The 66,157-nt window shown below is 41.9% G+C and overlaps 3 protein-coding genes across 3 annotated transcripts; all 3 read right to left on the bottom strand.

The window, feature by feature from the left end:
• Window positions 1-15,412: 15,412 nt before the first annotated feature.
• Window positions 15,413-22,948, bottom strand: C2H1orf52 (chromosome 2 C1orf52 homolog). The gene is made up of 3 exons (XM_012747606.3): window positions 22,614-22,948; window positions 21,784-21,982; window positions 15,413-16,713 (listed from the first exon to the last, which is right to left on the bottom strand). The coding sequence occupies exons 1-3, from the start codon at window positions 22,887-22,889 to the stop codon at window positions 16,640-16,642; spliced, it is 549 nt and encodes a 182-aa protein (XP_012603060.1). The 5' UTR covers window positions 22,890-22,948; the 3' UTR covers window positions 15,413-16,639.
• A 7,391-nt stretch (window positions 22,949-30,339) lies between these two features.
• Window positions 30,340-40,185, bottom strand: BCL10 (BCL10 immune signaling adaptor). Its single transcript, XM_012747604.2, has 3 exons — window positions 39,841-40,185; window positions 33,388-33,676; window positions 30,340-31,573 (listed from the first exon to the last, which is right to left on the bottom strand). The coding sequence occupies exons 1-3, from the start codon at window positions 39,895-39,897 to the stop codon at window positions 31,218-31,220; spliced, it is 702 nt and encodes a 233-aa protein (XP_012603058.1). The 5' UTR covers window positions 39,898-40,185; the 3' UTR covers window positions 30,340-31,217.
• Window positions 40,186-42,593: 2,408 nt separating this feature from the next.
• Window positions 42,594-43,391, bottom strand: LOC105861765 (transgelin-2-like). The gene is made up of 2 exons (XM_012747533.2): window positions 43,049-43,391; window positions 42,594-42,775 (listed from the first exon to the last, which is right to left on the bottom strand). Exons 1-2 carry the CDS (start codon window positions 43,389-43,391, stop codon window positions 42,633-42,635), a joined length of 486 nt encoding a protein of 161 aa, XP_012602987.2. The 3' UTR covers window positions 42,594-42,632.
• Window positions 43,392-66,157: the final 22,766 nt, after the last annotated feature.

The following is a 66,157-nucleotide window of genomic DNA, read 5'->3' on the forward strand; positions in this document are numbered from 1 at the left end:
ATACTCAAAAAGACCATGAAGATGTTTCAATCGGAGAAAGAAGAGAAAGACTGGGTGGGTAGACAATGGTAAGAGAGCTGGAATGTAGAAGCCCAGGGGAGTCGGAAAAGAGAAAAACGTGGTGTATGTGTCCAGTTATGCTGTTTGAAACAGTGCCCTATCTCTCTGTGTGTAATCATTCACAGTTTATTCTGATGGTGCTCACACTGCTAACTGTCCTTTCCTCATAATACCACTTTTTAGTGTGACGGGTAGAGTTCCTTTCAGGGTTACAACTCAGCTTTTCTTTTATAAACAGCTTTTCACTTGTTTAAAAGGAGTTGCATAAACATATGAAAGGACTCACAAGGAAATAACTGAAAACACTGTAAATTCTGTGTTGAGGCCGCAGAGAGACGAAGTGCTCTAATAATAAGTTTGTCGTAGTAAGTTGATAACCACAAAGTTAATTCAAATTTAAGGAAGCAGAGTAGAGGAAGAAAACCATAAAATAGCAGATCTCAGAGGATCAGAGTGTGGGCCATTTCAGAAAGGAACTTAAAGGATTTTATTAAAAGTATAAAAAGAAAATAAATCTTTTAACAAATTTTGTTCTTTTGAATCACAGTAAAAGTTTTCTCTCTCAATAACAGAAACTTAGATAAACTGAGGTTTGCTACATTTTATTATCTAAGCTAGAAAACTGGAAAGAAAATTGTAAAGATATTTACATATTTTTATTGTTTTAAATCAAATTTCAATACATTAGGAGATTATTCAATATTACCTAAATATTTATTTATTCATTTATTTTTTATTTTTGAGATAGGTTGTTTTGTTGCCCAGCTAGAGTACCATGGCATCAGCCTAGCTCACAGCAACCTCAAATTCTGGGCTCAAGCGATCCTCCTGCCTCAGCCTCCCAAGTAGCTGGGACTACAGGTACAAGCCATCACCCCCAGTTAATTTATTCTATTTTTAGTCAGCTGACTAGCTTTTTTTTTTTTCTATTTTTACTAGAGACAGGGTCTCATGCTTGCTTTCACTGTTGCACAGGCTGGTCTTGAACTCCTGGCCTCAAGTGATCCTCCTGCCTCAGCCTTCCAGAGTGCTAGTATTACAGGCATGAGCCACCACGCCCAGCCCTAACTCATTATTTTTAATGGCTGCATAATTTTTCTATTATATGCATGAGCCATAATTAAATTTATTTAATTATTTTTCTACCTAATACCTAATTTTTAAGGTTTTTTCCCCAAGGCAAACAAGGATGTAATAAACATCTTTCTATGTATATCCTTTAATACTGATGCTTTTATGAAAATGGGAAAACTCCTCCTATGACAAGGATTGCTAAGCAGAGTATATATTTTTTTAAATTTTAATTTAGCTTTCCAAAATACTGAAACAATTCACATTTCCACTAGCAATGTGTGAGAATGGCCTTTTCCACATATTCCTGAAAGCAATAGCTATTGTTATCCCTCTTTCTCACTTTTGCCAATCTGATGTCTGTATAGGGATATCTTCTTTGTTAGTTTCATTTGCAATCCTCTGATTCCTCATGAGATTAGTCATTTTGGCATCTTTTTCTATGTTTAGTGGCCATCTTGGATTTGCTGTTACATGAATTGCCCATTTATATCCTTTGTTCATTTTCTATCAGGTTATCTTTTTTCTTACCTTTTTATATAGTAAAACTCTTAACCCTTTATTTTTCACATGCACTGGAAATATTTTTCCTAATGTATAATTGTCTATTGAATTTGTTTGTGGTATTTTTCCCACACTTATTATATTTTTTATATTTGAGTAGTTATCTACCTTTACTTTTACAACTGTTTGTTTTCCTGCTAAAATAAATCTCTACAATGCCTAGGGTAAAATTTCTTTTTATTTTTTTAATTAACAATTAAATTGTATATATTTATCATGTACAGGATGTTTTGAAATATGTATACATCGTAGAATGACTCAATTGAGCTAATTAACATGTAAATCACCTCACATACTTATTTTTTGTGGTAAGTACACTTAAAATCTACTGTCAGTATCTTTCAAGAATACAGTACATTATTATTTACTGTAGTCACCATGATGTACAATAGATTTCTTGAACTTATTCCTCCTATCTAACTAAAACTTTATAGGGCCAAATTTCCATTATTACAGTTTTTACATTTATATCTCAAATCCATCTGAAATTTGCTTATATAGTATAAAGTAACAGTCTCACTTTTAATTCTACCAATATATAGCAATATCAGCTATATATGTGAAATAAATCATCCTTAACCACTGAATTGAAGTACAACATTTGCATGTACTTAATTACTATATGCCCTGGGACCAGGAGTATATTCAAAATATAAGCAAAATATAAGCATAAATCAGCATGGGCACACACAAGTCAGCCCAGATGCCGTCTGCAAACCTGCTACAAACCAAGTGGATAGCAGTACTGTCTTGAATCTATATCTGAGTTCTCTATTCTGTTTCTCTATTCTCTATTTCTGTTTCAATGATTTATTTGTCTATTCCTATGCTAGGACATGTTGTTCTAATTTCAGTAGCTTTTGGGGTATTTTAACATCTGAGTAAGTATGTCCCCCTACATTATTTTTTTCATAGTGTCTTTAGCTGTTCTTGAACATTTTTTCTTATATATGGACCTTAAGTTCTATTAATCCAGCTACAAAAAATGAATTATTTTTGTGAAAATAAATTGTGATAAAGTGATATCAGCTTTTTCTTTTTTAAATTTTTTTTCTTTTGTGTGTGTGTGTTTTAAAAATGATATCAGTTTTGAGAGATGTTACAGAAACGACTATTGCTCTTTTACTCTTTATTCTCCCCTTCCTCCATAGTAATAAAAGTTTTGCCTGGTCACATAGCTCCCCAGAAGAAAGACTTCATTTCCTAGCCTGACTTGCAGCTGCTAGCAGCCATGGGACTAAGTTCTAGCCAGTGAGATGTTGGTAGCAGTGACAGCTGCAACTTCCCAGGCTTGCTGCAGTAATGCTGCAGGGCACCCTTCAGAACCGCTGCTCATTCCCTCAGCTGTTGGTTCGGCTGCATCCTGCTCCAAGAACTGCCATCAGCTGGGGAAAGCCACCTTGCCTAAGATTGCTGCTTCTTCCCAGGGGCAGCCTCCTTACCTTGAGGGGAATCAGCTCTAAAGGGCCATTACAGCTCCAGAACTCCTCATGGAATTGGCTGAGGCTTTCCTTGCAACTGCATTGCAGTTCATCTTCTCTTTTTGTCCAATACTTCCTTCCCCAGGTAGTGATCCCCAGATCACTTCCTGCCGTCAATCTCTGTCTCAGAATCTCTTGCCCTGGGAACTGACCTCAGACATGTCCTTATAGGGAAAGAGCATGCTCTCCCCTTTGGCTCCCTCCACCCCTTTTCCTGCTGGCTGGTTACAGACATGGCAGAGCATTAAGGGAAAAGAAGTCTGGGTCTCTGGCATTGCGGAGCGCCTTACCAGCCCTGAATTGCCTACTCAGACTTTTACATGGGGAAAATAAGCTTCTAGGTGGTTTAAACCACTGTTAGTGTGAATATGTCCTAATACAGAATTAACTTTTTTGTGATACTAAATCCTCCCATCCAAGAACATGTTGAGATCTTATTTTGTCCCCCTCAAACAAATCGTATCATTTTCTCTATATGAGTCTCATACTGTTAAACTTATTTAAAAATAATTTATAATTATTTCACTACTGCAAATAAAATGTTTATTCCACTTCCATTTCTTAGTGGTTACTTTTAATATAGCAACAAGGAATTTTTGATGGAGTATATATAGATGACTTTTTTTTAAGAGACAGGGTCTTGCTATCTTGTCCAGCCTAGAGTACAGTGGTTATTCACAGATGTGATCATAGCATATTACAGCCTCAAACTCCTGGGCTCAAGCAATCCTCCTTAGCCTCCTGAGTAGCTGGGACTACAGGTGTGTGCCACTGTGCCCCTGGCGAGATGACTTTTTAGTGCATGTTTATTCCATAATGATTAAGAGTACTCTAACTCTGACTGACTTTAGAATCAGATGTCTGAGTTTCAATCCTAACTTTACTTCTTACTTTGGGTGAGTTACCTAATTTCTCTGGCCCTCAGTTTCCTCTTTTATAAAATGGTTTTATGCAGCTCACTTATATGGTTGTTATAAGGTGTTAAAAGAGAAACTTAGGTACATCAAAAATTTAAAGAGCTTATTTGACCATTCAGTGATTCATGAATTGGGCAGCATAGGGAGCAAACAGTTTAGCACTCCACTGGGAGTGTGGGAAGAGGGAAAAATTTTATAAACTGTTCACAAAAGCAAGACAAAGAAAAGTAAAGTACAATGTCCCTAGTTAGGGGTTCTTTGGTTAAAGTAGAATGTCCCTAGTTAGGGGTTATTTGGTGTTTTCTGATTGGTTAAGCTTAAGTTTTCTTTTACTGTTTACACTGGGCTTTGGTTTGCTTATGTAGCAACCCAAAATGCTAGAATCATCCACTCTAATGGCCTGCGAATTAAAAAAAATTGTAATGAAAGATTAAATGAGTTTATACATATAAAACTCTTAGAACATACCGGATACATAGGAAGCCTTACATAAGCATTGGCTTTTCTTTTTTTTTTCTTTTGAAACAGAGTCTCACTTTGTCACCCCAGCTAGAGTGCAGTGGCATCACCATAGCTCACTGCAACCTCAAACTCCTGGGCTCAAGTGATTCTCCTGCCTCAGCCTCCCAGAGTGCCAAGATTATAGGTGTGAGCCACTGCCCTGGCCAGCATTAGCTATTATTATTCTGATTTTTGTTGTGGAAATTTCCAGCAAGGGCCCATTGCAGTAAGACAGATGGTAAGTATTTTGCCCTTTCAATTCAATTGCAAGGCTTACATATTCTGGATATTATGGTTACTTGGTCATTATTCATTGTATTAGAAAAGGAAAGGTAATGTGATAGTATATTGAATGTCAGTACAACAAATATTCATTTCTCATTCCATGTGTTCAATGTGAGTTATTGGGGGCACATGGGTGGGAGGTGGACCTGCTCCATATAGTCACTCAAGGACCCAGGCCAAGGGGGGTTCCCAGTGATTTTAGGAAAAGAGAGATCCGGGAGAATTCACATCCACTCTGAAATACTTGCACCAGATGTCATCTACTGCGCTTTGACTCACTGCCCCTTGATGAGAGCTGGTCATGAGGGCTCAGCTAATTGCACAGGGGCTGGGAAGTATAGGCCTCCCATATTCAAGCAAAGAGAAGAGAACCAGACTTAGGCAAAGAGTAGACGTATCAACCACATCTTTTCACCTCACTTTTCACAAGGACTTCAATGTCTTGTGATGCTTTTTGTCCATTAATTTTTTTTAATGATGATATAGGCCAAGTGAGGTGGCTTACACCTGTAATTCTAGCACTTTGGCAGGCTAAGGCAGGAGGATTGCTTGAGGCCAGGAGTTGGAGACCAGCCTCGGCAACATAGAGAGGCCCCATCTCTACAAAAAGTTTAAAAATTAGCCGGGCATGGTGGCGCATGCCTGTAGTCCCAGCTACTCGGGAGGCTGAGGCAGGGGATCACTTGAGCCCAGGTGTTTGAGGTTGCTGTGAGATAGGCTGACACCACGGCACTCCAGCCTGGGCAACAGAGTGAGACTCTGTCTCAAAAAAATAAATAAATAAAAATAAAAATCCCTATTTTCTCAGAATTTTTTTTCCTAATAACAGATGAAGGGGGGGGTCTCATTTAATTGAAGGTTATTATTAGTTGGATTACCTGAGGGGCAGGAGTCAGAATCCAGACCTGGTTATCTTCCCTCAGGGGCAGCAGAGGGAACTGAGGATGTCAAACATTCCTTATTAGGACTCTTTTCCATGCGGCTGGTTTGCTCAAAGACAAAACTCATTTGCTCTAAGATGCTAAGTGTTTGTTCATTTATTGAACAATTGTTAACTTTATTGCTTCCTGCTGAGTCGCTGAAGTTGTCTCAGAAGGGTGAAAGGCTCTCCCAGCAGCCTCCGATCTAGTAAGGAAGATAAGATATGCACAGCAGTGAGGGAACAATGAGTGTGATTTAGTGACAAGATGAGAGTTAGGATAATGTTACTTCTCCCTGGGAGCTCCTCTCTTGGGAGTCTGCTTTTTAAGTCTCTGGTAATGCTTTACTGGCTACTGTAGTTTCCAATAATTTCCCCAATTCCACAAGCCATGAGAAGAAGGCATTTCCTTTCTTTCTTTTTGTGTGGGAGCAGGTGTTCCCTGGCACTCTCCCTTCACAGTTGGAGTTCCGGCGGCTCCTGCGGTGAGGCAAGCCAGCTACTCTGGGATATCCAGGAGGTCCGGCCGGCCCCATGGCTGTGGGGATATCTTCAGTAGCCTTTGGCTCCACCTAAGGTTTGTCTCTGCTAATTGCAATAACGTTGTCAATAATGAAGAAGGGGGGGAGAAAAGGCCTAGTCTAACTTTATTATTTTTTTTCCCTAGTTCTTTATTCACCTCCAAAATTGTCTTTAGTTCATAGTGGCCACACATTCCTTTTGCAGAAGGCAAAATAACCAAGTGCTGAACTTGAGAACTGGTGAGTAGCTTTTTGGAGCAGTCTAAAAAGAAACATAGGCCGGGCACGATGGCTCATGCCTACAATCCTAGCACTCTGGGAGGCCGAGGCGGGCAGATTACTCAAGTTAAGGAGTTCGAAACCAGCCTGAGCAAGAGCGAGACCCCCGTCTCTACTATAAATGGAAAGAAATTAATTGGCCAACTAAAAATATATACAAAAAATTAGTCGGGCATGGTGGTGCATGCCTGTAGTCCCAGCTACTCGGGAGGCTGAGGCAGGAGGATCGCTTGAGCCCAGGAGTGTGAGGTTGCTGTGAGCTACGCTGATGCCACGGCACTCACACTAGCCTGGGAAACAAAGTGAGACTCTGTCTCAAAACAAACAAACAAACAAAATAAAATAAAAAGAAACATAGTGTTTGAGAGGAGCTAAAAGGAGGACATATTAGAAATGCCAAGTTGCTGTTATAAAGAGCTGGCTTCTGGCAAGAGACTTAACATTTGGGACTTCAAGGAGATGTATAAAATGTTTTGAAAGTACTTGTTTAAATGTGGTCTCAAGAGGTTTGGAGGAGGAAGTCAAGCCAACTAGATGAAATTTAAGGGTGTATTATTAGTCCATCTTGAACTCTTACAAAGGTAGTTCTATAATCTAAGACTACAACTGAATACTTAATTACAAAGATATTCATCAAATTATCATAGCATAATTTATTGCGGTGAAAAATTTGGAAATAATTTTAATGTCCAGAGGATAAAAATGGATGATTAAATAAAGTATGATACAATAAAATAAAACAGGCATAAAAATTAGGTTTTGTGGTTTTTTTTGGTAGAGATGGGGGTCTTGCTATGTTGTCCATGCTGGTCTCAAATTACTCAAGTGATCCTCTTGCCTTGGCTTCCCAAAGTGCTGGGATTACAGGAGTGAGCCACTGTGCCTGGCCCAAAATTAGGTTTTTGAAGAAATCTTAATGGCACTGATAATGTGTTAAGTAAAATATAGACTATATAATTTAGAATATATACATATATGCATAGAAAAATACTCTCTGTATATTAAAATGTTCAAAGTAGTCTTCCTTACAAATAACAATTTCTATTTTTAATTTCTATTTTTGTTTCTTTCCAGAACTTTTATAGTGAGAATGTAATCATCCTCATAATCAGAAAATTATTAAAATGAATATTATCATTATAAAGTATTTATATGTAAATGTTGAGCCAGCAGTCTGAAATGCAGCTCTTGGTCTGCTCTTGGCTGAAGAATGACCAGTTACAAGCATGAAGCGAGGTTTATTTTTATTTATTTATTTAGAGACAGAGTCTCACTCTGTTGCCTGTGCTAGAGTGCTGTGGCGTCAGCTTACCTCACAGCAACCTCAAACTCCTGGGCTCAAGCAATCCTTCGGTCTCAGCCTCCCAAGTAGCTGGGACTACAGGCATGCGCCACCATGCCCGGCTAATTTTTTATATATACGTTTTTAGTTGGTCAATTAATTTCTTTCTATTTTTAGTAGAGACGGTGTCTTGCTCTTGCTCAGGCTGGTCTCAAACTCTTGACCTTGAGTGATCCTCCCACCTCAGCCTCCCAGAGTGCTAGGATTACAGGTGTGAGCCAATGCTCCTGGCCTGAAGCAAGATACATTGAAGAAAGACAGGATTATAAAACAAGAGCAAGATATAGGTTTATTTATTTTTATTTTTTTATTTTATTTTATTTTTTGAGACAGTCTCACTCTGTTGCCCAGGCTAGGGTGAGTGCCATGTCGTCAGCCTAGCTCACAGCAACCTCAAACTCCTGGGCTCAAGCAATCCTGCTGCCTCAGCCTCCCGAGTAGCTGGGACTACAGGCATGCACCACCATGCCCGGCTAATTTTTTTTTTATATATGTATGTTAGTTGGCCAATTAATTTCTTTCTATTTATAGTAGAGACAGGTCTCACCCTTGCTCAGGCTGGTTTCAAACTCCTCACCTTGAGCAATCCGCCTGCCTCGGCCTCCCAGAGAGCTAGGATTACAGGCGTGAGCCACCGCGCCCAGCCACAAGATATAGGTTTATAGAGCAAGAGCAACATATGTTCACCACAGACGACGACAAATGGACCCCTTGTTGTAACAAAAAGGCCTTAGTTATGGTCTTGGTCTTGTTTTATAGTGTCTGGATTGGGCCCTCCTTGTGGTTCAGACATCACCTTCAAACCACTTTGATGGACAATTAGGAGTTATATAACCTGAGTCCTACTACGCATGTGGATCTCCCAGGAACCTCTCTGAAAGCCCACTGTAGGGGAGGATGGGAAGTGAATTGCAATATAGATTTAAGCTAATGACATGATAAGGACAACCCTTAGGTTGTTCTGGATTTCCTTTCAGACCCCATTGTACTTGTGCTGCTTGGCCCTCAGGCTAGAGAATCCTCTGCATTTTTTTGCAGTGGCCATGCTAAATTCTGATTGGCAGATTCGTAGGGCCTTCCCTCCTCCTCCAAATGTAGCAATTGCTGGGGTGCCTGCCTTTGTCCCCAGGAGGGGCCATAGGTCCCTTGCTGTCTACCTAACATAATTATATCTAACATTGATGTTATGAGAATTGAAACAATGTGACTTAAATATAGCGGATTGTTATTGTATTATTGTAAACATTGTTCCTGTCCTTGAAAGGTCTAACTATATTTGTAGTAATAAAAGCATGCAGGGTTGTTTGTTTGTTTGTTTGTTTTAGAGACAGGGTCTCACTCTGTGCCCAGGCTAGAGTGCACTGGCTCTGTCAGGTTTCAGTCTGAAATGTTGGTTCTTGACATGCTCATGGCCAAAAAATGGCCAGACACAACAAGGTAAGGCAAGCATGAAAATGAGGTTTATTGAGAGAAAGATAGGATTATAGAGCAAGATACGGGTTTACAGAGCGTGATGCATACGCCACAGATGACGACCAGACCCACTGTCCCAGCAAAGGGAGAGCAAAAGGAAGGGATCAAAAAAGGGCCTGGTTAGGGTTTCTGTGTTGTGTTATGGTGCCCGGATTGGGACCTCCCTCATGGTTCAGAGGTCACCCTGGAACCACTTTGATTGGACAGTTGGGAGTTGCCTGACATGAGTCTTACTATGCATGCAGGTTGTTTTAGGTCACTTTTTTGGACTCTGTTGTACCTATGCTCTTGGCCTGTGGGCTTGAGAGTCCTCTGTATTCTTTTGCAGTTGGCATGCTAAGTTCTGATTGGCAGGTTTGTAGGGTGTTCCCTCCTCCCCCAGTTATGGCAGTAGCTCAGGGCAGGTTTAAGGTGGGCTAGGACCAAGATGGGAGCTCGGGCCCACCCTTGTCCTTCTCCTCTGGTGGGGCAATTGTGCCAAGGCAAGACACTCATTTTCTTTTTTCTTTTTTTTGAGACAGAGTCTCACTTTGTTGCCCAGGCTAGAGTGAGTGCCGTGGCGTCAGCCTAGCTCACAGCAACCTCAATCTCCTGGGCTCAGCAATCCTACTGCCTCAGCCTCCCAAGTAGCTGGGACTACAGGCACGCACCACCATGCCCGGCTAATTTTTTGTATATATATATTTTTAGTTGGTCAATTAATTTCTTTCTATTTTTGGTAGAGACAGGGTCTCGCTCAGGCTGGTTTTGAACTCCTGACCTTGAGCAATCCGCCCGCCTCAGCCTCCCAGAGTGCTAGGATTACAGGCGTGAGCCACCGCGCCTGGCTAAGACACCCATTTTCATCCCTAGGAGACCTAGAATACCTCGCTATCTACCAGTACCTAACAGCTCCATCACAGCTCACTACAACCTTGAATGCTTGGGTTCTGGCGCCCCTCCTGCCTCCTGAATAAGCTAGCTGAGACTATAGGCGTGTGCCACTACACCTAGCTAATTTTTCTATCATTTGTATAGACATTGTTTTGCGGTGTTACTCAGGCTATAATGTTTTATTTCCTGTGCTTCTGCAATATATGGATTTTTTCCTTACTTTTGGCACTTCTGTGAGGCAGTTAAAAACCTGTTCTTCATCATTGCTCATGAAATTTTCACAGATCTCTATTGGAAAAATGGATTGAAATCATGGTAATGCCAAGAAAAACTAATCCTTCTCCACTTACTCTCTTGGGCTTAAAAAAAAATTCAGCGCTGGTCTGTGTGATCTAAAATAAACCTTCAGGGCAAATTAGAAACTCTGATTTAGCTATCCAGCAAGAGAGACATAGGATAGCCTTCTTACTGTTACAGTGGAAACAAAAGGGGAAAAAGAATAGAAAAACGTAAGCAGTTCATAATTAGGCAGGGTGACTGGAGAAATTCAGCAATTTCTAAGAAAGTTAAAAATACACAGAACATTGGTCAAATTATCTAGAAAAAGCTGCTTACTAAGGTCTTAAGTCAACATCTCCAAGTTGATGCCAGAGGCATTAGAAAAATGACAATCTCATTTCTTTAAAAAAAATCCAGTCTTTTTTACCCATTGAAGCATCAACACTGGGGAGCCTCGTTTATGTACAGCAGTGGATTCCAGTGCTTCCAGTGATCAGAATGAAATCATTTACCCAGAGTAAGCCCAGGTGGCAGCTTGGTTAGAGAGGAGAGTTGGAAAACTCAAAAGCACCTGACAAATGTAAGGGCTTGTTATCTTTCTTCCCCAACTATGGAGCAGTCAGGAAAAATTAACCCTCTCATTTGTTAACCTCAATAACAGGCTTTAACTGATCTGTGGCAGTGGATGGCTCAGATAATTGCCCTAATTAGTTTGGTATGGAGGGAGGCAAGGGTGAGGGAACTTGGAGCTCAAGTAATCAAGCCTAAATTAAAAGAAAAAAGAAAAGAGCTTATGCCTTATAGATTTGACATCTGGATTCCAGACTTTAGGGAAGAAATTTACCGCTAAGGCTTTTAGGCCACTTTTGGCAGCTCAGAACAGGGTAGGAAGGGAAGGCCTTAAGGCAGAACATGGTAAAAAAAAGGAGGGAAAGACCCTATTGACAATTACAGGACACCTCAGGGCGTGGGCATGTGTAGGTACATGCATATGTCTCCAAACTAAAAAACTACCAAAAACAAGCAACAGGGTCTTGAAATCGCTCAGGACTGGGGGCGGTGAGTTCAGGGGAGTTATTTCTGAGTCGGCCTGCTTGTGGCTTTTCTGGCAGACACATCACCTCCTCAGTTGGAAGGGATTGTTCTGTTATTTCATTGCAGTTTCCCTTGGGAATTCTAAATTTAAAACGTTAATGCAAACTCTCCAGTGTGCCAGGGAAGGTTGCTAGGATTTGGGTCCCATTTAGAAACAGACACAGGTAATTATGCCAGGAAAAGAGCTACACTTTTACCTCAATGATATGCACCAAATCCTGTTTCTTCTTTTCCAGAAAATGGTAAACACAGGGAAAGAAAGAGGAGTTCCAGACTCTGGGTACCAAAATATTACAGACGCACAGGAAATGACTTTTCAAATCCAGGCTGTAAACCTGTCATTTCGTGGGCTTGTCTGTGAGCTTAGAAAACTGAGGCAAAGATCTCACGGAAGACATTCCTACATTTCGGGAAGGCTGTCCTTGGAGGTCCGTGCAGGCCTTCCCACCCCCAGGTGCTATGATTCTAAACTCAAGCCATAATTTGAAATGTTAGAGGAAAGCCAATGAAATTTGAAGCAAAATTTGTGGCTTAACAGTGTCTCACTTTGCTTAAAAAAAGAATGAAGACTTTGAAAAACAAGTGAAAAGCTAAAAAAATGTTTGGAGGGAGAGGGGTATGTTCTCAGCTCTATTACTATATTTTAAGGCTTTCAATTAAAAATATTCCAAATATGTAACAAATAAGCCACCAAGTCCTTAAAATATGCATTAATCTTCCTAAAACATTTACATATTGACTTCACATTAATCTATCTGAAAGATTTTTCTGGTGTATTAAACCAATGCTGCTCCTTTGGTTAGTGAAATGGTTTTGGATTCATGAATTCTCCAAATATTTGTATTCTGAGTGCCTTCTAGGGGTATGATATTCTTTTAAACACACACAAATAAACAATCCAATCTATTGGTTAATTCTGACATTCCTCTCCCCTCCCACACAGTAAGTGCACCAGCCCTGGAGCCAGACTGCCTGCGTTTCCCAGCTTGAACCCCTTGAGCAAATTATTACATTTAACCTCTTAATACCTCAGTTTTCTTCCCTGGAAAGTAGGGTTAGGAATAGTGCCTACCTCCTCAAACTAAATGAGTTAATACATGTAAAGCACCTGGAAAAATGCCTGGCTATTAAGGGCTAAGATCAGAAAGTTACAAGTTTGAAAAAAAAAAGTCCAGATTGTAGTGTTTTAATGGCTAAAAAGCAGTGTCAAATTTCTAAGTAATGTTTTTAAATTCTAGTTAGACTATTTTCCATAAAACTCTATAAAGCTATTTAGACTTTGAATTTATTTTATTTTACTTTTTTTTGTGACAGAGTCTCACTATTGCCCGGGCTAGAGTGCCATGGCATCAGCCTCGCTCACAGCAACCTCAAACTTGTGGGCTCAAGCGATCCTCCTGCCTCAGCCTCCCCAGTAGCCTCCCCTGGGCCTACAGGCATGCGCCACCATGCCCAGCTAATTTTTTCTATATATTTTTAGTTGGCCAATTAATTTCTTTCTATTTTTAGTAGAGATGGGGTCTCTTGCTCAGGCTGGTTTGGAACTCCTGACCTTGAGCGATAAACCCGCCTCGGCCTCCCAGAGTGCTAGGATTACAGGTGAATTTATTTATTTATTTATTTATTTATTTATTTATTTATTTATTTATTTATTTATTTATTTATTTTTTTGAGACAGAGTCTCACTTTGTTGCCCAGGCTAGAGTGAGTGCCGTGGCGTCAGCCTGGCTCACAGCAACCTCAATCTCCTGGGCTCAGCGATCCTACTGCCTCAGCCTCCCAAGTAGCTGGGACTACAGGCATGCGCCACCATGCCCGGCTAATTTTTTGTATATATATTTTTAGTTGGTCAATTAATTTATTTCTATTTTTGGTAGAGACGGGGTCTCGCTCAGGCTGGTTTCGAACTCCTGACCTTGAGCAATCCGCCCGCCTCAGCCTCCCAAAGTGCTAGGATTACAGGCGTGAGCCACAACGCCCGGCTTGAATTTATTTTTTTATGTTATTATTTTTTAAATTAGAGATAGGGTCTCCCTCTGTTGCCCAGACTGGAGTGCAGTGGTGGGGTCATAGCCCACTGCAACCTTGAACTGCTTGGCTCAAGCGATCCTTCCACCTCAGCCTTCTTCCTCAGCCCTGTAGTAGCTGAGACTACAGGCGTTTGCCACCTCGCCCAGCTGATTTTTCTATTTTTTATAGAGGTGAGGTCTCACTAGATTGACTCAGGCTGGTCTCAAATTCCTGGCCTCAAGCAAATCCTCCCACCTGGGCTTCCCAAAGTGCTAGGATTATAGGTGTGAACCACTGCGCTTGGCTTATACTTTGAATTTTAAAACATGGCCCATATATGTATGCTTAGTTCTTTTCTCATATTACCCTCTACTAAACAAACTCATACCTGATATAGTTTAACTTTATTTTAAAGATGAGGAAACAATCGGAAATATCAAGTGATTTGATTCACTAAAAAGGATATTTGGATAGAGAATTTTTCTCATCTACATGGATTTTTATAAAACTCTTCCCCATTGGGTTTTCACCCGTTGAACCACTTAACCTCAGTACCCCACAGACACACTTGTACAAACATGTTCCCAGGACATCTCTGAAGGGAAAATAAATCCATTTTCTAATGTGGTGATAGATGTAGAGTGATATGAAAGTCTATTTTCCAACCAGGAATATTTCTGTGAAGGTGAAGCAATCCATAAACAAATTCATTTCCCTTTCCATTTTTTGAAAAGAAACCCTATGAGATACAAACGGCTGAGTTAGCCTGCTCCAAAATATTTAGCCTGCTCCTTTCTAAGTCCTCTCTTCCCCTTCATAAAATAAAAACTAGCCATAACCTGTACTGGCATAGGTGAACATCTTCCAGCACTTGCTTAATAATTCCACAGGCGTAGCCACTACCTGTCTGAAAAATTAAAACACACACCCTTTCTCTAAAAGAGTGGCATTTGCTTTCCCACTTCTGTTATTTTCTACAGAAGTTGCAAAGGAGGCTCAAAGCACCACCAGAGATGAACTAGTGAGCTTTTGTTCTCTGCCACAAACTAATTGTTCTAAATTGGGAGTTGAATACATAAGTAAAAAGAGATTTAAAAGATTTTCAGACAGTCAGTGGCAAGCTGGGCTTTTGTGTATGAGCTTTGCTTTTGAGCTAATTTTAAAACCTCGTAGTATTTCAGTAACTTTTGAGGTATGTGCTCCACCAATACATGGATCCAAACTATAGATTTCTCCGGAGACTGGGAATTACCACCTCACCATTATATCTCAAGTCATTTGTGTTTAGTTCGGTGTCACACTGGAGTTACGCTTTAGCAGTTACCACTCCCTAGTATATGATACTATAGATTTCCAAATTCTTCACATACAAATACTTCAATTTAAAAACTTCTGGCTTTAGCAATTACTTCAATTTTGGAATGCATATATTTGCAAACCTAGAGGATGTGCAGCTATAGAATTGGTTTTTCCAAGTTCAAGACATACTGAAAGCCATCATACATACTCTTATGCCTACATCATTCTACAAAACACCATGGCTGGCACAATCACTTTTAATAATTTTACAAGTTTTAATCTACTCAACCCATGTTCTTAAGTAAACAAATTTTATATAATTTTTCATATTTTGTCTTCCACAATGGGGGAAAAAGACTGGAGATTTTTTTTTAAAGAATGTCTTCCTTATACACTGAATGTGCAGTATCCTATAATTAACTCATCTCTTAAAGGCATAAGAATCATGGAAAGATTGCAGGAGTGTGTAACCTCTCCTTTTTATTCAAAATGCTACAAATTTTGGACTATAGAACTTAAATTGAAGATTACATATTTCCAACAAGCTCTTATTCATTTTGCTGAGTATTACTATATATAAAGCATTAAAATAGGACCTCGGTAGAGAAGATATCTAGAAGTAGGGTTGCCAGATTAATATGTCCTGAATATTACATATACTAAACGTTATTTATCAGAAATTCAAATTTAACTGGCATCCCATTTTTTAATTTGCTAAATCTAGCAACCCTTTGTAGATCCTTATATTCAGTAAACTTACTATGATATTTAGTAGGGAAATCAATGAATAATCATAATATAAGGCATCATATGATACGTACAGTCATACAATCAGAAGAAAAAGGTCTTCACTATTATACAATAGAAGAGTACCTGGAAGAGATGGCAATTGATGTAGCTCTTGAAAGATGATTAATTTTTAATTGACAGATGGGTGGTATAATGTGATGATTTTGGAGCTCAAGTGTCCTGAGTTAAATTTCAAATTAATCACTCACTAGCTGTGTAACACTGGACAAGTTACTCAGGTATTCTTTATTATAAAATGAGGATACTAATACCTACCTTACTAGGTTATTTGAGGATCAGAGATAACATATGCACAAAGCACCTGGAACATAGGAGGCACCCCTTAAATGGTAATACTTATTCTTACAACTTAAAACATCATGTGGCAAAGAGGGTACTTGTCCCAAATATTCAGATGTTAATATTATACAGTAATTGTAATATTGAATAACTAATTTTATTTCCATGATCTATTTACACTGTACAAACACTGTTGAAAAGCACCCTACAAGTTCACAGTACATTACAATATCTTTATGTTAAAAATATATTCCTTTATAAAAGGTTCATAAAACATTGGCATGTCAACATGTGACAAAATTCTCAAAGCATGTTACCAAGTCTGTGATAGCAAGAATGTTTCCAAGTGTTGTCAATTTCACAATCACAAGTCACCATTTGAGTTTTAAATACATACAAGTTATAAATAAAAAATGAATTCTACAGTGGAAAGTTCTTGAGGCAATAGTTATTAGATTTCATTAACATATGTATTTTCATGGAAATGTTGTGTCATAATAATCCAGAATATTAACTTAATTCGCCCAAAGAAATATTTCAATAGGTTTAGCAGTCCAGAAATTCTGGTCATTTGTTGTTTTCTACTTTTTCTTCTTTGCTGGTTCTCCTGGTTCTACTTTGCGCTTTTTAGAAGTATGCTCATCTTTTTCATCATCTTTAAATAGGAAAGGAAGAGTTTCAATTAGTAATTTTAAAAAAACGAACATGTTAAACATTAAAATTTCATTGGCTTTATACCCAAATCATCATCCTCATCAACTAATGTTTCTTCCAAAGTTTCCTAATAAAAACCAAAAATTAACTTTTAGAACTCTGACTTTAAATTGACTTTAAACTCAGACTTTAAACTGAAAGTAAGCAATTTTTTCAATTGCAGCAATAAAAAATTCACAAAGTGACCTTTAGTGCTATATTAAGGTAGCTTAAAATAAATGATTCTATTTCCACAAAAATCAAATTTGTTCTGAAAAAGTTGCTCCCGAATATTCTACAGTATACACATTGTGTATATGCAAATACAATCTACACTTTGTAAGAATGGAGTATTTTTTTCCCCACAAAAATATCAATCTAAACATGACAGTATGTGTGTGACTCTTCTTCAGCTGTCCTTTTCCTTTCAACCTGTTTTTTCTCCTCCAAAAACAACTTCCTTCTCCCCATCTTGTTCTCACTCTTCCCAAATCCTTGTATTTTGAGGTTAAAAAGCACTCACAAGAAGGTTTCACTAAACCTGTATTTTTAATTTTGTCCTAAGAAGTTAGTTCTAATTTTCTCCCCATTCCCAGGAAGAGTCAGAAATTCTAATGGCAACTGAAAAACACCTATCTTCCCTGCTTCATCTTATGGAGAATTTGGATAGGGGAGACATTAAAAAAATGTCCTTTACCTTTCCAAATATGTTATGAGTGTTTGTAGCCACAGAAAATTTCCAACTCATAAAAATGCTGTCAAACCTGGAAAAGTAGACCCTTTTATTCTATTTTAAAAAATCCAACTATATGATTCAATAAAACAGAGTAGCACAGGCTAGTTGCTCATTCCCAGTTCCCTAAACAAATGTGTGGTATTTTAAGAACTCCATATAGAGTAAATAACATATAAAAGATGTTATGATTTATAAAGTACAATTTGAGCACATTACTGAATTGAAGCTTTTTTTTTTTTTTTTTTTTGAGACAGAGTCTCACTCTGTTGCCCAGACTAGAGTGTTGTGGCGTCAGCCTAGCTTGCAGCACCTTCAAACTCCTGGGCTCAGGTGATCCTCCTGCCTCAGCCTCCCAAGTAGCTGGGACTACAGGCATGCGCCACACCATGCCTGGCTAATTTTTTCTATATTTTCAGTTGTCCAACTAATTTCTTTCTATTTTTAGTAGAGATGGGGTCTTGCTCTTGCTCAGGCTGGTCTTGAACTCCTGGGCTCAAACAATCCATCCGCCTCAACCTCCCAGAGTGCTAGGATTATAGGCATGAGCCACCATGCCTACCTTGAATTGTAGCTTTGGACTTTATTTTCTTGATCAACAGATACTAGAAGTTCAACAGGTACCATGTGGTGATCTGTAAGATATTTTGACCTTGAAAGGGGCCTTCACATTAAAAAGTTTGGGGAACTGCTGATATCAAATCATAAATTCTTTGAAGGAAATATATTTAAAATCTTAAGCTTTCAATTCCCTTCTCAGAATATCATATTTGTTGATGTGGAAAATTAGTATTAGCAGATGATTCATCTTCATTCATCTTTAAACACACCATGGTGATGTTATCCATGTTTCACAGAGCACTATGGATTTATGTTGGTAGTGTAATAAAATACAATTTGGATCCATGACTCATCCCAGGAATTTACAAGCCAAAGTTTTAATCTATAGTTTATCATGTAAACACACAAAACTACTGGATCTACAAACCAACTAATGATGGTAGACTACTCAAAAAAGCTAAGGCCTTTGCATTTTAATTGGAGTTAATTATCATCAAACTTGTTTTTTGGGATTATTTTCAGTAGTAATAATATAAAAATTAAAAGTACTAAATCTACTACAAAATTTACTGTTCATTAAAATACATTAAAAAAAGATGATTCGAAACACTTCTGCTTTTAATCTGCCACTTTGACAAGTAAATTTACTGAACAACAACAAAACCACAAACAACTGAGGTTGAAAAAATAACCGCCATCAGTGATTTGAGCAGAAGTGCTAATGCCATCTAGTGTCAGGACAAGGCATTGTTCTACAACTAATGCAGGAAAAAAAATCTGAAAATGTTCATTCATCAGCTTTACTGAGCTTTTTCACTCTGTGTCATATGTACAGATGTATTGGTGAAGAAACAATTTTTCTGTTATGGAACTCTATCACCCAAGATAAATAAGGTTAACTTATCAATATAAACTAACTTTCTAAATTCTTAAAAAAAAAAGCAAAATAAAAAGCATTAGCTATATCAACCAGGTTTTTATAATTAATTACATGTTGATAAAGCTACAGCTATTAATAATATCTAAGCCTTACTTATCTACATTTTATAACCACTAAACAAGGAGTGCTGACCGGGCATAGTGGCTCATGCCTGTAATCCTAAACACTCTGGGAGGCCGAGGCGGGCAGATCATTTGAGCTCAGAAGTTTGAGACCAGCCTAAGTGAGAGTGAGACCCTGTCTCTACTAAAAATAGAAAGAAATTAGCTGGACAACTAAAAATATATAGAAAAACTTAGTCAGGCATGGTGGTTCATGCCTGTAGTCCTAGCTACTTGGGAGACTGGGGCAGGATTACCTGAGCCCAGGAGTTTGAGGTTGCTGTAAGCTAAACTGACAGCCATGGCACTCTAGCACAGGCAACAGAGCAGAGATTGTGTCCCAAAAAAAACAAAACAAAAAAACAAGGAGTGCTGACAAGTAGCAAGACCCAATGATGAGTTCTGAGTTTTTCTCAGCTTCTCTTCTAAAGTAACTGGAAGAAGATCCTAGCAAAAAAAGACCAAAGGGCAGAAAATGGGAAGGCAAAATAAAAACAAGGTAACTTGAAAATCTGAAATTTAGACAATTTAAGAGTGTAGAGTTTACGGTACCTGATACTTTATGAAAAAAAATAGAGGCTAAAAAATGTCAGGAAAATCAATTTTACAATGACTTTATGACCATGGTATGGGACTCTGAAACGGCAAATTTCTAAAAAGTGGGTCTTTTTGTCTTTTGATATCTACATTTGCTTCCTGATGGAGCAGCATCATTTGATGAAAAGGACAGAAATTTTCTATGGGAAAAGGAGGGTTACTTGCCCCATATTTGGAATTCCTTCTAACTTAAAAGGCTAGATGGAAAAAAGATAATTCTTTCTTACTTGCTTGCCCCAGTATATATTGGCCTTTTCCATATACAGACAGCACTAGCCTATAGAAACCTAGTTTGTATATCAACTCTAGTGTCCTTACTACCATCCTCCCTATAGGATAGCTATTTCTCAAATACTCTAAGTTGGAAAACATCAAGAGACCAAGCTTAATAAGGCATAATTTAAGACCAGTTTAATAAGGCATAATTTCCATTTAAAGGCCTGAATTTTAATCCTTATTCTGCCTCTTCTTTAGTTGTGTGAATTTGGGCAAATTCTTTAACCTGAGATCATTTTCTTGTCTGTAAAATAGTAATAATGGATCATGTACCACTGTGTATCAGGTAGCTAAGAGTAATAAATTAGAACATTTCTGTGAAAGTACCTATTCTAGAACTTGGCATTTTCTAGTTTTGTGACCTTAGACAAGTCACCTCTTATTTCCACATTTCCCTTTCTGGTTTCACAGGTGTTGTAAGGACTAAAAGTTATTTATGCAAAAGTATTTTTATTAGTTATAGAAAATACTATACAATGAGGTATTATAAATGCTCATTTAAGGTTTCCAAAGACTTGCCAATTACTGAAGATGAGCCTTCACAAGTGATTTCTAATACATATTGGGAAATAAGCAAAAGAAATGAAAAAGCTAGGTAGAACTAAAACTAGAGTAAGAACTGCCAATTCTCCTTTCCCTTAAAACAAAACATAATTCTCTGCATGGCTGTAAAGGGGGCAAAGAAATTGAACTGTGGGAAGATCAGAAATCTGTTTAATAAAAATGGCACATTCTTTCTTAAAAATGATAGTCCAAAACATTTAGTTCAATTCAACAATTATCCACTGAATATTTACAATGTGCTAGTAACTATGATATAAACATAAAGACCTGAATCCTGATGTTTCAGGAACTCATTTTCATAATGGAGACAGACTTATAAAAAAGAAAATCACACACAGGTAGTAAGTGCAATCAACAGCATTAGCACATACAAGGTACAAACGAGGAAATAATTAGAGGTGATACCTGAAATATTTTTTTCTTCTTTGAGTTGGATTGTGAAGGATGAGTGAGTTTACCAGCCAACGAGGGAAGAAAGAACACTTCAGACTAAGGTGCAACAGGAAACCATAAAATCGTATAGTCTATTCAGTTCTGGATTTCAAGATCTTAAAGTGCTAGAAAGGGGGCCATTCAAAATGAGGGTGGAAAGGGAGGCAGAGCCTATCACTGAAGGCCCTGACTCCATCCTGTTGGTGAAGGGTTTTAAGAAGGCAAATTATATAATAGAAATGACTTTTAGAAATGAATACTGGCTGGGCATGGTGGCTTACACCTGTAATCCCAGCACTTTGGGAGACTGAGGTGGGAAGATTGCTTGAGGTCAGGAATTCAAGACCAGCTTGGGCAACATAACATGTTACTGTTCATTCCTTACTTGGTCTTACTAAGTCCAAGCATGAAATGAAATTATTCATTTTGTCACACTAATTTTAAAGCACACCTGCTGTAATATAAGATGAAGCCTTCAGCATTTCGCAGCTGCAGTCACAAGAATCCATGAATTCATGTTGTTCTAACAGTAAAGCACCATAAATCACAGAGACTACTGGTTGAGATATCAGAGATTTCACTTTAAAGTCTGAATAATTTATGATTTTTCACTAAAACACAGCAAATACTACCGGCTGAGAGATCAGAGGCTTCACTTTAAAACCAGTACATATGATCTTTCTCAAAATCAGAGCAAAAAGTACCAGCAACCATCATACGTTTGCCAATCCACTAGATTTAAATTTTGTTCATTAAATATCTCATTCTTCTTAAGCCCATCACGGAGACGAAAAAATATTAATTACTACTGGATTTTTACCTCCTTACCTGACTCCAATGTCTCTTCCCCTTCCGGTAGAAGCCTAGCTTTCTTAGCATTCTGTGGGGCATCATCACCATTGTCCTCATATATGTTAGACCATTTTATAGCCATATCCAGCTCTGGAGGCGGAGGTTTCTTTTCAGTAGTGTAGGTCTCAGGAGGTGGCACATAGTTTGACTTCCATATTTTGAATTCCTTTGGAGGCTGTTAAGCAAGCACATTAAGGAGCACTGTGACAAACCAAGGTTCCTATTATCGGTGGGATAACATGCATCTCCCTGCCGTTCGCTTATCGTTCAGGCTGACTTTTTTTTAAGGTTTAAAGACACATTTTTCCATCAAAATCATAATACGGTTAAGTGAAAAGCCAAAGGGTTCCCTATATGAATAAAGCTAATAGCTTTTAGTTACCAAAGAAGAATCCAGTCTCAGAGATACTACGCCAAGGCTGACCCCTTCAGGAGGCTGCAGCAGACACTGTCTTGGAGGCAGCACCGCAGGCACTTCGGCGTCAAAGGGAAGGGGTCTCGGGGAGAAGCTGCAGCGGGGGGGCGGGGGAGTCACCACCGTTAGTCCTCGCCGCGTGGGGTCGGGGCACCGAGCGCTGAGGTTTGGGTCACCTCACAAGGGGGCGGGGCTGCGGGTCTGGTCCGACACCCACCAGGCTGGGGGAGGGGGCCCGGGCTCCCCAGGGCTGGAGGTGGGAGGGGTGGCGCGGCATCCCGCGGGGGATGACTGCGTGTAGGGGAAGGGACAGCCGGCCCCCAGGAGGGGGCTCAGAAGGAAGGGGGCGGAGGCCGGGGCCAAGACCGCGAAACGGGGTCAGGGACCTCACCTCCTCAGGCGCCTTGACGACGTGCCTCTCCCAGTCTATCTGCTTGTTGAGCGGATTATAGAGAAAGGCTGGGCGAGTCACGCTGCTGAACAGCTCGTCGGGTCCCGGCAGCCGCTTCTCTGCCTTGTTCCCGCAGCTGCCCGCCGACTTCGCCGGATCTGGGGTTCTGCGACTTGTCTCTTCGGGCTCGATGTTATCCTCCTCACCTGAGGAGCCTGAGCTGCTGCTCCCATACGCCGCGAAATAGCTCAGAGGGTCCTTCTCCTCGGCTGCCATGACGGCTGCGCACGACGACCTAGGACTCCGCCGGAAGTCGGAAGCCGTTCCCGGGCCCACCCCGTGGTTGGCCCCGCCCCAAACCTTGCCAGCGGTCTCGCGGTCGGCGCCCCCTTGCGGCTGCGCCACGCTCCTGCGACCTGGCTGAGGGACTGAGGATGGAGGAGGGGCCTGGGACATTCCTAGGCAGGGAATTCTTTTTTCTTTTGAGACAGAGTCTCACTGTGTTGCCTGGGCTGGAGTGAGTGCCTTGGCGTCAGCCTAGCTCACAGCAACCTCAGACTCCTGGGCTCAAGCGATCCTTCTGCCTCAGCCTCCCAAGTAGCTGGGAACTACAGGCATGTGCCACTGTGCCCAACTAAGTTTTTCTATAAATATTTTTAGTTGTCCAGATAATTTCTTCCTATTTTTAGTAGAGACAGGGTCTCACTCTTGCTCAGTCTGGTCTTGAATTCCTGACCTTGAGCCATCTTCCCGTCTTGGCCTCCCAGAGTGCTAGGATTACAGGCGTGAGCCACCGTGCCCGGCCTCAATAGTATTTATTAAAGGCACAGAAAGAGCTAAGACTTTTTATCTTTTCACTGTCACTCCACTTTAGCCCCTGCTCAGAGATACTAGGTTTTCTTCCTGATCCACTGCATCTCCTCTTCCAAATACAAATTACTCTCACTGTGCTTTCCCTTGGCTGTCATAAAAGATCTCGGGGTGGGCGGGCTTCCCAAATTAAAAAACAAATCCTTTCGTGCTTGATTTCATTCTAGTGCACTGTGAACAGCCTCTCTTTGGTAAAATTCCTGTTGGGTGGCATCCCGCCACTCAGGGGCTCCTCCAAACTGAGGCTTCTCACTGTCAGCCTCTTTCCATTCCTGCTTTGCTCCATACGGCCTTTAAATGTTGGTGTTTCCCAACATATTATACTATCTTTCAGCAATACTTACAGTTTTGGAGAGCGTTGCAAAGTTTCAAGTCAGCCCATCCCTTTCCACGGCATTTGTGCTGTGACTCCCCAAAGTGTGTCTCCAATGGCAACTTTTCCCTCCAAGCTCTAGACTGGACCTCCACCTGGCTCCTCATTTTTCATATGGACATCGGGGTGGGGCCTCGAACTTAGTGGAACAGTGACATAACCATGTGCCTCATCACAAGGGAAACTAGAAATCTTTGATACCTTCTGGAGAACTAAGAGAATGAATGATGCCCAAATGAAGTTGATATTAGTGTAAATGTTCAGACCCTGCTTAAGGATGCTTACTTCTTAGGTGATACTCATATCTTGCCATCCCTCCCTGGAGGTAGGCTCCAGGGGCAGAGATGTCTACCTTGTTCACTCCTTTTTCTCAAATCATAGAGGACAATGTCTGTGAGCTCCTTGAGGGGAGAAGCTGGACCGTGTTTTTTTCATTTTTATATTCCTACTACCCAGCACAGTGTCACAGAGTAGATGATCAATAAATATTGTTGGATAATAACTTATGACGGTTTGGGTCTCCATAAGTGTTTCTCAAGTTTTTCCATACAAGTATTACGGAGGAAAATGACAATCCCAACGTGCAAAGTTTGGGAGTCCCCAAAACCATCCTCACTCCTGACACCAATTGCAAGTTGAGGGATCTCTTGAACCACCCTCACGTTTGATGACTTGCTAGAAGGACTCACAGAACTCACTGAGAGCTGTTATTTTTGTGGTAACAGTTTATTACAGCAAAAGGATACTGAAAAAAACGAGCCAAGGGAATAAGCACATGGGGCAGAGTCCAGGAGTGTTCCGCATTCAGAGCTTCTGGTTGCCCTCTCCCAGTGGAGGTATGGATAGTACTAACTTCTCCTGGCAGACATATGACAATTCACATGGAGTATTGCCAGCCAGAGAATGGTTGAGCTTTGGTGTCCAGAGTTTTTACTGGGGCTTGGTCATATAGACATGGTTACCTGCCCAGATGGCTGATCCCAGTCTCCAGCCCTTCCAGAGACTGAGCTGATACATTGTGGCCAAAGCCCTATGGGCATAATTTTTTTTTTTGTAATACAATATAATATCTTGAAAGTGTATGCAAATATTATATAGTTGTCCCTAATATATCTCTTTTATTGTATCAGACAAAAATATTTAAAATTACTTATTATTGAGTAAAATTGATACTCTAGGAAGATAACCACATTTATCTTGTGGCTTTTAAAACTGGCCTATTGTTGAGTGCCTCTGAAGTTAAAGTACCCAGTTTGAGCAGCATGAATCTTTGTAATGAAAGCCAATAGCTTCTGTGTGATTCCGTCCAAGGACCACTTCTTACTTAACCTTTCAACAAGATAGATCTCCTTGAAACACATTTTTCTCTTACCTTTCACTAGATCATACATTTTAGTTCTCTTCCTATTTCACAGGGCCCTATCCAGTTTTGTCTGTTGCCTTCTCTGTATCACCTGTAGCTGTAGAAGCACCCCAGGCTCAGTCCTGGGTCTTCTCCTTTTTTTTAAATCCACCCTCCATTTCAAGGTGAACTCACCAATCCCATGGTTTTAAATACTACTTTATGTTAATAACTCCCACATGGATATAACCAGTCTAGAAGTCTTCCTGAACACCAAACTCCTGTATCCAATTTCCTACTTCAATGTCTTACAACCCCCTCAAACTTAGCATGTTTGTGGGAGATTGTCTACAAAGATGGCTGCCAACAATACCTCCTGTCTGAATTTTCCTAGTGATTAGATTCAGGTTATAGATCTTTGGCAGGAATAATATGGAAGTGGAGTTGTCATCTTCTCATTGCATTCTTTCAGGAGGCACATGATTTCAATTTGTTTTGGCACTGATGGTTTTACCTTTGATTTCTTGATTAAGGTGGTGTCTGCCAGGCTTCTCCACTATAGTTACTTTCCCCCCACCTTTCTAAATAATAAGTGTTTTGTAGGGAGTTACTTAGAGATGGTCAATATCCCATTCTCTATCAAATTGTTTGTTCATTTATTTATATTAGCATTGGTTCATGGTTTCTTATTTTATCAAATGAGTTATAATCCATTATTATTATTTATTTTAATGTTGAAATTGTTCCAGCTTTGGCTAATGGGAGCCCCTTCAAACAGGCTCTGTGTCCTTTGGACACGTCCCCATGATTCTTTGAGCACCAGCCTGCTTTCTGGAATGTTACAGACTCATCTTTTTTCCCCCCCAAAATATCAAGGGGGTACAAATGTTTTAGGTTATATGGATCACTTTTGTACTGCTTGAGTCCCAGCTAAAGGTGTGTCTGTCTCCCAAATAGTGTTCACAGTACTCATTAGGTAGGCTTTTGCCCCTCTCCTCCTCCCCCCTGGTTGATTTCCACTAAGTTTTATTTCTCTTTGTGCACATGTGTGCTAATCAGTTCCAACTTAATAGACAGTACATGTGGTGCTTGTTTTTCCATTCTCGAGACACTTTGCTTAGGAGAATGGTCTCCAGTTCTATCCAGATTATTGCAAAAGGTATTAATTCATCTCCTTTTATGGCTGAGTAGTATTCCATGGTGTACGTATACCACATTTTATTAATACACTCATGAATTGATGGCCACTTGGGTTGATTCCACATCCCAGGCTCATCTTATACTTTGCCCTGGAATTAGCCATTAGCCATTTTCTTTTTCTTTCTTTCTTTTTTTTTTTTTTTGAGACTGAGTCTCACTTTGTTGCCCAGGCTAGAGTGAGTGCTGTGGTGTCAGCCTAGCTCAGAGCAACCTCAATCTTCTGGGCTCAAGCGATCCTACTGCCTCAGCCTCCCGAGTAGCTGGGACTACAGGAATGTGCCACCATGCCCGGCTAATTTTTTGTATATATATTTTTAGTTGGTTGATTAATTTCTTTCTATTTTTGGTAGAGACAGGGTCTCGCTCAGGCTGGTTTTGAACTCCTGACCTCCAGCGATCCACCCGCCTCTGCCTTCCAGAGTGCTAGGATTACAGGTGTGAGCCACCACGCCCGGCCAGCCATTTTCTTTTAATGGAGAATGGTATTTAGAAGCCAAGATCTGGACACTAGTTGTGCTCATTGCTAATGAGGTGATAATGTTTCCAGCTTCTCACAATGGACAAAGCTAGGGAATGTATTTATTTCTATACCTATCTATATATATTGAAAATCTTGAGTTCACACTGATATTTATGATTTTAATCCAATATTAGTTTCTTTTAGTTTTCTCTCTTTCCATATTTATAACTCCATTCTGCAACAATGAGAAATCTGGCTTCCTTTATCCTAAATGTGTTTACTTATTTGATCAGTACCCAAATATACAGCCAATCTTCTATCATTGCTACTGGCCCTTTCCCCAGGTGGATGAACTGCTTATTCCACTTAGGATCTGACACACTGCATTAGACTGCCCTCCTTATTCTGTCCTACATGAGGCTGTGATGCTGGGCCACCCCTACAAACATCCCTATCTATGAAATCTCATCTCAACCCAGGCTCCTGGGCTCCCCACAGTCACCACTCCCCTACCTTACATTCTAGCCACACAGGCACATGCTGTCCTCACTAACTCATTCTTACCTTAGGGTTTTAACCTCAACATTACTTTTTTTTTGAGACAGAGTCTTGCTCTATTGCCCAGGCTAGAGTGTCAACATTACTTCTATCTGGAACTCTTCTCCCTAAAATGTCCCATAGCTGGCTCCTTCCTTATGATTTAAGTCTCAGCTCAAAGCCTCACCTGCCCTAAGAGGCTCTCCATGATAATACTATCAATTATCTTCCTAAATTACTTTTGAACTCATGCCTTTTGTTTCCACGGTAACCAGAATTATCTTGGTTTTCCTTATTTTCTAACTCTCTCTCCCTATGAGAGAATATGAGTTCTATGAGAACACAGGCTTTGTCTATTTTATCACTGAATCAACAGCACCTAGAATAATAGGTACTCAGTATTCTTGAATTAATGAGTGAAAAAATGCACAATTCCACTCTTACCTTTCTGCTTTTAAGAAATGCTTATAAGGGTGACTGGATTTGCAGAAAGAACATTGATCTTAATAGTCAAACAGCCCTGGATTTTAATCCTAAAGAGCTGTGTGACTTTAAACCATTGACTTTAATCTTGAGTTTGTTTCTTGTTATAAAAAAAAAAAAGTGACATTAAAACCTACCTTGCAGGGTTGTTGCTAGAATTGAAAACAAGATCACACATGTGGAAACATCAAACACAATATTTGGCATCCAATAAGGCTGTGGTTCCCAAACTTTGTTGCACAATGGAATCGCCTGGAAATCTGATGCCTGGCTTCCACATGCAAACATTATAATTTAATTGGTATGAGGTGCAGTCTGGTGGTTGGATCTTTAAAGCTCCCCATTGATTCTAAAATGGGCAGCAAAGTTTGGGAACCACTGCAATTAAGACTATTTCTGATAATTAAATAAAATAGCATGGCAAATTCAGGGTGAAGATTTTAGGAGTAGCACTCCAGTCATTGGTGTATATCTGTGCTTAAATCCAGCTCTCCTTCCAGAAAGCCCTCATAAGATTACATTTAACAACTGCAGATTAGCTTGCTTCTCCTTCAAAGTCAACAGTGTACATATTTATCCAGAGATACAAGATGAGGCTGGAGCCTGAAACTTCCTGCTTTTTCACATTGCTTAGGTAAAAAGATGGTAGTTGTAAGACCTGACTTCTCGTATCATATACAGGTATGCACCACCATGCCCGGTTAATTTTTTCTATATATATGTTTTTAGTTGTCAAGCTAATTTCTATTTTTTTAGTAGAGATGGGGTCTTGCTCTTGCTTTGGCTGGTCTCGAACTCCTGAGCTCAAATGATCCACCCACCTCAACCTCCCAGAGTGCTGGGATTACAGGCATGAGCTACCACGCCCGGCTGAGGACAGGAAATTTTTAAGGCAGTGAAATTATTTTGTAAGATATTGTAATGATGGATATATGACATTATGCAAATGTCAAAACCCATAGAATATGCAATACAAAGAGGGAACCCTAATGTAAACTATGGACTTTGGTTAATAATAATGTATCAAGGCCGGGCGCTGTGGCTCACGCCTGTAATCCTAGCTCTTGGGAGGCCGAGGCGGGCGGATTGCTCAAGGTCAGGAGTTCAAAACCAGCCTGAGCAAGAGCGAGACCCCATCTCTACTATAAACAGAAAGAAATTAATTGGCCAACTGATATATATATAAAAAAAAATTAGCCGGGCATAGTGGTGCATGCCTGTAGTCCCAGCTACTCGGGAGGCTGAGGCAGAAGGATCACTTGAGCCCAGGAGTTTGAGGTTGCTGTGAGCTAGGCTGACGCCACGGCACTCACTCTAGCCTGGGCAACAAAGTGAGACTCTGTCTCAAAAAAAAAAAAAAAAAAATAATGTATCAAGATTCATCAATTATAACAGATATAACACACTAATGCAAGATGTTAATATGGGAAACTGGATGAGAAGGGGATATTTGGAAATAGTCTTTATTTTCTGCTTAATTTTTCTGTAAACCTACAATTGCTCCAAAAAATAATCTATTAAAAAAAAAAAAAAAAAGTAGGCCGGGCGCTGTGGCTCACGCCTGTAATCCTAGCTCTTGGGAGGCCGAGGCGGGCGGATTGCTCAAGGTCAGGAGTTCAAAACCAGCCTGAGCAAGAGTGAGACCCCGTCTCTACTATAAATAGAAAGAAATTAATTGGCCAACTGATATATATATAAAAAATTAGCCGGGCATGGTGGCGCATGCCTGTAGTCCCAGCTACCTGGGAGGCTGAGGCAGAAGGATCACTCGAGCCCAGGAGTTTGAGGTTGCTGTGAGCTCTGACGCCACGGCACTCACTCTAGCCTGGGCAACAAAGCGAGACTCTGTCTCAAAAAAAAAAAAAAAAAAAAAAAAAAAAAAGAGTAAGCTGAAAGTTGTTTTTGTATTGTGCTAATAGGGTATCTCTGAAAAGTAACTTTTTCATTGCTCCATTAAATCAGCTTAGTAACAAACTACATCCTATCATGTCAATCTATCATCCTAATTTACATTTTAGGCAATGGCTAGTTTTCATCCTAATTTATATGTTTTAGGCAATGACTGATTTTCAGTATTTAATAAAAAAATAACTTTATAGCATTCAAAAACCCATATTGAATTTTATTTTAATTAATGAAATGAAAAGTCTGCTTCTGCTTTTTAAAGCAACTTTTAAAAATGTAATGCCACTACTCTTTTATGCTACATGCTGGAGGTGAAACACATTTCTCCATAATCTTTAGAAAATGCTTATACTACAAAAATCATCCAATCTTTAAAAATTTTTTAAAAGCCAGTCTTCTTTTAAAATGCCAGTCTTCTTCATGATTGATAAATTCATCAGTCCATACAGAAATGCAACTCGATTTCACAATCTGAAGAAATGTTTTCTATATGTATTGGTACATAGATGTCAGGAAACAGAATTTTAATATAAATGAGAACAATGAGAGCATAAGATTTATAAATGTGTAAAATTAGTCAAATTTTATTATACAACAAAAAAACAAATCTGGCTAATGGCTCACTTATGCCAAATAGTACTAAAAACAGAACTGTCGCATATCCCCAAACCAATTTGTTTTGGTTATTTTTAACTGTATAGTAGTTCTCATTAAAAAAAAAAAGTACAGAGAAAATATTTTTTAAACCCCACCAAATTACATGTAATAATTGAAGTTTATGCCAAGATATTTTTCTTTAAGAATGAAAATGATAAAGCAAAGAATGTGAAAATTCTAAAAAACTAGATTAGAAAAGTTAATAAGAAATGAATTTTGGCAAATTGAGGTCTTAGCTGGCTCAAACTCCAGCATCAGAAAGAGACTCTGTAAGTGCCTATAAGATCAATGGAGTGGGAAAGAGATTTTTTCCTGTATATTGGCAGTTTTCCCATCAGTGATTTACTAATGAATAGGAGCAGCTTAATGCTGAAAATGTGCTGCTGAATGGTTGGAAAGGACTATTAGACTCTGAAAATTTCTAGCACAACTACACTGAGAAGAAACATTATTCTCAGCCTACAGAGTCTATTCTCAAATAGAGAAATATTCCCTATTAAAATTAGTCTTAAAATATAAAATATTTGAAAACACAGAAACACCTAAAAAAGGAAGAAAAATGGAAAATACTGAAAGGTACATGAGCAACATGATTTACATTTAGCTACATTAAAAGTATTGTCTTTTATTCTAAAAGTTCTATTTACAAAGTATGCTTACATTGTACTTTAAAAGACATGTATTAAATGTAAATAAATCATTATAGCAATTTTATAAAAAGATTCATAGCCTTTAAAACATTTGTCATTATTAAAAACATTAAAAGGCGATAAACTGTCATTGCGGTGAAAGAGCACGTGATCTTAAGGGAAGAAACATCTCACTAGAGTTTCCACAAGTTCCTTCTTCTTCTAGCTGCAGCTCTGGTGGCAAGGGAGGAGCCCCAGGGTCTCCAGGTCTAGGAAGCGTAGTTGAAGAAAAGATAGTATTTTCAGTTCTGCCTACTTCTAGAACAGGCAAATTCAGAGAAGAATCAGTAGAAAAAAAGGGGGCCGTGCTGGATTCTCCTTCTGGATGATATATGACAGTGGATGCTCTTAGTTTTTCAGAGAAATTACTCTCATCTGAATTTGATCTAGACAGGTTGTTCGTGGCTCCATCTGGAAAAGGCTCACAGCTGCTACATTTCAGTCCTATAATGGAAATTTATAAATTCTATCATAAATCCACTTTAATCTTACTTGCTCTTCTCAACAACCATGAAGTATACTATTATTTGCATTTTCTAGATAAGGAAATAATCTCAAGGAAGTTAAATGTCACGCTATAATTCACATTTAAAATACACTATACTCATATACTTAACCACTGAAGAATCTGGAAAAAATAAAGCAGCTTCTAAAATAAAAAATACCTTTCACAACTAATAAATGCTCTTTAGCATTCTGGCACAAAAAATATTAGCCAATTAAAAACAAAATTTAAACAAGGCAGATGCTAAAATTCTATGAGTTGTTTACTGGCAATTACTGATTTCTGAATCATAGGATTCAACTGAAAGATTTTATAGATCATCTAGATACTCTCTGTTAGAGATGAAAAAACAGAGGCACAGAAGAGTTAAGTCATGCCCAACATTCCAGGACTATTTTGTGGTAAAGTGAGAACTACAATTAAATAGATAATGCCCTGGTTCTCAACCTAATGGTTTATTCAAATGACAGTGGTTGTTCTTATCTACTATGGTTTGAATGTGCCCTCCAAAAATTCACATGTTGGAAACTTGGTTGCCATCCTGGAGGTTTTAAGAAGTAGGGCCTTTGGGATGTGATTGGGTCATTAGGGCTCTGCCCTCATGAATGGATTAATGCCGATATCTCAGGAGTATAGATCTACCCCTTTCCTCTGTATTGCTCACTCTTGCCCTTCTGCCTTGAGATGACCCTTGCCAAATGCTAGCACCATGCTCCTGGACTTCCCAGCCTCCAGAACTATGAAAATAAATTTCTTTTCTTTATAAATTGCCCAGTCTCAGGCTTTGTTATAGAAAATGAACTAAGATACTATCAAAGAATTTTATCATATCCAAAGGGAATAGCTAACAATTATCCACAGGATTGAAGGAATAAACACAAATACAATTTATCTTTCTGTTAAGCTTAGAAAATATTCTGTCTATAGGCAAGGAAATTCTGCAGTTGAAAAATCTTAAAGTCTATAAAGTACATTTACATGTCATTTTTTCCACTAGTTTTTCAACTTAACAATACATTCAGTATTTCTGTCCTATTCTATAGAAACTATTTTCTCATATATGGCTCAAATGGGGAAACTTCTAATGTGTCCCAACAAGAACTTACAGACTGTGAGTTCCTTAAGGAGCCCTACATTACTCTGTACTCCACAATGCCTAGAACAGCTGGAGAACCACATCACATGCACATTTAACTTATGTGCTCTGGAGAGAGAGAAGGAAACTGGGGGAGTGGAGGGGTGGGGATTTAAACTGTGTAGGCAATTCTATACAACATTCCAATCAGTGAGCGTGTGCTTTGGAGGGAGGGTGAAATGGGAGAGGTAAATGTTGTATTCCCTTAATTGATCTCAGTTCCCATGCCTCTCACACCTTGCCAGACTGTGATCCTAGTGTTTACAGTCATGAACATTATGTAACATGATTCCTATAAACATATGCCGACTACTTCATTTTGTGATCAACTAGTGGGAGAAAAGCTAGCAGAGCTGGATTAAAATACTTTGCTTAAATACTGTTCTTTATGTGTGCTGCACAGTATTTTCAGAGGTTACTTTTGAATAGATTCATATTATATTCTGCTGACTTTAGAAACAAACTCTTGTGTATACAGGGATTTCACGATAGTTTAAGTTTTCTATAAATGGTACTGTTAAATGAATATAAATACAAGATTTGTTTTGTTTTCACTTTTGCATTTTTAAAAAGCATTGTTACATATGAATTAAGCCTTAAATATCTAAGATATCTTACCTTTCAGATGCTCTAGTTTTATATTTCTAAGTTTTAGCACTTCATCTGTAATCTTCTGTATCAGGAAGTTCTGTGTTTTTTCTCGCCGAATAGATTCAACAAGGGTGTCTAGTCCTTTGGGGTTTTCTTGTAAGTAGTCTAACAATTTTCCAGCCCTTTTCCTACTTGATGTTCGGCAAGAAATTTCTTCAGTGTCTTCTCTACTGAGTATTTTTTTTGCACGCAGATGATCAAAATGTCTCTCAGCTATGATTTTCTCACACAAGTATACTCGCAAATTTTCTAAAGCCTAAAAGACATAAAATAAAATATGCTTCAATGTTATTTTGTAACACCTAAGAAAATCACATAGGTGACTGATTATTAGTTAGAAGTTTGGTGTGAGACAATGTTCTAAAGGCAGGAGCTTAGGCCCTCTAAAATACATGCTAGTTAAGATGAAGATCCAAGTAGACACAAGTAGGCCCAGACATTCCTCACTGCTCTGATCTAATCTTCACAACTAAAATGGAAGACAAGCCTCTTGTGAAGAGGGGCCAGCCAAATCTAGGGGGCCTGGTTCCTTGGAAATAGGGAGGGCTGCTGAGGGCCACCTTCGGGAAAGATGAGAACAAAGACTACTATGTATTTTAGGTACCCTTTAGCAAGCAATTCAGGACCAGGGAGGATAACTTAATTAGAAGCCTCAAAGTTTATAACTTTGTCATGTTTGTTATTATTCTATCTCCCTAGAATAAAACAGTTAAAAACAAAAAACAAAACAAGGCACATGAACTAAAAGGGCCCATAAATGTTATCTGTCTTTGGGGTAAGTTAGAGAGAGAACACTCTAACTCAGTGAATCCGTCTTTGTGGAAGGGAAATAGAAGGCTGCGTAGGGAGAAAAACATAAAGAACAGTGAATGTTGGAAAAAACTGAAGAAGAAAAAAGAGACCATAAAAAACAAGCCTAGACCTGAGAAGTACCACCTCAGGGGTTTATTAGCAGAAAATCCATGGTGGTCTCAATAAATGACATTAATGGTTTGATGCCAGTGACTGTATTTTGATAGGGAGTTAACTTATCCCAGAGGATAAGTTACTTAACTCTCCTGTGCCTGTTTCCTTATCTGGCTGTTATGAAGAATATATAAATTAATATAGGCAAAGTGCTTAGAAAGCGCTTGGTACACAGTAAGTGATCAATACATGTTGGTAATGATGACAAAGCTAAAGGCAATGGAAGATCTTGGATGTAGCCTAGTGTTTGGTGGCAAGAGAGTAAGCTAGGTAAAGGGTTCCTGTGGTTCTAGATCTATTCAACTCTCACATTCATTTATTTATTCACACATTTTACATATCTCAATTCCTAATCTGCTAAGTGCTAAGCACTGAGTATGCAAAGATGAATATGATTTGCAAAGGGATTACAGTTTAGCTAGGGAATATATATTACACACGTTAATTGTAAGACAATGTGATATGGCCCAGAAAAAAGATTAGAGGTCAAGTACTAGGGAAGCACAGAGTGAGCAACTAACTCTATTTCCAGGACCCAGGAGATTTAAAACCTCATTGGTTGTCATTTTTACCACCTATATGCTGATGATTCCCACATTTATGTGATTCAGACTTTTCTAGACAATCCAAAAGTACTTCAAATTCAACATGCCCAAAACCAAGTTTTCTTCCCCTCTCCTTTTCCTTTGATACTGTCAGCTCATTTGGGAGTACCACCATCCATCCAACCCATCTATAAACCAAGAACTCATCTTTGACTCTTCCTCTTTCATTCACTTGCCGCATGTGATCACCCACCACCAAATCTGCCAACCTACCACTTATTATATCTAGTTTGCTCCTTCACTTCATGTCTATTTTTAGCAATGCACTAGATCACTCTTTTTTTTTTGAGACAGAGTCTTGCTTTGTTGCCCAGGCTAGAGTTGAGTGCCATGGCGTCAGACTAGCTCACAGCAACCTCAAACTCCTGGGCTCAAGCAATCCTTCTGCCTCAGCCTCCCAAGTAGCTGGGACTACAGGCATGCGCCACCATGCCTGGTTAATTTTTTATATTAGTTGGCCAACTATATATTAGTTGGCCAATTAATTTCTATTTACAGTAGAGACGGGGGTCTCGCTCTCGTTCAGGCTGGTTTTGAACTCCTGACCTTGAGCAACCCGCCCGCCTCAGCCTCCCAGAGTGCTAGGATTACAGGCGTGAGCCCAGCCAGATCACTCTTTATTATGTTTCACATGGACTACTAACACAAACCTAGCTATACTTAACTATTTCTTTCCTCCTTCTCAAATTTGTCCATTATGCATCTATTAGATCTCCCAATTTTTCAAGAGAAAATGGAAATCTGAAGTGTTATATGTCATTAAGTTTTCAAAAATTTAGAACACTGTGTTCTTCCCCTGACTTAAAGGATACAGTTCCTCAACTATGGCAGAATAGCAGAAAAGTTAAAAGCATGGCTCTAGAATTAGACCAATCTCCGTTTAAATCTTGAATCTGCCATATATTCTTTGATATCTGGTGCAAGTTTCTTCACTACTCTAAGCTTCAGGTTCCTTATTAATTAAAACAATGATTAAAAGCTTAACTTATAGGACAACTAAGAGGGCTAAATGAGATAGTGTATATGAAGGCTTGGCACAGTCTCTGATACACAGTAAATGCTCAAAAAATAGTAACTTCGATTATGGCAGACAAAGTTCTTGATAATATGGCTCCTGCCTACCTCTCTATCTTAAACTATCACTACCTCTGTCCTGGAACTTTATGCTCTATCCAAAAATGTTGTCTGAGACTCTACATTTCTTTGTTGTTACCTTTGTCTTGTTTTCTTTTCTCATACCCTATCTATTTCCCTATTCATCCTTTAAGATTCAGGCCAGTGATCATCTCCTTTGGAAGGCTTTACCTACATACTCCCCAGAATGAGTTAGGAACCCCTCTCCTCTGTCCCTGTGGCATCCTGTGTATATATTTCACCTTTTTATTTACCAGGACTTCACCTCATCTCCCAATTCATTCCCAGACATTTCTATTCTGCCCCACTACTCTTCTCAGAGTCACCAATGATCTCCTTATTACCAAATATTTTCAGTCTTCATCTACTTGACTTCTCAGCAGCATGAACATAGCTGACCACTCCTACCCTGAAACACTCTTCTTGTTGTACATCAATACCACATTCTCCTTATTTTCTTCTGATCTCTGTGGCTATAATTTCTCACACACTTTTAAAAACTCTTCTCTTTAGCCAGGCATGGTGGCTCATGCCTACAATCTCAGCACTCTGAAAGGCCAAGGCTGGACGATTGCATGAGGCCAGGAGTTTGAGACCAGTCTAAGCAAGAATGAGACCTTATTTCTACAAAAAAATAGAAATATTAGCTGGGTGCGGTGGCATGTACCTGCAGTCCCAGCTATTAGGGAGGCTGAGGCAGGAGGATCGCTTGAGCCCAGGAGTTTGAGGTTGCAGTGAAATATGATGATGCCATTGCACTCTAGCCTGGGTGACACAGTGAGCCCCTGTCTCAAAAAAACAACACAAAAAAACCTCTCTTCTCTTTAAAAGGTTTCAAAACCCTTTTCTCTCCTACCAGTCAACTTCCTATGTGAAATCATTCAATCCTACACTTACATTTCTAGTGCAGATCTCTCTTCTGATCTTTAGACTTGGCAGATCTCATTGCTGATTTGAAATTTCCACTTTCTAATCTGATTCCATTCTCTTCCTCAACTCCCACATTCAATCCATCACCAAGTCCTATCTGTCATTTCTATTTCAAAAATGCATCTGGAATTCTCCTGCTCCATCCATCTCCACTGCCTGATCCAAATCATCATAATTTTTCATCTATATGAATTCCAAGAGTCTCCTCACTGGTTTTCCTGTTTTCACTCTTATTCTCCTTAGCCCACAGAAAAGGCAGAGTGATCTTTAAAAAAATGTAACATAATTCTTCAACAAGTCCCTACTACCTTTGGGAGTTAAAAAAAAAAAGCCCCAAACACTTTACTACCATCTACAAAGCCTTTCGTGAACCATCTAGCCTACCTTCCTAACTTCACTTTAGGTTACCCTCTGCCTGCTTCCAATTTCCCTAAGTCACCAAGGTCTTCCTGTTTTAGGTTCTTAGCAAATTCTACTCTGCCGAGAACGCTCTTCTCCCAGTTGTCATATCCCTTAGGAATCAGTTTAAATGTAACCTACCCTGATCATCCTGTCTCCAGCAGATGCCCCTGTTTATTGTCTTAGCACTGTTTGTCTCCTTCACAGAACTTACCATAATTTGTAATTCTACATTTATATGTTTTCAACTCTAGTCACCTACTTTTGAAGCAGGCAGGAACCAGGTACATTTTGTTCATTCAACACTGTATATCCTGCACTTTCCAGAACACCAAGTAAGATAGTGTTTTGGATAAATGCAAAATTCACCGCATTTATTTTGTGATTTAAATTATCATTTATGTCTGTCTCCTCCCTCCCCCCCAAAAAATTGAGCTATTTTCAAATTAGGATTGTTTTAGTTTTAAATTTTTGAACCTTTAGAACCATCTACAGTATCAACCTCACAGTAACATGTAATCAATATTTATTAAATTGAACTAAATCCAACTAAACAGATGAAATAAATAACTAGTTGGGGAAAGGGGTAAGAGATAGTGAAGAAGTGGGAGTTACCAGGAGGATGGCTGGTGGTACACCATTCATCAAGCCAGAGAATATAATATAGCAGGAGCACCAGGCAGCTTTGGGGAAGGACTGACAAGGTAAGCAATCTATAGGATATAAAAGTAGCTTTCTAGTAGACATTTATAAATAAGGGCCTACAGCTCAGGGAGAAGGAGGTCCAAAGATGTGGATAATTTTAAAACTTCTAAGATCATAAAACATTTTGAAAATACCATGGAAAAATCTCTAAGAAAAAAAGCATGCACACAATTTTTTCATAGACCCTCTGAAACCCATCCATGGTTTCTTCAAGCTTACGAATTTCTGATATAGATGTAAACTGAAACCTTGAAGATGCATAATATCAATGAACCAATAGAAAAGTAAAAGCCTGCAAACCACTCTTCACACCTGTATATGTGTTCAGGTCTTATTTCCTTCCACCTGTAATGTCTTAGATCCTGTTTTATCAGTTGTAAAATGGGAATGGCAATTTTCTCCGTTAGAGGTTGCTGTAAAGATTAAGGAGGAACATTGTAAATTGTGTGACACAGCATCTGGAACATAACAGGCCTGGCTCTTGAAGTTCACGGTTTTACTGGCTCTCATCTTAAATAAGACAACATTTATTTATTCTATAGTAGCTATCAATGTTCCTGTCTTATCTCAACTAGAATGCAAAGCAGGGCCAGATCTTCATTTTTTTGTATCATTCCGGGCCCAAGCATAGTACATTCCATGTAGTGAAGTGCTCCATAAAACTCTACTGAATGAGGAAACTAAGTCCCAGTCATATCCAGCTTCCTTCTGCTGGTGAGTCATACCAGTTGTAATTACGAGTACAGTGTAATAAACCTTACAGGGGTGGGAAAAGGAAGGGATTTGGAGTAGATGAATTATTTTAAAAATTGCTGTCCTGTCCAGTTCACAAAGGTGATTTTGTAAAAGTACTGTGGTGTTAAGTAAGAATACACTTTATGTTGAGTTTCTGTTTTTAATTTGAATTAACATAAAGTATTTTAGTGGTACTCATATAGGTCTCATCTGGCAAAACAACTAAAAGCAACGGAAAAAGAAATGTCATACCTCAACAAAGTCATTCTTTACAAATTAATATTAAGGTTTGTGCAGCTCTGCACTATCCAAGCAGAAGAGCATTAATTTAGCTACTGCATAATTTCAACGTTTACCTGTACATTAATTCTCAGCTACATGCATTCATTTCCCCCCCTGCCCCATTTAAATATGCGGGCGTTTGCTTACTAGGGGAATTCCGGGTTGTGCTTTCAGCTACTGAGCTTCCCCCAGCCCCTTTTGCAAAAGAGTTTCACGTTTTTGCTCCATCGCTTGGGATCCTTTTGTTCTGGGCTGAGACAGCAGCCAAGGCAGTCTGTCTCAAGGATGAATCTGAGCCGCCGATCCCTAACAAAGTAGCTCCAAGAGCGCACTGAGGGGAAATCACAATGGGACGGGAGAAGGGTGGGTAAGCTGACTGCGAAGAAACGCTCTGCTGGACAAGGTCTCAAAAACTCAAGCCCTGCGTTCAGAGATTTAAAACGTAGATTAAAGGTTACTGGACAACCACTTCTGCCACAGTCCCTTGGATGTAGGGCGTGCCGCGGTCTTCCAGTGCCCAGACCTTCCGCTCCTCCCGCCTACAGGACCCTCCTCGTCCTTAGACTCGGACTCCGGGTTTCCGCTTTCCTCTCCCGTGGTGCTGCAGCCCGCCCCCGCCCGCCTGGGGTCCTCAGCGGCACCTGGGCAAGGTCGCGCTACTCACATCCTTCTTCACTTCAGTTAGGTCCTCCTCGCTGAGCGACGGCGCGGTGGGCTCCATGGTGGAGGCGGGAGATGGCGCTTCTTCCGGGTCTGGGAGCTTGGGTTGCGCCGCCCAGCCCTGGCCGGAGGCTTCGGCCTCTGGGCAAGGGGGAGGATAGGAGGCGTAGCGGGTCGCGAGGAAGAAAACAGCCCTTACGAAAACCGGGGGTCTCGGGGGGTCAAACCGTAGAGCTTCCGGCTCTGCCTCCGAGGCCGACGGCGCTACTACTTGACGCGTCGCGCCGGGGAGCTCAGAACTCCGCTCCTTTCCTGTGCTAGAGGATCAGGCACAGGCACCGCCCCTCGGCGAGGAGGGTCCGTCGGCAGAGCCCGCCCCAATCCCTCCGGCAGCCAATCGATGTCAGCCCGCGGGCCAATCCCGTCCCGTCCCTGGGCCGGAACATTCCGGGAGGCTCCGCCCACAACGAGCGTCACCTCAAACCACGCCTCCGCAGGTGGTAGGCAAATGACCTCGGGTTCGTCTCCCAAAAAGGAGTCGTTTCCGTGGGTGGGGCTCGTCGCCGCTAGGCAGCCGATACTGCCGGCCCTCACCAACTGCTCACTTTGGTGGTGTGCGGTCTAGGCTTGTCAGTGCTTTGGGATTCCTCCCTTTTTACCAGACCTTGCTCTACAATTTCCTGTTGCTGTGTTTGCCCAGTCAAGTTTTTAAATTCCTGTTTTGGTCACACACAAACAGCCTAACTACAACATTAAAGACAGTTTTGGAAAGAAAACCACCTATAATCCCCACTGCTTTAAGAGCTAGTTAAACGTTTGTATATTGTTTGGTCACTGTTCAACATAAACTATTTTTTTTCCTCATTAATTAGTGTAATGGAGATATGCTTAACCTCCGAGGGCTGCTGGGATTATAAAGTTCTTAGAGGTACTTGGCACACAGTACACATTTATTTATCATTGTCTTTTATTACTAAAACATTTCTTTTTTTTTTTTTTTTTTTGAGACAGAGTCTCCCTTGTTGACCAGGCTAGAGTGAGTGCCGTGGCGTCAGCCTAGCTCACAGCAACCTCAACTCCTGGGCTCAAGCAATCCTTCTGCCTCAGCCTCCCGAGTAGCTGGGACTACAGGCATGCGCCACCATGCCCGGCTAATTTTATATATATATTAGTTGGCCAATTAATTTCTTTCTCTTTATAGTAGAGACGGGGTCTTGCTCAGGCTGGTTTCGAACTCCTGACCTCGAGCAATCCGCCCGCCTCAGCCTTCCAGAGTGCTAGGATTACAGGCGTGAGCCACCGCGCCCGGCTTAAAACATTTCTTGAGTCCTTATTAATATGTTATAGAACTGTTTTGCTGTAAGAGTTATCCATTTTATTGGAGGAGACCGATGAGCAGACGACTGTTCCCAGACCGTATTCTTTTTTTTTGAGACAAAGTCTCACTTTGTTGCCCAGGCTAGAGTGAGTGCCCATGGTGTCAGCCTAGCTCACAGCAACCTCAAACTCCTGGGCTCAAGCGATCCTCCTGCCTCAGCCTCCGGAGTAGCTGGGACTACAGGCATGTGCCACCATGCCTGGCTAATTTTTTGTATACATATCTTAGTTAGCCAATTAATTTCTTTCTATTTATAGTAGAGATGGGGTCTTGCTCTTGCTCAGGCTGGTTTTGAACTCCTGACCTTGAGCAATCCTCCTGCCTCGGCCTCCCAGAGTGCTAGGATTACAGTCGTGAGCCACCGCGCCCAGCCCCCAGACCATATTCTAACTACTGATAGCAATGTATGCAAAGCAACCAGAGAAATGTGGGTGAGAAGCTCCAGATAGAGCCCTGAGCCCAAGATGGTTGTTTGGACAACATGCTAAATAAACTGGATGGTATTTGAAGCTACAGAGTAGATAAAAATGACAAGAGGACCAAGGACAAACTTGGAAACCCAAACATTTAAGGGAAGGGAAAGCAAAAGAATCAGAAAAAAAAGAACAATGCTGCTAAAGCCACAACGATGTAGCTTTGATCACAACCTAGGGATTTTTTTCTTTTTGCCAGAAAAGACTGGGATTCTTTATTCAATCAACAAACTTATGTTCCTCAAATCCCAGGCCATGGTTGGCAGCCTCCTTTCTCTGTCCCCACACCCCCACCCCTTAGCCACAGCGAAGGGAATGTAAAATGAGAAGCCACAAGGGCCTCTGCCAGGGAAGGCTGCCCCAGATGTGTGGTGAGCGCAGTCCAGCTGTGGCTGAGGTGGCAGCTGCCACAGGCTCCTCCCTATAAATTAAGTCCCTGCAGCCACAGCTGTGGGAGAGGCATATTTGTAGAAGGAAGGCCAGAAGGCAGCATCCCTGACTCCCAGCCAAGGAATGGATGGAGGGCACAGAGCTCAGGGGCAGGAGAGGCCAGAGGGAAAGAGGACAGGCATAGGGGCAGAGGGAGAGGTCCCCAAATTTTGGTTCCAGGGGAAAAGAAGAGGCCAGCTGGTCCAGTTTTGATTGGTGTGGGGGAGGGAATGTATTAGTAAGCACAAGGGAGAGGCCGCCATCGAGCACCTCAGAAGTGACAGGACAGGCTGGATCCTCGCCCTGGCAGACGGGAGCTTGAGAGCTCAGGGGAGCTCAGGGAATGTCACTGCTAAAATATATATATACACACATATATTAATCATTCATGGGAAGGCAGAGGCAGGGGTGGGATCAGAGAATCTGGCATGGCATCCCATAGCCTGTCATGCCTACCTGAGACGCCCAGTGGTTGGTGCCCATCTGTAACCCAATCACGTTCTTGTCCTCTTGCAGCTAGTTGTCTGAGAAGTTCCGAGGGTTCTCCTTGGATTTCTTAGGGAACCAATTGGCATCCCCAAAGAAGAGCCCATCATCCCGGGCTACCACCAGCCCACCCAGGTTCATCAGGGTCCGCTGCACACAGGCCATGTTCTTTCCTGAGGAGAATGGGAATGTATTGGCCTCAGCAGAGCTGGTGTCCTGGGTGCTAGGGTTCCACTTCTATCCAGCATGCCCAGTTTCCTAATTCCTTTTACTCTTCATCCCCATACCCTTCATACCAACCCCTAACATGGCCCATTCTCTGTGAGACATACACATCCCTCTTGTCATCAGGGAGCTGGAAACTGGTGCCTTCTGCCTAGTCAAGATGGCCCACACCAATCTCTGGTCTCCTGGATGACAGGCCCTAGACCCTGGCCCTGGCCCACCTTCCCAGAAGTCCACAGTTTGGAAGATGTCAGTGTTGCTAATGCCGTGGTGCTCAGCTACTTGCAGGAATTGAGAGATCTGCTCCATCTGTTTGAAGGCCTGTGTCTTCTTTACTGGGGCCTGCCCCTTGGGGTACAGTCCATTAATGAGTTCACACAGCACCATGCCATCCTTGAGCCAGTTCTGGAAATTCTGACATCCATGCTGGGGCCAGACCACATCTTTGGGGCACTGGGCAGTGATCCACTGGATCAGGATCTGCTCCAGGTCTGCATCGTGTTGTTTCCAAATCTTCTGCTGTACCTTCTGGCTCAGGCCATACACAGGTCCCCTGTTGGCCATTACAAAGGGTAGTAGCAGCTGTGGGGAGCATTCAGGTGGGCTGCACACTCAAGGCTGGGTCTGTGGCTGTGAGACAGGGATTCTGATTTTTACATTAATATTGTCATGTGTCTTTTTCCACGTTGATACACAGTACAAGTGCAGTTTTTTTCTTATTGTTTAATTTTCCATCATCTTGGCATAACCTGATTTACTTAACCATTATTTTTTCATTTAACAGATATTTATTGAATGCCAACTGTGTGCCAGGCACTATTCTACTTACTGGGGAAATAGCTGCGAACAAAACAGATAAAAAATCCCTTTCCTCATGGAATTTGTATTCTAGTGTATGTGCATTTAGGGTAGAGGAGGTAGACGTTTGAAAATTTTTATGTAAGCTATTTAGTATATTGGAATATGATAAATGCTAAGAGGAAAAAGAAATAAAACAGGGAAGTAGGATGAGGCAGTATGGAATGGTAAGATTTAAAATAGGATGGTCAGTGCAGACCTCCCTGAGGAGAGAGATTTGACTTGCTGCTCAAAGGCAGTGAGGGAGTGAGCCATGCGGGCACATGGAGGAAGAGCATTATGAGTACAGTGAACAGCCAACGCAGCCTCCAGTGTGACTGGGAAGGAGGTGAACTCCTTGTGTGCCACCATAAAAGTTTGCTCTAACTTTGCTCTGAGTCATATAGGTTTATTCTGAGTCAGACGGAAAGCTACTGGAGGATTCTGAGCAGAGGAGTGACATAATCTGATTTATGATTTAAAAAGGAGCACTTTCACTGTTATGCTAAAGGGAAGGAAGGTGGGAGAAGGGGGACCAGCCAGGGAGCTATTGCTGTAACCCAGGTCCCAGAAGGTAGTGGTTCAGACCAGGGTTGTAGCAGCGAGGGTGGTGAGAACATTTTGAAGAAAAGTGGGGAAACAATTGGATTTCATCTTGAAAGCATCACTCTGGCTGCTGGGTAGAGAGTAGATTGTACAGGTAGGGTGGAAGCAGAGAGGCCAGCTGGGGGCTACCACAGCCATCCAGGCACAAATGATGGTGGTGTGACCAGGGTGGGAGCAGTGGCAAGCACCTCCCATTGTTCCCTTCAACTGTTCTCAGGTTTTTATTGTTATTTGTCATAAAATTATCAATGTATTTCCACCCCTTTTCCTTTTGAATTATCATTGGCTTTGCATAAATTCCCAGGAGGAGTACAAAGCCCAAGGAAATGCTTTTTATGGATTTTCATATATATATATTTCCACAGATTGTCCCCCAAAGAGTTGTATTAGTCTATCTATCTGTGGGAATGAACTGTTTGGCCTCAACCATGTCAGGGCTACTGGTGAAATATGTAAGGCTGGTGGCAGGGGCCCCCTCCCCTCCCTAGATGGAAAAAGAAAACGCTTAGTGACCTGACCTGCCAAGGACAAACTGCCAGGCCCCACTGAGAGGAACCACACCCAGATCTCCACCTGGATTCGCTCCTGGATTCCACAATACCTCCAGCCCCTCCTGTTTCTCAACGACCTTCCAAGGTCACAATAGAGAATCCCAGCTCTTCCCGCCACAAGTCCCTAGCCCTGCCTAAAGGGTATAAAAGGCCTCAGCCCCTTCAAACTGCGGCGACTTCCGGGGCCCCCGCTCTTGGGGCCCCAGAACCTCGTCCACGAGTGTATAATAAAGCCACGTGGTTTGGCCCCCCTACTCTTTCTCTTTCTGTGTCTCTTTTCTTTTCGCCACCGCCGAAAAACCTTACAAAATAGAGGATTCAGAAACCATCCAAGCAAGTGCATTGAATACTGCCAATTTAACATACCCATTTTGATCCAGCCATTTTGAGGTCGCTTTGGTACCGTTGTTCTTTTTTAAATGAAACATTTTGAACTCACCAAATGATAAAGAATAATATTACAAACATCCTGTGCTCACTACCAATATTTAACAAATGTTGATACATTGCCACATTTGCTTCTGTTGTGGCTTTTGATTACCCAATATTAGTAGCAGACACTCTGATTCTTGAGCATTCTTTCATGCCTTTGCTATACTTCTGACTCTTTCCCTGTCTTTGTCCATTATTTCAGTTCTGACACCTCCAACCTTCTTCTAACCTCGACATTAACTCATTTATTTAGTTAGTCAACTAAGAAGTTAAGTGCCTGTTCTGTGTCAGAAGTGGGAGTTACAGAATGAGGATCAGGGATATGGGGCACTGAATGAGGATGAATTTTTTTGTAGCACAAGGTTTAACATTTTGCTTTTCAGGCTATGTCTCAATATTCTCGAGATGAATTGCCTGGGTCAAAGCAGCCACATCTGAATGCCATGTGCCTAATCATAGAGCTAATTTGTGGCACACTTTGCAGTTCCCAATCCTTCTTGTTTTCTAAACATCATGTTTCCTTCTATAGCAAACTCATTTCCCCTTTTCTGCTAAATCACAGGTCAGACTGTAATGAAGGTTGGGTATATTTTCAAGAAGACAGCTGCACCCATTCTCTACCTTGTAATATTCCACCTCCTCCCTACCTTCTAACATAGCCTCCATCCCCACATTAACTTGTAGGTACACCATCTGCCTCCTGTGAAATACAAGGCATCTAATAAATGCACTGTGAAGGATGCTGTTTAGGTGCTACAAACATAATGCAGTGTATCATAATGGTTAAAAATGGGGATGTTTTGCATCTGACAGACCTAGGCCAGTGTATTAGTTTCTTAGGGGTGCCATACTGAATTACTACAACTATGTGACCTAAAACAATGAATATTTTTGTCTTACAGTTTTGGAGGCTAGAAGTTCAAAATTGGCAGAGCCATATTCTCTTTGAAGGCTCTAGGGAAGAATCTTTCCTTTCCTCTTTCTAGCTTCTGTTGCAATCTTTGGCACTCCTTGGCTTATGGCAGCAATAACTTCAATCTCCGCTTTCATTTTTTTTTTTTTTTTTTTTGAGACAGAGTCTCACTCTGTTGCCTGGGCTAGAGTGCCATGGTGTCAGCCTAGCTCATAGCAACCTCAAACTCCTGGGCTCAAGCGATCCTCCTGCCTCAGCCTCCCGAGTAGCTGGGACCACAGGCATGTGCCATCGCGCCCGGCTAATTTTTTCTATTTTTAGTTGTTTGGCTAATTTCTTTCTATTTATAGTAGAGAAGGGGTGAAACTCCTGAGCTCAAGCAATCCTCCCACCTCGGCCTCCCAAAGTGCTAGGATTACAGGTGTGAGCCACCGCACCCGGCCTCTGCCTTCATCTTCACATGGCTGTCTTCCTTGTGTTTCCTCCTGTGTTTTTGTATCTAAATTTCCTTCTTCTTATAAGCACACCAGTCACTGGATTTAGATCCCACCATAATTCAGCATGACCTCAACTTAATTACATGTGTAGAGACATTATTTTCGTATAAGATCACATTCTGAGGTTCTAGTGGATATGAATTTTGGGGAGATGCTATTCAAACCAGTAGAGCTGGATTCTGGATTTAGTCTATATGCATCCTTGCAGGTTAGATGTGTTTCCTGAAGACAGCATATACTTGGCCTGTATTTTCTTATCCATTCAGCCAGCCTATGTCTCTTGAGTGGAGAGTTTAAGCCATTCACATTTATTGAGAGAACTGATAGGTAAGGTAGATTATTGTTCATTCTGTTGGGTTGGATGTTGTTGCTCTGATTTCTCTCTTGAGCCATTGTATTATCTGGCCTTTAATCTTTGGGTTTTGGTTGTTTTTATATTCGTGAGTTTTTATTATGGTGTTCCGTGTGTAACACTGTTTTGAGTACTTCTTGTAGGGCTGGTCTTGTCTTGGTGAATTCTCTGAGACTTTGCATGTCTGAGAATGTCTTTATTTTTCCTTCATATACAAAGCTTAGTTTTGCAGGGAATAAGATTCTAGGCTGGGCATTGTTTTGTTTCAGAAGAGTGAGAATGGTGCCCCAGTCTCTCCTTGGTTGTAAAGTCTCAGTAGAGAAGTCTGGTGTTATTCGAATTGGCTTTCCCTTGTATGTTACTTGCAGTAGAGAAGTCTGGTGTTATTCGAATTGGCTTTCCCTTGTATGTTACTTGCTTCTTTCATCTTACAGGTCTTAGAAGGGCCTCTTTAGTTGATATTTTGGTCAGTCTGATGACTGCATGTTGTGATGTCTTCCTGTTTGCATTGAATCTCCCAGGGGTCCTCTGAGCTTCTTGAACTTGTATATCAAGATTTTTAGCAAGGCCTGGGAAATTTTCCTCTATTATATGTTCAAATAGCTTGTCCAACCCTTGAGTGTTGTCTTCTTCCCCTTCTGGTAACCCTATGACCATCACAGTAGGTTTCTTCACATAATCCCACATCTCTTGTAGGCTTTGCTCTTTTCTCTTGTTTCTCTGCTCTATCCCTGCGACCGATTTATTTAATTGGAGGGTGTTATCTTCAATCTCTGAGATTCTTTCTTCTGTTTTATCTACCCTGTTCTTGAGACTTTCCACTGTATTTTGTAGTTCCCTGAATCGATTCTTCATTTCCAGGGGTTTGGTTAAACTTTTCTTCATTGTGTCGATTTCTTTAGTGAACTTTTGTTCTAGGTCCTGGAAGCTTTTTGTGGTTTCTTTGTGTTGGTTATTGAGTTGTTTTTGCAGGTCGGTAAGTGTTCTTATGATCCACATTCAAAATTCCTCTTCTGTCATTTTGGTTGCCTGATTTTGGTTGGTGTCCGTTTCTAGGGGGCTGGTGCTTCTCTTTGGGGGTGTGTTTTCCGTTTGGTTCTTCATATTTCCTGAGTTCCTTCGCTGATTTCTTCCCATGTTGATCAGTTGTTGTTTCTTTCCTTTAGGTTTTTGTTTGGGTATTCACACGCCTTGTTTAGTTTCTGAGCCAGTAGGTGGTGTCTGTGGGTGAGATTCGACCACTCCCTGTATGAGTCAGTAGGTGCCGTGAAAAGGCTGTGCAGGATGTCCTCCCTGTCAGTAGGTGGCGCTTGCTCGGTGGAACAGGCTATGCTGTTGTTTTTGTCCTGTTATCAGCTCTTGTTCCTGTAGGGAGGCACTCTAGTGCCTCAGGTGGTCAGTGGGGCCCTGGGACTTCCAGGTGTGTCTTTTTCTCCTCCTCAGTGAGGGCTGGTCTAGGAGAGAGTCTGGGCGGAGCTGGGTTGGGTAAGCTTGCCTTCAGGCACCACCAATGTCGGTTAGCAGGAGTCAAAGTTCTGTTCTCCGCTTCCAGGAAAAGCTGTCAGGGATGGGCTGGAATGGCCCCACTCAGTCAGAGAGTCTGCGTGTGGGGTGGGGCTATCTGAGACCCCCAACTGGAGCGGGCCTCACTTCTTTCTACCCTCTCCAACTCCACAGCTACTCCTGGGCCTCTGCCAGCAGGCCAGACCACACGCCACCTGGCCTCCCTGGACTGTGATGCCGGTGGGGAGGTTCCCTGCCCAGGAACGCCACCTGGGCTGGGCGCAGGGGCTCTCTTTGGGGGCAGGGTTGCCCTCTAGGACGCTGATCTGCCCCTGAAGGCACACACACCTCAGTAGGCTGTTCACGTATAACCCTTCTGTGTCTCGGGCAATGAGAGACCTAGGTGCACGGGATCTGATCTGCAGGTCTGACCTCTGGGCCCCAGAGTTCAAACTATATCCCCACCAGGGAGAGGAGTGCCAGTCCCAATTCTCCCATGGGGAGCCCAAGCTGGGTCTATGTCTCTCAGCCTCAGGGTCTGCCCCCATCTCCTGGGATCACCGTGCCAGCAGCACCAGGGAGGGCTGGCGAGTAGGGAGCTCACAGTCTGAGTTCCCCTTAGTCAGCTGTAGGGCCCCAAAAGGGAAAGTCTCATTCCCTGGAGGCGCCTCCGGCTGGTGGCTATATTGTCTCTCTGGGCAGCCATAGATAGGGTCGGCGGAGGGGAGGAGCAGGCAATATGGCGCCTGCCGTGCAGCTCGGGTCTGTGCACACGGAGGTGCCCCGAGGGATTTGGGAGCCTGGTGCTGCATCCACTACAGGCTTACTGCTCACTGGCAGTGGCCATCTCTGGGCTGGTGTCCGCAGGTCTCTCTACCTGCTGGGGAGCCCACCAGCAGTCCTAGATGCAGGGGAGGGGAAAAGTGACTGATCCACCTACCCTTCCTGCTGTTCTCCGGGCTGCTCTGGCGGTCTCAGCTTCCAGTTCTCCTCTGCAGCCTCCTCCTGTGGAGTCTCCCGTGGTCTCAGGTACCCCTCCTTCCGACCCTCGTCCACTGTATGCTCGTCTTCTTGCTTCTTTCTTCTAATTTCTGCTAGAATCTGTCTTTTCTGCAGAGACACTCTGTCTGACAGTGTTTCTCCTCTGCCATCTTGATTCCCCCTCCCACAAATATTTTAAATTAGAGGGAGAGGTGTGAAAGGTTGTACTACAGAAATTAAAAGATGAAAAGCAAAGCCAATTCTTTCAAGCAGCAATAAGACCTGGAAATAATGCCACTGAAGCAACTTATAAAGTAACTAATATACTCAGGAAAACAAGGAAGCCATTCAGTTATGTGGAAATTGTGAAAATGATGTATTGTTAAAAGTGTAGGATGCTTAGACCCTGATAACCTTTCAAGATATGAACAACTATCTCTTTCAAGGAGAACCATAACTAATCAGCAGCATGAATTAGCTTCAACTTAACAGAACAACTTCAGGCAATACTTCAAAAAGAAAAAGGATATTACTCAATTGCTTTGGATGAAGCAACTGGTACTACTGACTCGGCACAGGTTTTATACTTCATTTGGGTCATAACAGAGATTTTCTTTGCTATAAAAAGTTACTCACTTTGGGCACTCTTGCAAATAGAACACAGGGGATATATATCTTCAACTTTGAAGATAAATCTTTTGAAGTTGGACTGAATTTGGTAAATTTGGTGAGTGTATGTACAGTTAGTGCAGCTAACCTGGCAGGAAAACACAAAGGGTTTATTGCACAGATAAAAAAGTATTAACAGATCCAGATGCTCTCATTTCTTTTCATTATATCTTGCATCAGGAAAATCTCTGTGCTAAAGCTACTATTTTAAGTGACACTTTGTAACAAGTTATAAATATTGTTAACTATATCTGTGCAAATGCAACATGGCATTGTCAGTTTCATAATATGTTAAAGTTGAGCAATGAGGTATTCAGTGTGGATTTGTATCATTCTAAAGTACGTTGGCTATTGCAGGGACAGGTGTCAGCCAAAATTTTATCTCTGCAAGAACAGACAGTTAAATTTTATGAAGAAAAGGATTAGCAATGTGAATTATTGAAAGAAGATTTCTATAGGAATGCAGCATTTCTGTGTGATATCATGCCAAATCAAAACAACTTGAATATTTCTTTGCAAGGTAAAACTAAGTCTAAATATGATATGTGGCAAAAAATGCTAGCATTTTTTGAAAGCTATCTTTTTTCAAAATACTCTTCAAAAGTAAATTTCAGATAAACATTTTCCTCAGCAGAGGTCATTGATGAGCAGGATGATATATGTGAATCATTTGAAGGATATGCAGCTGTTATATATATATATATATATATATATATATATATATTTTTTTTTTTTTTTTTTTGAGACAGAGTCTCACTTTGTTGCCCAGGCTAGAGTGAGTGCTGTGGCGTCAGCCTAGCTCACAGCAACCTCAAACTCCCTCAGCCTCCCAAGTAGCTGGGACTACAGGCATCCACCACCATACCTGGCTAATTTTTTCTCTATATATTAGTTGGCCAATTAATTTCTTTCTATTTATAGTAGAGACGGGTCTCGCTCTTGCTCAGGTTGGTTTTGAACTCCTGAACTCAAATGATCTGCCCACCTCAGCCTCCCAGAGAGCTAGGATTACAGGTGTGAGCCACCGCGCCCCGCCTGTTATAGACCTATTAATTAGAGAATACAATGAAAGTTTCACTGACTTTGAGAATCATGACATCACACTCAAATTAGCATTTCAGCCTCACCTAGTTGATATCACCAAGGCACCTAAAGAACTATAGATATAATTGATTGAGCACTCAGTAGATGACATTTTAATGTCATTGTCTGCTGCAAAGAAAGATTCAATTGAAAGATGCAAAAATGCAGTAGAATACCCACATCTTTGGCAACATGCCTGAAAAATGCTTTCTTGCTTTTCAGCTACTTATTGTTGCAAAACTACATTCTCCCATCTAACCCAAATCAAGTCACCCCTAGGATCACAAATGACTGACACTCATCTAGAGTATAAACTGAAAGTATGGACCTCCATGCTGCAACCAAATATTCAGATGCTTTCCAACCAAAAACAGACACAACAAAGTCATTAAAAGGTTTATTAACTTTGAAATTAACAAATAGTTTTCATTTTTGGAATTCTTAAGTACATAGTAGTTAGATTTTTACAAAAGAATGTACATTTCTAAGTATATCTAATTAAAGTTTCTTGAATGTGGCCTTGTTTGATTACAGCTAAATTAATGTGGCTTTCCAAGATGAAAAGGGTTCTCACTCCTGCTTTTGGTGAAAATCGCATGTCATCCCACAGCTTTCTGTTGTCTTCTAGCCTCTGACTCATGCTCTCCTGCTCTAAAGCCCAAGTCCTTTCCTTGCTGCACCAAAAGGGCAGTTTAGTTTCTCTTCTAATGTAGTCTATAATTTCCTTAAGTTTATGGTTTATGATGTCTTCCCCTGCTGTAAAGTAAGCTCCATGAGGACAGAGGTCTTTGTTTTATTTTCTGATGTATTCGGAATGTTTATAACTGCTTGGTTTACAGTAGGTGCTAGTAAATATTTGTCAAAACTGAATGAATAAAGAAAAAGTTGTTCAATATGTTGAATGCTGCAGAAAATTCAAACAGGAGGAGAACTGAGAGAAGACCCCTGGCTCTAGGTTAGGGGGTCATTGGTGACTTTAGAGAGACTGATTTCATTAGGGTGTGTTGTGGAAGCCAAAATGCAATGTTGTTATTGCTGTTATTTTAAATTCACTTTTTGGAAAAGGTGATGGAGGCACATGGTTTAGGGAGGTCAAGAAACAAGACCACAAGGTTACATTAGTTTTCCGTATGATAGATTGTTCATTTATTATGTCTGGCTTATGGAGGTTGAAATTGACCTTTATTTGGTGAGACAATAGCTCGAGAGAAAATATCCCCGGAAATATTCAACTAGTATCTCAAAGGACTGTTCCATTTTATATAATGGAAGTGAAGACGGAGGACATAAAAACAGGAAGGAAATTTTCATTTTCATTGGATGAGTGAACAACAAAAGATTTTGTTAATATATGTAGACATTTTGGGGTCAGGTTTCTTCTCAGGATATTTTAGTGCCCCCTGACATAAAATTGCTCTTTCGTCTTTGCCCCACACTCTCACAGGGCTGTTTTATGTGTTGAGTGTTGTTTGGCATCACTGTAAGACAAGCTCTAACTCTAACTTAGAAAGCACCTATTCTAGGAGATTCTATGAACAGTGCCAGAGCCAATTTGAATTTCCACTGGCCATTATTTTTCTAGTAATGGAAAAAGAGGCGTGGAGGGAAGATTCTCTGAAGTCATCCAGACCGAAATAGAAGATTGTGAATTAATTCCTTGTGACCCAGCTGTCCTGAACTTACTGCCCATGCCTAGAAAAATTTAAAATTTAAATTTCCTTTTAAATATGAAATTGTGGTAACTGATACTCTCTCCTCTTGGTTTGATGGTTGGAAAATGTCCTCTACCCTGTCTGGGAGTCTCAGGACCATCTTGTATGAAAGCAAGATGGGCAAGATGGGCCCCTGTACTCTTCTGCCCTGCTTCCTTGTCACCCAGCCACATGGCTGCTGGTGACACTCGAGAGATCACCCCTCCTCTGGGCACAGCTCTCTCTGTGGGTGCTGTCACTGCTTCCTCCACTTTGGCCTCAGGGAAGGGGACACTGTTTTCCCCTTTGCTATTCAGGCTCACAGAAGGGCAGGCCCTTCTCTTAGGTTGTCACAGCACAGAATACATTTTTCTATAACTTTTAGAAAGTATTTGCTCCATGTAAAAATAACAGAAAGTTCAAAATGGAGAATAACTTGACAGCTAATAGAAGATGGATGTAGCTACCCTTAGAGCTTTCAGGCTTAAAGCCATCACGTGGTAGGTTGAGCTCCCCAGAAGCTGACTTGGAGGCAAGGATTTAGGAGCAAGTAGTTCATTTGATTGATGATCCAAGGAAACATTGGCAAGGGATTGGAGACATTCAGGGAAGGGAAGCAGGAGATTACTACTCTGGGCCACTGAGGATTAGTCCCACTGGGGACCTTTGAGAAAGAGTATAGTATTTCCCTGGTCAATATGGAAACCAGTAGCCACATGTGGCCCCTGGGCATTTGAAATGCTGCTAGTAAGAATTGAGTTGTGCTCCATATGTAAAATACACATTGGAGTTCTAACACTTATACATGGAAACAAAAATGTAAACGATGTCATTGATAATTTTTTATATCGATTATAAGTTGACATGGTAATATTTTAGATAGATGAAGTTAAACAAATATATCAAAATTAATTTCACCTGTTTCATTTCACTTTTAAAAAAATGTGGTTCCCTTTTCTAATGTAAATTATATATGTGACTCCACTATATTTCCACTGGACAGCACTGGTGTAGAACATGCCTCAGAATTGTCCTACCCTAGTACATATCCCAAGATGGAGGTTCCTCAGTCAACTTGCAGCAGGACATCTCAAATTGTGCTGAACCAACCCAAGGCAGCTGCTTTTCCTGCTTTCCCCTCCATGTGAGGGCCACATGTCTGTCCTGTAGCCTCACAAGAAGCCGTGTGAATAAGAACACACAACTCCTTGATAACAAACCTTATATACAGGCACAATGCCTAATCCTATATTTGAAGTAGGATAATATTTTATTTTTTGGGATAATATTTTAAAGAATTAACTCTGTGTTCTCACTCTCATCCCCCACCCCCCTCCTTCGCTTCACACCTTTTACAGCACTGTGCTCTCTAATTTTTCTCACTCCTACCCTGTGGATCTTCCTCCCAGCCCAGAAAACTAGATATGAGTCATCCATTGCTTTATGGGAAGGCTGCCATTCTGGATGCAGAGAATGAAAGAGGAGAATTTTTAGTGTTTAAGTTCAAAAGGCACTGGTGTAGGTGTAAGACAGAAAGAGCTGGATGCATGACTGTATAGTTGCAAAGAGGGCTCTGCCTTCCAGACTAAATGTTCCACAGGCCAGGGGATGGACAGAGGGTAAGGACACCCAGGACAGAAAGAGAGATAGCTGTGCTACATCCGAACATGGACCATTGACCACCAGCTCCACACCCCTGGAGACTTTCACCTATCCTGATGACCTGGATTCGATGTCCGATTTTGCTGTGGTGAGGATTGCTCATGGGCTGTAGTGGCAGTGATGATTAGCTAGACCCAGAGACAACCCCCTGTGCCTTAGAACTTTGTTCAGGCCTCTGCCACTCTCATATCTCGTGGGAAGCCCCCTTCCAACAGTCCAGGACACTTAAAAGCCCTAGGATCAAAGACTTAGTCACCTAGAGTGTCATCACAGAGTAAGTCACCTAGAGAGTCTTTGTGGAATAGAACCAGGGCAAGATAGGATCAGACAGAACTGGCCCCAAACCTCTCAATAAGTCAAGACAATGGTGGACACAAATCTTTCTTACACTTCTTAGGGGAGGAATATTTCTCCAAAGGGAACATCGTCATTGGTAATGCGTGTCTGCCCAGTTATGGCAGCTTCTTACATTGCTGTGCAGAGCAGCATCTCTCCTTGAAGCCGTGTTGTTTCCACCCCTCCCCCCACTTCACTGCCAGTCCATCAACTAGGCTCCACTCGACAGAGGGACGGTTTCCTTAAAGACAAAATCAACTGAAAAACGTTGAGTATTTAAAAAGCCCAGCATATGATCTCATCTAGTGTCACCTTGTAATACATACACCTGGGCTAAAAAGTCAGAAAACCCATTGAACGAGTCAGAAATAGTCATCAAGAGCCGTACAAGGCTGTGTGAGCAGGCCTCATAACTACCCACCCAGAGGTGTGTTTTGTGTGCATCCAGGATATCCTCTACCTGGTTTTGCTGAGGTGGTAGGACTCAAGTGAGAACATTCCAAGAGTTGTTTACTCAGGCCCTGAAATTGAAAGAGGAAGGTGGAAAGCTGCCCGCAGGATTTCTGTAGCATTTGGCTTCCTTAGGCCAATTTGGGCATTAAGCATTTCTCCGTCATTGACCCAGGACCTCTGCTTTAGCTTCACTAACAGTGGAAACAAATGTTTAATGCCCTTAGTGACCCAGCAAATATTTCAGAGGGCAGTGTCTTATACTTTATGCTTCCAGCGATTGTGGGCTAATGACAGAGAAGACCAAAGGAAAACATTTGGACATTTGAAAGGCAATGACAATAAGCTGCTTCTCGGATACTGAAGGGTGAGCAGCATCAGTCAATGAAGGTAAAATGGTAAATGTTTTTGGGGGTGATCCCCAGCCATATGGCCCCTTCTCTGAACCCTGCAGCAGCTGCTACGCCCATACAATGTGACCCTCCTCCCCTCATAGCTGAGTGGACAAGGTGTGCTTGTGGATCTCAGCTGGACCCATCAGACTCACCCCCGTGGCATTGGGCAATGGCCCCCTGGCTCCTGTGCACAGGTGTGCAGGGAGCGAGGAGCAGGAAGCACATACACAGAGCAAAGGAGGGATGGAGTCGGTGTGGCCAGAAGAGCAGCAGTGTTGCAGCCCCTGGCCCTGGCTTTCCACGTCTGGCTCCAGGGCCTCCTGAGGTCTCAGTCTGCCACATGTTCACAGGTGCCATGACATATCTAAAGTAAACCTCCTTAAATGCCTGAGGGTGTCTGTGCCAGCTGTGTCCCCCACTGACCTCTCAGAAGCTCCGTCTGTCCCCTACTGCACACAGGCAGTGCAGCTGGAACCAGCTGTAGAGGGCTCTGCACCGCAGGATCCCCGCATTCCTGACATCGTTCTCCTTCTGCATCTCGAACTGTTCTCCCACTGAGGATATCTTCTGCGCCCTGCCGTCCATGTTGAAGAGCTGGGCAGACGTGTCAGCCAAGGGCAGAAGAATAGCTTGCTTTTTCTCTGTGAGGTTTCCATGGCTCCACATTATAAAATGCTGATTAAATTGAGCAAAAACGAGAGGGGAGACTGGCTTCCTCCCTCTCTTTCTCCACTTGTTAGGCACTTACCATGTGCCGGGCACTATTTAAGACCCTGCGGCCATAGTACCTCATGGAGCTTATATTATAGTGGAGGGAGTTGGACAATAAATAAACATTCCGATAAAATCATTTCAGATCACGAAGAGCTACGAAGCAGATAAAACAGGGAAATAAAATAGAGTGTGATTGTGTAGATGTGTCCTGTGGGCCTGTGGTGGCTTCTTTAGAAAGAATGTTAGGAAAGGAAGTTCTGAGTGGGGGACGTTGTGTGTCCATGGGAAAACGTGAGAGGAACAGCTTTCTCGAGAGGGGCACTAGCAGATTCAAGGATGCTGGGACCTCCTTCCCGCCTGACCTCCCTCGCCTCTTTCCTTTCCCTTACCTTGCCAAAAATATTAACTGAGCTCTTGCTAAGAGTCGGGAGTTAGCTGGAACAGATCAAAAGATGAATAGGACAGAGTTTTGGCCTTAGGGGAATTCACGGACCAGGGAGGAGGAAGACAGAGAGGAGACAAGTTATTAAAATCCAGATGATACGTGCTTAGTAGAGGAAGCATAAAGTATTCCTGGGGAGATTGTGGAGCATAGACTACCTGCCAGGTTCTCTTAAACACCTGCCCAGCAGCTGGCCCCTTGAAGGAGGAGGCTGAATCTCTGAAGAATCAGAAAGTTCGATTTCTTTACAAAGTAATGCTGTCTACTTTTCATGCCTTCAAAAATTCTACAGAGTGGGAAGGTTTTTTTGAACAATCCAGCAAAGCACGCACACAAACTCTAAAGAGGAAACCTGGTGGAAAATTGGAATTGATTCAAGTTGCTGAGAAAACAGGAAAGGTGACTTTTATTTGCAGGACCAGGATGCTGACATAAAACACACACACGCACTCCACTCAAAGGACTGAGGGCAAAGGGAGGAGTTGGCAGTCATCCCTGGAAATGTGTAATCCAAGAACGAAAGTTTTACAGAACAAGGAAAAAAACCTTACACAGGGTCAGAGTGAACCCTGCGGTATTTATGTAACTGATTTAGGGTTTAAAGCGAAACCGTGTATTGATTTAATGGTATGACTCATTTAAATGAAACAGACTTTTAAAAACACACACTCAGTGATGAGGTTTTCCGTATTCTTGTGGGACCATGTGGCATTTAATGACATTGAAGTCCAAAAATATGGAAGCCGCAAACAGAATGTGTCTATGTAAGGACAAAAGAGGGACAAGTCGAATCCTTTAAATGGTTTAAAAGGCGAGTTAGACTCAAACCACTACACCCTGTGAGCCCTCAGAGTACAGCTGGTGTGAGGAGGTGTTGGGCACTATGTAAATGGAAGAAGTGACTGCAGGAGTGGGAGGTGTGAATGCCAGAACACAGCTTTGGTTTGTGGTGAACACCAGACACGGCACGACAGAGAGGTATTTTAGTTACTCTGTCAGAATAGAATATATTGGAGGGTGACCAGATGTCCCTCTTGAGGGACACTGTCACTGCATAACTATTTGCCCCAAGAAGACCTTGAGGGAAAAAGAACAGTCTTTGGCTAGGACTGGCCCATGGCAGAGTTCCTTCTTTACTTCGGGAATTTGGGAAGAAAATCTGGGAGCTTGGCTGGGTGCCTCTCTTTCTCTTCCTGGGAACAGGCTCATCTGCTGTGAGCACATGTTCTGCTCAGCTCCTGCAGGACAGGCTCTGGCCCTGGGAGGGGTGGTGTGTGTGTGTGAGAGTGTGTGGGTGTATGTGAGGGTGTGTGTGTGTGAGTGTGTGTGTGTGTGTGAGGGTGTGAGGGTGTGTGGGTATATGTGAGGGGGTGTGTGTGTGTGAGGGTGTGAGGGTGTGTGGGTATATGTGAGGGTGTGTGTGTGTGTGAGGGTGTGTGTATGTGAGTGTGTGTGTGTGTGAGGGTGTGTGTATGTGAGTGTGTGTGTGTGTGTGTGAGGGTGTGAGGGTGTGTGGGTATATGTGAGGGTGTGTGTGTGTGTGAGGGTGTATGTATGTGAGTGTGTGTGTGTGTGTGTGTGAGGGTGTGAGGGTGTGTGGGTATATGTGAGGGGGTGTGTGTGTGTGTGTGAGGGTGTGTGGGTGTGTGTGTGAAGCTTACCCTGGCCCAGCACTGCCTTGAAAGGGTTGTACCTAAATCTGAGGTTCCATTTGCCAATAGATACAAGTTAGTTCTTCCAATTTAAGCATTATCAATAATGAATGTGATATTTTGGCTTCTAACTACTGGGTCTTTTGTCTCATTTTTCAATATCATCAGAACTTGGGGTGGTAAGCGAAACACTGATACCCCAACAGGATCCCAGGAGCACCTCAAAGAGTTGGAATCAAGGTTCAGTCAGAGGCCCGTGTGCTTGCCAATCTGGAGAGACAGGGCTTGTATGTCAGGACAAAGGAAACACAGTGTGGTTCTGAATATGGTTCCCAAACCCAAAGTCACAAGAGCAGACAGGTGTTAATTTGTAGTTGAGCCACTTCTCTCCTGAGCATGTCTACGTAGCATGCTCCATGATGAATGTCATCTCTCAGGAGAATCGAGTCTCTACGTTAGTCATGGCAGGTGGCCAGCTAGGTTCTTAAAATACCAATCATTTTCTTTTCTTTTCTTTTCTTTTCTTTTCTTTTCTTTTCTTTTCTTTTCTTTTCTTTTCTTTTCTTTTCTTTTCTTTTCTTTTCTTTTCTTTTCTTTTCTTCTTTCTTTCTTTCATATTTTTTTTTCGAGACAGAGTCTCACTCTGTTGCTGTGGTGTCAGCCTAGCTCACAGCAACCTCAAACTCCTGGGCTCAAGCAATCCTCCTGCATTAGCCTCCCGAATAGCTAGGACTGCAGGCATGTGCCACCATGCCCAGCTAATTATATATATATATATATGTATATGTATATATTTTAGTTTGCCAATTAATTTCTTTCTATTTTCTTTTAGTAGAGATGGGGTCTCACTCTTGCTCAGGCTGGTCTTGAACTCCTGACCTTGAGCGATCCACCCACCTTGGCCTCCCAGAGTGCTAGGATTACAGGCATGAGCCACCATGCCTGGCCCCAATAATTTTCTTATGGGTTGGAATGTGCATAGCAGCCAGAACTGACTGCCCAAACAATGCACAAAAACTCCAAAACAAATAAAGCCAGCAATTTAACTGATGTTAAGTGACGCATATAGGATAATTCCTGTTCTGAACAATAAAACATAAGCTCTATGTAGCACTTTATAGTGAACAAAGCACTTTTAGACACTTGTGCTTTGACCTACATCACAGCCTCATAGGATTACTATGCTTCCCATTTACATTAAAGGATGAAAAGAGGAAGAAGAATGGGAGGGAATAGAGGGGGCAGAGAGAGGGAGGCAGGAAGAGAGCTAAAGCTGTGGGGGCGAAGCCTGGGCCCAGCATGTGCAGTTGTGCATAGCTCAAGCGTTGCACAGTCATCCACGGTGGTCTCGGAGATATCTGCAAGGTCAGAGAGCGCATAGGATTGTGAGATTATTGCCTTTTCTACCGCTAACCACATCACATTCCAAAAACAACTTACGCTACTAAGTGAGGCAATAATTCTGCCACTTGCCCAGTCAAATTGTCCAGGTTTCATGTCCAGGTTCTGAGCCCCTAGAGTCTTGCTGTGCCAGCACTAGGGCCTTTCCTGGGGATTTCTGGGGCATGCATGGCTGGGATGGAAGAAAATTTTTATTTCTTGGCTGGGCGCGGTGGTTCACGCCTATAATCCTAGCACTCTGGGAGGCCGAGGCGGGCAGACTGCTTGAGGTCAGGAGTTCGAAACCAGCCTAAGCAAGAGTGAGATCCTGTCTCTACTATAAGTAGAAAGAAATTAATTGGCCAACTAATATATATGGAAAAAATTAGCCGGGCATGGTGGCACATGCCTGTAGTCCCAGCTACTCGGGAGGCTGAGGTGGCAGGATTGCTTGAGCCCAAGAGTTTGAGGTTGCTGTGAGCTAGGCTGACACCATGGCACTCTAGCCTGGGCAACAAAGCGAGACTCTATTTCAAAAAAAAAAAAAAAAAGAAAGAAAGAAAAGAGAAAAAGGAAAATTTTTATTTCTTGAGCTCCTCCAATGTATCCTCTTAGTATCATTCAATATCTAATTTATATTAAAATTTGGAATAAATGTCTTTTTATAATTGGTTTGTTTGGACCAAGATCCAAACAAGGCTGGCACATTGCATTTGGTGGTTATGTCTCATTGTGGAACTTTTTGCTTATATCCATTGAATACTTACTGAGCACCACAACGACCAATGACTCCAAGATGGTCTCGGGTCAGGGCACTGTGACCTATTGAAGGTTACTGGAATACTATACTAGGAAATTAAACTCATGCAGAGGTTAGGAGTTATAATCAACTGAAAATGATGGATTTCTTTTGAGTCTAAATACTGTACCCATAGTACTTATCAACTACAAATGGAAAGCTCGTAGATTTCCAGCGAAGAAACTTAGCAGATACCAACTTAACCAAGTGATCATCTTCAGTAATGACATATCAACATCACGAACCCTCTGATATAATGAGAAAAACACAGTATCGATTTCGTGGTATTCTTGCCAAAAATGCATTAGATGATTCCATTCATAAGAAAACATTGGACAAACCTAAGCTGAGGGATGATCAAGTTCATCTTGGAAGTGTCAAGTTCATGAAAGACTGAGAAACTGTTACAAACTGGAGGAGATAAGAAGACATGACAACTAAATGTAATCTGGGATCCTGAATAGGATCCTAGAACAGAAAAAGGACATTAATGGAAAAAATGGTGGAATTCAAATAAAGTTTGTGGTTTAGTTGATATTATTGTGCCAACATTAATTTCCCATTCTTGTTAATTATACTGTGGTCAGGTAAGTTGTTAACATTAATGGAATGGGATTTTTGCAACTTTTCTTCAAGGCTCACATGAGTGCAAAATAAAATTTTAAAAAAGAGAGAAGACTGACATATTCTTTTAATGAGCAGTCTGGTTTTTGCAAATACGAAATCAACCCCAAATGGTAAGCAGTTCCTCCAGCTAGGAGGATTTACTGATTTACCAATCGGTACTTTGTTTAAACAACCCAGCCAGGGCTTTAGTTCAGCTTTCCTTGTTGCTGGCTCCCCTAATGTAGGCAGCATGGGCCACAGTCACCTTTTCTGATGTCATGTAATGCCCCACATCCTGCTCATGGTCACCATCATCATTGTCGTACACATTGGATTTCTGATAAAAATTGTTCAGACCCAATCTCCTAACAGGCAGAGTTTCCAAGGTGTTCTGCTTCCAACCCCTCCCTTTCCTACCACTCCTCTCCCATCCCCGAGGGCGCAGGGCTGGTTCCCCGGCCCTCCAGTCTTCCTCCTTCCTGGTTCTCCAGGCCATTCCCTGCTTCCAATCTGGCCAAGTTCAAGGAGGCTATGGGAGACGACTATCCCCGCACTTCAAATGGCAGTGGGCGGTATGAGCTCCCATGTGCAGACTCCCACCAGAAAAGCCTTGTGATCTGATTTCCACATCCACTTTCCAGCCAGCAGCATGCACAGAGATCTATGGCAGCCCGGACTCATAACTGTGTGAGGTGGGAGTAAGGGCAGCCTCTCTTGTCCCTGAGCAGATGGGAGGGAGGAGCATGGAGGCCCAAGGGCAGGGTTGACTTGCAGGTGAGGACAATTCTGGCAGTGGAAATCCGTTTCCATTCTTCCCCTGTGTGGTATTATTACTGATTCTCTGCTTCCACCCTCAAGTCTCTCCTAAGCAGGGTGGCTGTGCTCCCCAGGGTCTGCTCACTTTCTGAGGAGGGGGTTAGAAGGTGGACAGGGGCTATGACGGCGAGAAAGGCGTGGGATAGCACATAAATTGAGAGTGACGGAGGTGTTGTAATCTGTCATCTTTTCTATAACACTAGTGCTTGGTTGGGCGCTGGCATATGGTAGAGCCTCAGTAGTTTTGTTGAGCAAATGAATAAATGAATGAATGAATGGCGAAAGAAGGCAGTTCCACTTAGTGTTCTTTCCTTAGGCAGTTTTTCAGTTCAGATCTTCAGCAGCCAATCTTCCTAAATCAGTTTTTCCACAGCTGCAGGTATTTTGAAGTCTGCTGGTCCCTGGTGGCTACAGTGTGGGAAGTGGCCCAGGGATGCCCAAAGAGAAGCCTGTTCCTTACAGAGCCTTGGCAGTCCCTTGGTTTCAGAGGGATGTCCCAACGGAGAACCTGGCCAAGCAGAGCCTACTCTTGCCTCTCTGGTCTTTGCTGCCAGAACTTGTCCCATTTTGAAGAGCTCAGAATTTATAAGTCTAATTATTCATTTAATCAATATTCAAGTCGAGACTTACTGAGCTCCTTCTGTGTGCCAGGCCACACAGTGGGCAAGCAGGGGTGCAGTGGCGAGGAGGCCGGGCCTTGCTTGTCCCTGGGAATGAGCTGCTCCGCAGCTGCCACAGGGCAGCTCAGTTCCTGGTACCCCAGCCATCTCACCTTGAGCCCAGAAATGCAGGCTCTTTCCTCTGAAACCCTGGAAATCAGGCCCATGTACCCGTGGAGAAGCCCTAGAGGGGCCTTCAAGATTTCTTTGGATTTGGTGAGCTGCTGGCTGAGATTTTAGCCAGACTATTTCCATTCTTGGACCTGGATATTTGGCTCATTTTGGACAACTGACAAATGAGTACGGCTTCTTTAATGAGGAGATCAAACAATTAAGATAGATGTTTGTAAAATTCTCAAGGAAAAACCCAGGGAGTGGCCCAGGGCGAGGTAGAGTAGGAAGCCAGGCTCCTTCTAGCTCGTCACCTGGCCAGCTTCAAGAGGATCACCTTTGCTTCACTAGGACCAGGTCTGGGTTTTTAAAAAAAAAAATTTTTTTTTTTTGAGACAGAGTCTCGCTTTGTTGGCCAGACTAGAGTGAGTGCCGTGGCGTCAGCCTAGCTCACAGCAACCTCAAACTCCTGGGCTCAAGTGATCCTCCTGCCTCAGCCTCCCAAGTAGCTGAGACTACAGGCATGCATCACCATGCCTGGCTCATTTTTTCTATATACATTAGTTGGCCAATTAATTTCTTTCTATTTATAGTAGAGACGGGGGTCTCACTCTTGCTTAGGGTGGTTTCGAACTCCTGACCTCGAGTGATCCACCCGCCTCGGCCTCTCAGAGTGCTAGGATTATAGGCGTGAGCCACCGAGCCCGGCCTGAAAAGAAAATTTTTTTTGAGACAGAGTCTCACTCTGTTGCCCAGGCTAGAGTGGCTTGACATCAGCCTAGCTCACAGAAACCTCAAACTCCTGGGCTCAAGCAATCCTTCTGCCTCAGCCTCCTGAGTAGCTGGGACTACAGGCATGCGCCACCATGCCCAGCTAATTTTTTCTATATATATTTTTAATTGTCCAGCTAATTTCTTTCTATTTTTACGAGAGATGGGGTCTCACTCTTGCTCAGGCTGGTCTCGAACTCCTGAGCTCAAAGGATCCTCCCGTCTCGGCCTCCCAGAGTGCTGGGATTACAGGTGTGAGCCACTGTGCCCAGCCCAGGTCTGGGTTTAAGCACACTGCAGGGTAGGAAGGGAAAAGAGGGCATCTGGCTTCTATTTTAAGGGTGTGTCTTATGAATTGTTCACATCAGTGCCATTCACATCCCATTGGCGAGAGCTTATTCCCACGGCTCCAGTTGGCTTTAAGGGACACAGGGGAAGGTAGGCTCCAGCTGGGTGGCCAAGTGCTAGGCTCAACTTCAGGGGCCTATTTCTAAAAGGAAGAAGGGGACAATGGATATAGCTGGACAATCACCAGTTTCTGTCACCCACTCCTTTAGTCCTTTTCCCCACTTCCCAGGTTGTTCTTGTGTCCTTACATTTTGGCCTTCAAGTCTCATCCCTCCTTCCCATGTTTCCTAACTGTGTGGCTCTCTTCCGGACCCCTGAGCCTGGCCTACTCCAGACTCCCTCTGACTCCTTGTAAGGAACTTGCTTAGGACTAGAAAGTTGGACTAGACTAAAAGGCTGAGAGGCCCTTCCGGCGGGAGGGGGTGTCACCGAGAGAGAAACAAGATGCTGACAGCCAAGCATGGGGGTATTCGAGGCCAGACCCACCCACTCTACGGACGTTTGCGGGCTCCTCTTGACTTTAGCTGAGTGTGGATGAACAAAACCCACTTATGGTGACATTGCCGAGGCGTTTCAGGTCTCATGGTCAGGCGTGAGAGCGCTGTGGATGAGTGAGTGGTTGGGGGAGGGTGTAAGTATGAGCTAGAGCCTCATCTTCCTCTTCCTCCTCCACTTCCTTACCTGCAGCCTCTCCAATATCATCATAATCATTATAACTTCCATTTATTGAGCACCACCAGTGCCAGGCATTCTACACATGTCTTCGCTTTTTTTAATTTTTTGAGATAGAGTCTCAATCTGTCACCCCAGCTAGAGTGCAATGAAGTCATCATAGCTCACTGCAACCTCAAACTCCTGGGCTCAGGTGGTCCTCTTGCCTCAGCCTCCCGAGTAACTGGGACTATAGGCATGCGCCACCATGCTCAGCTAATTTTTCTATTTTTTGTAGAGATGGAGTCTTGTTTTTGCTCGGGCTGATCTCAACTTCCTGCCCTGGAGTGCTAGGACTACAGGCTCAAATTACCCTTCCCGGCTGAGTGATTTCTTTATAACCCCAAGAGGTAGGTATTATTACCTCTACCTTACCACTTAAGAAACTGAGGCACAAGGTGAGAAGGCCCTACGTTATACTGTTGTAAGGATTAAATGAGACGATTCACATAAAAACACCTAGCCCAGTGCCTGGCAAACAGAAAGTACTCAATAACTATATTCGCTCTTATCATTTTAACCGAGGGGGAAACTGAGGCTTAGAGAAGGTATATGGTTTGCTAGTGTTGGCTCCAGAATTTACATACTAGAGGGACTTAGGGTGGTAATGCGGTGGTGGGGGGGACTGTTTTTGAAGATGTGTTTGCATAAAAAATGCACTGTGTTAACTCTGAGTGTACATAAACACCACCACACCATTTTCTAACATGGTTATATTCATACTTTAAGCTTGAGAACATTTCAACTGTCCGTCACAACGACGATTGTTATCATCATTTGGGATAGCTTGGGGTCGCGTGGAGATCATGGGTAGCTGCCCTTTGGTGCGTGACTACCGCACCATCTCTGACTTGATGGAAGACCCGACTAACCAGAGGAGTGGTTTCCCGAGAGCCTGGCCCTCCACCTAAAGAGTTGGAGGTTGCTGAACCCCATCATGAAAGCATCATGCCTACCTAATAGCTTCCCTTCCCTCACCTGTGACTCTCTGTGGGGCCACTATCACTTTTTCACAAGCAAAACTGATGCACAGAAATCTATAAAGTAGATTTCCCTTTCTTGCGTTTCCTGAACAGCAGAGACTGTTAGCAGGTAAGTATGAAGTTGGGTTGGGTCTCTTTACTCTTCTCCGAATTGTTCTGGAAACCTGTCTCATGGCATTAGAGTAAGTCTCCTGGCAGCCCAGCAGGCTTGCCAGCTGTGATAGTGTCATTCAGTCAGAACTGTCATTTTCCCCTGGAAGAGCCTAAGCTCCTTACAGACAGCAGTAATTGTACAGCATTCCCCAAAGGGGTCCTATTGGTTTTAACAGTTTCTGGACAATTGGTGACAACAGGCAGGTTGAAATGTTAAAGGCTTCGTG

This window comes from Microcebus murinus, chromosome 2, assembly GCF_040939455.1.
Source record: "Microcebus murinus isolate Inina chromosome 2, M.murinus_Inina_mat1.0, whole genome shotgun sequence".
Lineage (NCBI taxonomy): Eukaryota > Metazoa > Chordata > Mammalia > Primates > Cheirogaleidae > Microcebus > Microcebus murinus.

Coding starts and splice junctions, on each gene's coding strand:
- LOC105861765 (XM_012747533.2), bottom strand. CDS start 43,391: ATGGCCAACAGGGGACCTGTGTATGGCCTGAGCCAGAAGGTACAGCAG. Junction 42,776..43,048: donor AACTGTGGACTTCTGGGAAG/GTGGGCCAGGGC, acceptor CATTCTCCTCAG/GAAAGAACATGGCCTGTGTG.
- BCL10 (XM_012747604.2), bottom strand. CDS start 39,897: ATGGAGCCCACCGCGCCGTCGCTCAGCGAGGAGGACCTAACTGAAGTG. Junction 33,677..39,840: donor TAACTGAAGTGAAGAAGGAT/GTGAGTAGCGCG, acceptor TATGTCTTTTAG/GCTTTAGAAAATTTGCGAGT. Junction 31,574..33,387: donor AAAACTAGAGCATCTGAAAG/GTAAGATATCTT, acceptor TTTCCATTATAG/GACTGAAATGTAGCAGCTGT.
- C2H1orf52 (XM_012747606.3), bottom strand. CDS start 22,889: ATGGCAGCCGAGGAGAAGGACCCTCTGAGCTATTTCGCGGCGTATGGG. Junction 21,983..22,613: donor TCGTCAAGGCGCCTGAGGAG/GTGAGGTCCCTG, acceptor CTTGCTTAACAG/CCTCCAAAGGAATTCAAAAT. Junction 16,714..21,783: donor GGAAGAGACATTGGAGTCAG/GTAAGGAGGTAA, acceptor TCCTATTTAAAG/ATGATGAAAAAGATGAGCAT.